Raw genomic sequence first — 72,089 nt, forward strand, 5'->3', positions numbered from 1 at the left:
TCTGTGCAGTGAAGATGGGGAGAAGTTCACCACTCTGTGAAAGACTGTGTGGGAAAATAGTGCAACAATGTAAGTATAATGTTCTCCAATGTATATTGCAAAGAATCTGGGAATTTCATCATCTGTGGTACATAATATCATTAAAAGATTCAGAGCATCCAGAGAAATCTCTGTACGCAAAGGACAAGGCCGAAAACCGATATTTGGTAACCGGGACCCTTGGGTCGTCAGGCGGCACTGCATTGACAGCAGACATGATTCTATAGCGGAAACCACTGCATTCAGTTAAATATCAGTTTATATGATTTAATGATAATAATGTTTTATTTTTATAGCGCCTTTCTCACACTCAAGGACTCTTTACAATGCAAGCAATGCTACAGAAAACAATGCAGACGCAACAGCAACAATAACAACAGAACAACAACGGCAGTGTTACGTAGTAGCAGTTACATTACAGCATTCCTGGAATAAATGGGTTTTTAATTGAAGCTTGAAAATGGTAAGTGACTGTATCTCGCGCAGACTGTGAGGAAGTGTGTTCCATAGTGTAGGTGCTGTCACACAGAACGCCCTGCCACCCACAGAAGATCATCTGCATTTAGGTACGGTAAGAAGGTTGGAGCCCAATAATCTTAGTGTGTGAGCAGGGGTGTATGGAAGAAGAAGGTCAAAGCTTTGCAAATCATTACATTCCATTTACATTTTATACAGCATCCCAACTTTTTTGGTTGTACACATGGCCTTAAATGCCTAAGCAGCATCCAAATGCCACAGCTGCTGGGTGGGAAATTAAATCCTGAGTGCATCCTGTGAAGAAATCACGTAATCCTGAAATTATTAATATTTAAAAGTCTATGGTGAGACAAGGCAAGTGGCAATAGCTTGAAGTGTTTCTTCAGAGTAGCCACACAAGCAGCTGATCTTTATCTGGCATATTCAGGAAGTGCAGTGCTCTGTCACTCTGTCAGACTGACACTACCCCTCATGGAAGAGAGATGGCAGCAGTGGGCTGCTGGACTACAATGATGACAACACCGGTAAAGCACATTGTCTCTGACCCATTGTGGCCCAATTATAATCAAATAAATAAACAAAAAAAAATAATCAATTAAAATTTGACATGACAGAAAAGTTATGTGAACAAATTGTGCGTGACTGTGTCCGTCTGTGTACAGTATGTACATATGCATGTATGTAGACATGTTCTTCAAACTTACATACCAGCTGAGAGCACTGTGTCATAATCCCCCCCCCCCCCCCCGCCCCATAACACTTCAAATGGGAAGCCTGTTGACCAGCATAAGACCAGTCCCTGTTCGTGTTCTTCCCAGGAAGTTGGGAAGAAGGAGGAAATATTAGTCTGTATAGGAGTTGTACAGTGTCCTGGGAATGTTTGTCTTTTTTCAGGTTTCTCAGTGGTTGCGTGGGCCCTGACACCCCCACCCATGGGACACTGAGTGATTTAAGGTGGAATGGCGTGCCTTTCACAGAGGAACCGTTCCTCAGAGCCCTAGATCAGCTTGTAAACAAACATCCCCCCCACTTTTAATTAGCCGCTAGTGAGATTGACAGCGCAGACAGGGCAGATAACGCAGTAACCAGCTATTATACTAAATATTTAGCTTGTTGCATAGCTGAGGCCATGAGGGTGGATTCCTTTGGGCACTTTAGTGGTGGTGGAAAAGCGAAACTGTCTTACAGGAAACAGCAGAGTTATTAATAACCGCGTGTCTCCTGCGGATTATTAATGTTGTAAAATAAACTGATAGTAAAATCAGATAAAAGGGGGCCATGCCAGGGGCAAAATTTTAATCTGTGTGCTAAGTGGGTGTAGAACGGTTAATGAAAGGGGGAGAGTCTGACATTGCTGTGTCTTATTTATTGCAGAGGAGGAGCTAATTCTGCTATCATAACCTATTAGTACACTGACTGCCCCCTGGTTTATTTCCCTATAGGCGTGCATGCAGAGGCTTTTGATGAGAATTACGAAATAACAGACTTAATTCAGTTCTACCATACAGATTCACCATGTCCTCACAAAACGGTATTAAGTTGCATTTCATTAACGCCACCAACTGTCACTGTCAGTCAGAGATGGCGCAGTGCTGATCCTGCAGGGGTCAACATCCCTTTGATTTAGTGAATTCGCAGTGATGAACCAATCACAGCACTGCACGATTTGTGTGATGTTGAACCAAAGCGGTCTGGCCTGCTACGCTGCTCCCAGGGAAGCTGATTAAGCGAATAGCAATTTATAATATTAAACAAACTGAGCTTAGTCCCCATTCCTGCAGCACAACTGCAATCACATGAATCCTCTGATAGATCATCATTTTATCCAAATTAAATACACCGTGTATACGCACTAAACGAAAAGTCAGCAATTATCCCGTCTAGTTTTTTGTTATTTTAATCCCTCGTTTCCACAGCGGTTACATCCTCGACGAGCCCCATCACAGCCCCGCTCATGAAAGATCATGCTTGCTGCTCTTAGGTCTATTCTGAGCACAGTAATTCCTGGTTATTACTGCATGTGCAGAGAGATTTGGTAGCGTAGTCTGGGGGTTCTGCATCAGTGGCTGGCTGGCAGGCCTTCAAAGATCGGTTCTTCCACACGGCACAGGACAACCACGGAGCTGCACTGTGTGTTCAGCCGAAGGAACATAACATCTCAGTGATTTATGAGAGCCCTTCTGAGTAGTTAAAACTTTCAAATGCAATATTTCAAAATTTAATAAAAAAAATAATATCAACAACATCAGAAACAACAATAATAATACATTATTATTATTATTGTTATTATTATTATTATTATTATTATTCTAAATCGATGCCTACAGAGTACTCTGAGGTTCTCCACAGATGATTATTGGTTACTGACCTTAAATTTGTATTCCCTGAAAGTCTCTGAAAGTTTCCTATCACTGTTTTTGAATAGCAACCTGTCTACCAATGATTAATCACTTTCCATATCTAAAATAAAAAGGATTCTTTAAAAAAGTATTATTTAAAATTAGACTGCTCGCTCTCTTTTGATGCATTTTGCTTGTAAAAATGGAAATGATCATTTTAATGAATTTTCTTTTGCCTGATTATAGTGGCACTTCATTCCTAACCGTTTGACGTTGGCGGTTTGTCGTTGTCTGGGAGCTCATAGTAACAAAGCATTGGGTCACTATGCCTCAGACTGTAAATGTCTGCAAACAGGTAAGTCTCCGTTACTGATTAACCGGCTTTCGAAATTTACGTATCTTACAAATGTCTTTCAATTATGTCATAGGCAGATAGACTCTATTAAGTAAAAGGCAGATAGACTCAATTTTCTGCCTCAGTCACCCTGAAAAATATTCTTTCAAAAGCCATTTAGTGATACATTCTGTATCCCCTGAATGGGGGTGGGGGTGGGAGAGGGGTTATTGTGGTGTCTTGTATTTCTTCAAATTGTAGAATTTCCCCAGATTTGTACTTAAGGATTAACTCAGCTTTCATGATGCTGACGTTCCTGTCACTTTGTAAGTTATTCCACTGAGGTTTTGCTGGATAATAATTTGAAACTTTCCCAGGCACTTTGTAGCATCCCGAAGAGACAAAAATCATATCATCCCCCATTTTACCTGCTGTGCTTTGAAAAAGGGCTGCATGTCCGACCTAAAATTATACTTAAATTTTTATGTTGTTATTATCATCTAAATGATGGTTGTTTAGGGAATGCACTGTTGCTGCAACAGACAGGATGTACCATTGCACTGACAACCTCTTTGGAAGGAATCCTGTTATGTTACAAAAATACCTCCTTCCATCAATGTGCTTAGGAAGCCGCAGTAACCTGCATTGGTAACAAAGAAAACAGAAAGTAGTCCACATGCCTGAACTGAAGACATAAGCAAAACTTTAGTAGCAGTTTAAAAATCTAAGGAATGTGTATTTTTTTTTACATTTGCATTTGCATATCCACCCAAAAAGGAAATGGATGCCACATCCATATCAAAATATTTCTGTTATTAGGTCTACATAGTATATTTGTATAATGAATTACAGCTTACATATAATAATCTTAAAGATTTCTTTAATCCTTAAATCAATACATTTAATTCAGTATTATTTTGCTCGCATTCATGTCATTATTTTGTTTAAAAGCTCTGAATTAACAGCTCGACAAATAAAATACAAACAGCTAAAAGGAGCTGACAAGTGTTGCGGTGAACTGCAAAGCTGACAATCTTCCGTTTTGTAGCCTTTCTTTCTGCTGTCATCTGAATTCTTTTTAATAATCAATGTCTGTAAACAAAACAAAGGCCATCGTAGACGTTTTCTTGTCTGTGGTGTTTGTTTTGTTTGCTTAGTGGGAATCGCCCGCTCTGTCAATCTCTCTCAGAGCGTTTCACCAAAGAACGTTAGCAGCAGGGTGTGTGACAGCGTCCCTCTGTCCCAGCCAACGGGGACCGGCCTTATGTTCCGTGCACTGCACTCTCTTCACTAGGACTATCACTATTCACTATTCACGTCATGGCTAACAGCCTGCCACTGATGACGGACTCACAAATGGTGTTGGTAGAGAAAACCAGGTATTTCTTTCTTGCAGTAATTATTTATAATAATATATTATATTACACAAATCCAATTTTACTCAGTTCAATAAAAGTGGAAAAACAAACAAATAATACATTTGAAGTGCATTTCTTGTGTTTAAATTTTGTCTTAAATACATCCATCCATCCATCCATCCATCCATTTTCTATACCCGCTTGTCCTATGCAGGGTTGCTGGGGTCTGGAGCCTATCCCAGAAGCCACAGGTGGAAGGTAGGGGCACCAGTTCAACACAGCAATAAATATATTATATAAAAGTACATAAATTAAAATTTAAATATATCAATGTGTTTTTTTGCATTGCATTGTATTATATTAAAGAAAAGCACAGAAAGACTTCACTCTTTTTCCTGCTTTGGTTAAATAAAATCTTCACTGGATCCAGTCATGACCACCATGCATCATAAAGTACGGTAGTTTGATAGGCTAATCAATCTTAAAATTTTCAGAACGGTTCAGAGTGGATATTGGTTCAGCAAGAGGAAATTAGCTGATGTCTTTTACGACATGCAGTACAAGTCTTGCAGCAGAATTATTTTAAGAATCACTCTGGTCCAAATAAAACTTTGCTTTGATTTTCTTCCCTCCGATTCTTTTCCAAATAACATTAAATATAAGTTATATAACGTATAAGCACAAGAGAGAAAAGGATAGTAACACAGTAATAATTTGTTGGAGTTTTAATCATGCAAGTATGTTATTGCAGAATTCTACTTTAATATTTCAGTCAACAAAAAAACGACGCCCATATTTTCAGCTCAGACATAATCATCTATAGTATAAGTGACGTTTAAATCATATAAAAATATATAAAAATACTCTTCATATTGTTTCCTTTTTTCAGCAACTTCACAATGAAATTTATTAAACTAATAGCATCTAATAAAAATAAATTTATAAATTGTATTGTGATACAATACAGCATTGATATTTGTTTCATCATAAAAAGGCAAGTGAGAGTTCAAATTTAGATTTTTCTTATTTAACAATTGGAATCTAATTGTATGTAGTATGTAGTCATCTAGAGGTTTCAGTTACTCTTCTGTTTGATTTTTAAAAAGTATTTGCAACTTATGAGATCAGATGTAAGAACACACCATTATTGTATGAAAAAAGACTTTTAATTGTATACAGCTTCAGTAGCAGATCATTGAGTTCTGAGAAATTCTGTTTATCTTTTAATTATATTTTTTGTGCTTATAATCATTTTCTGAAAAGTACATGGTTCAGTTTGGGAGCAGGTTTCCATAATTTAATTAGATTAAATTAGATTTTTCATATAATTATTAAATGTCATGTTTGATTGTAGAAAGAGTACTTTCACATGTTTTTGCTACATGTTACTTCTGTGCATTTCTTAGGCGTGTATCTTTTTAGCTATCATAAAGAAAAACATTGTTTAAAGATGAAAAAAACTTCATGTCACATTTTTTTTAGCATTTTTAGAAATTTAAATTTGATCTTCTATTTGGCTTTGCTTTCAATGTCAGTTTTTTAATCTTTTGTTTAGTTTTGTTACCTTTCATTTCGGTGTCATCTGCGATGGGTTGGCGTCCCATCCTGGGTCGTTCCCTGCCTTGTGCCCATAGCCTCCGGGATTGGCTCCGGAACCCCCACACTCTGAATAGGACAAGCAATTTCAGAAAGTCGATGGATGGATGGATTTCAGTATTATTTACACGTTCTCTGTTTTAATATTTGGTAGTTGGTAAAATGCAAAACTAGTTGATATTTGGCAAAACTAATTTTAGGAAGTATAACAAAAAAGTCACAATTATTCATCAGTTCGACCAAACAAACAAGTACATAAATGAATGAACAAACAAAGTGTGAGACTGCAGTGTCTATGCTGAGTACAGCATTAAATATAGATTGTTGAATATTGAATATAGTCCTGTATTAGCGATTTGATCCAATGAACTTTAGCCAGGTCACTGTCCTTCCTGTCTGGTACACAGCGGTCAGCTGATCGTGGCATCAGTTCTGACATAGTTGAAGCAGACATGCCAGTTCTTGTATCACTGCACTGACCCAGAGCCAAGCCCTGCATTGCATTGAATATGCTGGGCATTATTAAATCTTAGTGGATATTTCGTCACGCAAACATGAATGCTGAAAACTCCCACAAAACAAATAAAAACTGTCACAAAATAAGTACACTGACTATAAATGTAAAACCTAATCACTTTTTAAAAAATAAATTAATATTTATTAAATTGACATATAAGACGCCCCCCCGAAAAGAATTCCATAATACAGGCGACTGTATGGTCTATTTACTATAAGCTTTTCAGTAATCTAGGGATATTTTTGTCAGGGGAGTTAGAGAACTCCTTGAATCCAAATCAAACAGATTTAATAAGACATAGTACTGTTGGCTCAATTTCTCCAATGCAAACAGTCAAACTATGCCTGGACATTCATGCCAGATGCCTTGGGTTGTAATTTTGTGCACTGAGCTCTGGAAACTGAGGGATGTTACACTGTGCTGGACATGAGCATCACATGGCTTTCACACTCTGGTATTTGCATCAAATCTTGATTGTTGAACTTGCTCAAAAATGGTGTCAGTACACAGCAGAGGATAATAGGGACGGAAATGGAATCAGTGAATAGAAAATGTAAATGCAGGTTCTCTTAGTGTCTGGCCTGACCTTAGGGATTTGTGAATTCACCAGATAAAAGCTGTCAGAGGAAACTCTCAGATAATGGTGAATTGGTTTTACTTAAGGTAAGCCACAGTACTTTCCTGTGTATTAACCATTAACTGAGAGTAAATGTCAACTTTAGAGAGGAACAATTATTATAGACAGACACCAAGAGCCTCCTAAACACATTTTAAAGTGCCCTTTGATGGTCTTCACAGCATTTAAACCGCATCATTTGTGTCAGTAATTTAACTCGCATTTCTATCTCATTTCATGTCACAAAAAACAGATACAGTTTGTGCAGCCCTGAAAATGCTGGCTTTTGTGTCTCCATGGAGAAATGGCAAAGTGCTTGTTACAACTCAGTGGATTATATTTATGCTGTTGGAATTGTCCTGTATGACTGTCTTGTTTCGTTTGGATTGTGTTGCTGTGAGAATGTTTTTGGCTTCTATTTAGCACAAATGTCCCCAGTAATATCCAAAACATGCCCAAGGAGGAATACTCAAACGGTAGATGTTAGCTACCCCAGCCATTTTTTAACATTGTGTATTATATTCTTTGCACTATTTACAATCTCATTTTTGGTCATAGAAAATGCTGCTGATTTTGCAGTACTTTGCATCTCTCCTCTGCCTTATTCTGTCTGTCCCTGCACATACCAGAAAAATTACTCTGGATCTGAGTTACATATGACCTTTCCCAAGAGAGAGGCCTCGTAAAGTTTTACACTTTAATTATGTTTATGGACAGTTAAATGTTAATTTGACTAACTGCTGCATAAAAGCGCTCATTATTACGAAGGGGAAAGGACACCGCGTAGCTGTCTCACCTTGAGTTTGAGCAGCTGGGCAGAAATACCTCCCAGTAGGTTGAGTCACAACCTCACAATAAAAGCCTGATCCTCTAGTTTGAGGCTTCCAGTTAACGTCTGGCCTGCATTAAAGCCCGAGCCCATGTCAGCCTGGCTGGGGGGCCTCACAACTGGACCAGCCCTGAAGACCCCCAACCTCACAGGACATAGATCACATATCCTCTGGTCTCCTTGGCTGGTCCATGAGCTGCTCCATTGTGAAGTCGGAACACCTAAGGAGGAATGTACTGCTCTTGACTCAGACCAATATTTCCTGTCAAGGACAAGAATTTTCCTATTTTAATCCACATTTCCTGCACTGTAGAGACACACAGGCATGTGGAGACATGTGTGCGCACACACACACACAGACACACACACACACAGGCCTCCTAGCCACCTGCCGGGCTGCACGTCCAAGTGCCCTGCAGGGGGCGCCTCCCGGGGAGGAGGCAGCAACGCACCTGGGCCAAGCCACACAATCACTCTGGGCTGCAGCCCCCTCCGACACCCACAGTGATGCCTTCCTGCTGAGGAGAGTGGGGGGGTACACGAAACCTGAGATGCGGGGGTGAATTTGGGCCTGTCACACGAAGGTCAGCCCAGGCCCCCTGAGCAGAACACAGGGCCCATCACCAGTCTGGGGGATCCTTCGTTAAACCGCACGCAGTGAAATGTGCCCCCCCCCCAGGTCTTAAAATCCACCCTTAATTAATGTGCTGGACCAGTGGAGTGTCATAAAAAAGCAAGTGCTGGGTGATGTTGGTTCTCATGGTAAAAAGCTGAACAGAACTGAAAGTGACATCATTGCCCTTATCAAACATTAAGACATTGCTATTAATGCTGCTTTTCAGGGGTGGGGGTCCCAGACATGACAGTATGCAGCAGGATTCCCAGTCTGGGCTGCTCTCGCTCAGAGCCCAGCGGACTGGGACGCCCCCCCCCCCCCCCCACGCCCCACCCCTCCAGAGCAGCATGCGTACTAGATACTGCTGGATTTAAATGCTTCAGAAAAGAAAAGGGCAGTGGAAGACAAGAGCCTTCAGTCTATAAAAGACGTGCAGAAAGCCCTCATTATGTCTCAGATTAGAAGCGATTACACTGTTAGTGCACTTTAAAGCCTTTGTTTGCCAACATGACAGGGGTGAGCTTGGCTGTAATTCGATAAGGGGATAAGTGTGAGAGGCCTGCTGGGCAGAGCTGGAGTTGGAAGCTGGGGGTGGATGGGGGGGGGGGGGGGGGCTGGGGGCTTTTCTGCAGTCTCCGTGTCACACGTTAACCCCAGAGAGGCATGTGTTTCTGAACACAAAGCTCACTCCCCCTCACCGATCTCCCCACCTCCCGGGTCAAATCATGGCGGAGTGGGCCACCCAAATTGAGCAAGCCCCCATTGTGAGGTGCGATACAGAAAATCAGACGGAAATAGAATGGCTCCTTTATTAGATCTGTACATGTCATATTTCTATGGGCGGCTCCGTGGTTCTTGTGTCAGAATGTGCTGGTTTTACTTTGACCGTTTAAGTACTTGAATTATTACACTGTTCTCTGCCCTAGTCACTGAACACATTTACCTCTCAGCTACATGCTTGCTAAAATGTTCGGTAACACTGTACTTAAAGCAGTCATGTAACTGCATTATACATGCCCTCATAATGCCTTGTATTGCATTCATAACGTATTATAAGCTGTCATGACCCGCTCATCTGAAACCTCTTGTGGCCACGCCCCCCTCGTTAACCTCGTGTGAATTCCCCGTGTTTGCCAGCTGTTTTGAATTGTCTTCATTAGTTCTATGTATTTAAGTCAACGTCAGTTTGTTTCCCGAGTTCTGTCATCGTATCGTTATGGTGATTTCTGTTTTGTATACCTCTTCGTATGCCTATTAAAACCCTTATTACCCCAGTTTTTATGTCCTTCGCCTGCTTCCCTGGTCCATGCCCATCTACTCATGGCATAAACACAGCTATAAATATTTATAAAAAGGCATAACACATTATAGCCATGTCTATTACGCATTACGAATGCTCCCGGCTATAATGCATTATAAATACCTTCATAATGCAATGTAATGGTCATTATAATGCTTTATGAAGGAATGTATATATATATATATATATATATATATATATATATATATATATATATATATATGTCTGTGCAAAAAACAAATGCACATATATATTGTATATTTAGTGACCACAGGATTAGGTACACCTAGCTAGTATCATCTAGGCCCCACTCGAGCCTCCTGAGCAACATTAATCGTAGATTAGTTGCATGTTCAGCACAACACTGTTGTACTGAGCTGTTTTTTTGGCACTTTCCTGCTAGCTTAAATGAGTTTGGCCATTCTCCTCCAATCTCTCTCATTGCGTGGCTTTTTTAGCCACTGAATTGCCATTGGATGAATTTTGGTCTTCATCACTTTTGTACACTTTAGACACCGTAGTGCATAAAATCCCAGAAGGGTGACCGAGCTCAAACCACTACATTATGCACCAACGATCAGACCACGTTCCAAAGAATTTAGACCACGCGTCATAGATGGTGTAATGCCATATTGAAATGAAACACAAGGCCAAATATACAGAAGGCGTAACAAAGGACAGCAGGGTTGTTCCCTGCCTTGCGTCTGTAGCCTCCCGGATAGGCTCTGGACATCCACATGGCCCTGAACAGGACCAGCGGTTTCAGAAAATGGATGGATGGGTTGTGTTGTAATAAATATTGAGGTATTTAAAAAGCAGAAAATGTGTTCGATCAAAAGTTTGATCTCAACCTAGTCGACTAGCGATATAACAATTGCATGCATAACATGCGATGTTGGTATTAGTAACGCGCATCATCTAGCCCTGTAACATACTACAGCCATTTTTCAGTACAAAATACCCCACCTCTCTTTGTGATGTCATTCAGTGCCGGTACCTGTTTTTGCACCAATGGAAAACCAACATCTTGAAGTATCATACGTTTGGTACTTTTTTTGAAGTAATACAGTACCTGGTGCAATGGAATAGCGCTTTTGCGGAAAGAAAAGATCGAACAGAGACCGTCGTGTCATCAGGAGGGAAAGTCAGGTATATGTAGATGTCATTAGCATAATATTGACAACAGAAGCCATGTGACCGGATGATTAGCCTGCCCCAGGAGTTCACCCAGCCTGGGGTACCTGTACGGACTTTCATATACGTATGTTAATGCATACAGATTATATGCTCCTTCTCTTAAACCTTTCTTCAGTCAACTTGATATGCCGCACTAAACAGCACTAAGGATCCATAGGTCCATTCTAAGGAGAAGATACTTTTCACACACCGCAGTGCAGATGTGGTATGTGAAATCACGTAAACATAGGTCTTAAATAAAATCCTTTCAGAACGTGTTATGTCCTCCGCAGTGTTTAAGGAGCATTTGTAAGCCTACTGTAATCTGCCATACATAAAACATTAGCTGAACATATTGTGGACGTGGTTATACCAGCGACATATTTATTACAATAATGTTTGTCGCTTTAACGATTCCTTATGTGTATGTTTTCAAGCATCTCGAAAACAACCCAGTAGCTCCATAAAGTAAGATTGCAGAAATCAAAGGGAAAATATTCTGCTGAAATATGAAATGTTAAAGGAATGTTTCCTTCCCTACTTTCCTACGGCCCCTGTCTTCAAAGACACAGCCATGTATTATGGATAGCTATCATACTACATAGGGAAAGAGTCGGACTACAAAAATCATGCATTAAAACACTAGCAAACCTGTGTCTTTTTTCGAAGCTCAGTGTTTATCTTGGCCTTATGAGCTGTAATATGATGTAGCTTCCTCACAACCCTTAGAACCAACCTGCCAAGCTGTCAGATTGGGAAGGGCTGGATATAATTTAGGTGTTTATGATAAGACCAAACTATTTGAATATCTTTACATAAAGGAAAGGCCAACTTATTAAATATAAGTTAATGTTGACCACAATATATATATATATATATATATATATGGTTCTGTGCAGGCCAGTCAAGATCTTCCACACCAAACTCACCCATCCATGTCTTTATGGTTCTTGCTTTGTGCACTGGGGCACAGTCTTGAAGGAACAGGAAAGGGCGTCCCCCAAACTGTTCCCACAAACTAATAAGCACAGAATTGTCCAAAATGTCTTAGTGTACTGAAGCATTAAGAGTTCCCTTCACTGGAACTAAGGGGCCTATCCCATCCCCTGAAAACCAAACCATTATCCCTCCTCCACCAAACCTGCTGTCAGGCAGGTAACGTTCTCCTGGCATCCAGCAAACCCAGAATTGTCCATCCGTCTGCCAGACAGTGAAGCGTGCTTTGTCAATTCACAGAACACATTTCCACTGCTTCAGAGTGCAGTGGCAGCGTGCTTTACACCACTGCATCCGATGCTTGGCATTGCACTTGATGATGTGAGGCTTGCACACAGCTACTTGGCCATAGAAGCCCTTTCCATGAAGCTCCCAGTGCACAGTTTTTATGCTGTTTGTCTAATGTTAGAGGCAGTTTGAAACTTTTACGCACTATGCGCCTCAGCATTACCCCGCTGTTTCATGTATCATTTGATATAAGTGAGGTAGGAATGTATTACCCAGGTAAAGTGCTTTGGCGCTACTCTGTTGTGAAAGGCCCTATATAAAAACAAAATAAATTGAACTGAATCATCTTTTTAGGAAAGGTCCTCTGACAGCAGTGTATGATGGATAGATATATGCCATCAGTCATCCATTACACTGAAACCCAGCGTCCTGTCAGGCACAGCTCTTACCCAGCGAGCAAGGCCCTTGCCTGGGCAACCCATGGTAAAGGATTGGATCTAGGCATTCATTTACTGAAACAGCAGGAGGATCGAGAAACAGAGATGGTGACCAGAGTTGGTATGGTAGCTTAATCTTTACCTCCTGTTGGGTTGTTCCACTTTGTACCTAAAAAAAAAAAAAGATTTGGGTTGGGTTCAAGTTTTATGAGTCCAAAAGTACTATAAGTACTGGATGGTCCTACTTGAATAAATAATGTGTCTTTACCCAAATGCTCTGAGTCATAGTCGTGACGCATAACTCTGAAACTACACCTATTCATTTTTTGCACATTCTGCTTACATGCCAATTTGCATTTGTTGCACAGTAACCGTAGATGTATTAAACTATTTGTTTATTTTGTGAAATGCTACATATACTGTTGATGTATTATTAAGAGTGTAACTTTGTTAAAAGTGGTTATGGTGTTAAGTCAAGAGTCAGTTATGATGATGATGATGATAGCTATCAATAAAATGGTGGTAGTCATCAAGTTAAATTGGTAGAAGCACTTAATATTGTTAACATTTGAAGGCTTTCATGACCTGCCAGGTGGTGGCCAGTCTATTACCAGGCAATACACTGTATCATTGAATTTTCATATATTCATGGTATTCTAACCATGAATAGTCATCTGTTGAAGTGAGACCTTTCCATTAAATAAATACATTTTCAATAAATATCATTTGAAACCACATATTAACTGTTTGCTGACAATGCATTGATACATTTGCTGCTTTCATTTGAAGCAAGGTGCTTGTTTATTTTAAGCACCATATAATTGAGAAAGCAAGGCCACCGGTCCTGAAGCACGTAGCTCGGATTCAGGGACATTCTGCTGATCCAGGGATTTGAACCAGCAACCTTACAATGACAGCCATAATCCACACCCATAAAAAACTGTCTGTCTATCTATCTATCCATCTATCCATCTATCTATCTATCTATCTATCTATCTACTTTATTTGTTTGTTGGTTTGTTTGCTTGTTTGAGTTTGAGCTTTAATCTAAACCCAAAAGTTGCAGTGGTGAATCTTGCAGTGGTCACTAAAAAATGTGAATGGATGTGGAAGACGCACTGGAGATGGGCAGTTAGTGAGCTTGGTGACTTAACCCCTGCAGAGTTTCTAAGAAGGAATTTACTGCTCTAACATGCCCATAATCTAAAAACTAATCTATATCCAAAACAGCATTCCTGTGGAAGCAAAAACAGATTCAAACTGGCAAAATTCGTAACTTAACGTAAACACATTGCACAAGTACTTCAAATACTCACTTACTCCCACTCTAGCCAATACCGCGTCTGCCTTGGGTGTGTGCATAGTAAGTCATTGAGCTGTTCAATTAAGCTCATTTAACCTTTATGTTGGATGTCAGTTAAAGGATTTGACAAATGTAAGATATCGGTGACTGCGTAAATGTGTTGCTGTACAGGTTTAACTTGCATAGAGGGAATCTTTGCAATGCCTTCCAAACCACGCAGTCAACCCTGTCATATCCGTCTCCATTTTCACCTCTTCACCCTTCCCTTCCTCCTCATGTTCAGTCTTTAATACCCTCTGCCCTTCCATCCATCCATCCATCCATCCATTTTGTATTCTGTTTATCCAATTAAAGCTCCTGTTTTCGTTTGACCCTTCAACTCCATTTCCATATCTTTCCTCAAACTTTCCATCTCTGTCTCAGACTCCAGTTATTCCAGCTTTCTATCTCCTATCTATCGCTCCCATTTCCACATCTCCATTACAATCTCCCACCGACATTTCCCCACTCCATCACGCTAACCCTCTTTCTCTAGATCGACCTCTCCTTCACTCAAACCCCACAGTTCCATCTCCACCACTCCACCATTCATCACTCCAGCTCCATTTCCACCTCCCCCGAAACCCATCCCTCCATCTATGTTTCGCCTGTTCCTATACTTCTATGCCACACTTTGATTTCCAGAACCCAAGTTTTTGTCCGAATGTGCTCCTCGTGGAAGTTCTTTATCAGTTAGGGCGGGATGTGGGTAACCACTCTACCTGGCTCAACTTCCCTCCACACAGCAGTCTGCCAGCTAACAACTGCTCTGTGAAGTATGCCCGGATCTGCCCCCTCGTGTGATGAGGCCAGTATGGGGGGGGGGGGGGGCAAGGGAGGGGAAGGGGGTCGGACAGACCAGGCTTTGTGCTCTGCAAGGAAAGGAGGTCTCCGGGGACCATTCCACACTGAGCTGCTTGTTGCTCCAGGAGGTGGCAGGGGCAAGGGACCCTCAGTGTTTCCCCACAGCCACTAAACTGGTCCTCTGGTCTCAGGTTACACCCAGTAGGGCCTCACTCTCTGCCTGCTGAAATGCACATAATGTACTTATTCACTGGCGTGTCATAAACCATATGAAACGTTGGCTCACGCAGTCGCAGAGGTGTTGAAAGTCAAGCATTCCCGTTCCTCAAACATCAGTTGTCATGGTGAGCCCTTCCCGATATATTTGGGTTGAAAAAGCCTCCCTCAACACTCCCTCAAACATATCAACACCTCATGCAAATTATTGCCAACTTATCATTTGGCACATTTTGTCAAAATAATGGTCATCTCTTTTTTTAAAAACCAAATGGTTACCTACAACTGATATGTCAATGACAGATATGGTTGGCTTTAACATTATTGAAAATGCTTAACCTTTACACTCCTGGAGTTGTACCTAATGAATCCTTATCTGTCTCTTGTACTTTTTTTCGATGTAGACCTCATTCTGTGCTATTAGGTAGCTGTGCATGTGCAGAAAATGCTCAGGACGATTTTCAGGAAATAGATGCAAGTGTCTGGTCTCATAGTGTACTGCTGTATTTCCCAACCCCTTCCTTGGGGACCCCCAGACGGTCCAGTTTTTTTGCATTACCGGGAGCTGGGAGCAAAAAGTTGGTCTGTCTGGGGGTCCCAGAGGCCCAGGTTGGGAAACACTGGTGTAACATTCAGATGTGGCACTGTGCAGCACTGGATTCATCACTCAGAGATTTCAGGAACTAACATTATATCCATTATTCATAGTCCAACCAATCAAAGGTGATCAGCAAGGTGAGTCCCATGTTTGTTTGTGTCCATGGATACCATTCACTTGTAAACAGCAGAGAGGGTGCGAGGCTTTATCCAATCTAAAATATGCCACTCAGAGTCATGTGTGACTCACCATGACTCACCTTTTCATCAGAATCGAGAGCCCGTGGAATTCCACAGCACTGAATGCGATTAGTAGCTTGTTAATTTAACCGCCTCTCTTTGCCCATAAATGGCCTTCTCTCTCTTTTTCATTAGTGCCGTTGTTTTTGCTCATTATCAGCCTGGTGGGGCGGGGGGGGGGGGGGGGGGGGGGCGTCACACATTGCTTTGAGAAAGGGAAATTTATGGAGCACGAGAAGAAAAGAAAGAAAGAGACATAGGTTCCATAAATGTGCATATATGTATATTTATATTTTTTTGCTGCTACGCAACTTAGCTTTAGTCGCAACAGTAACAGAGGGATCCTGCTTTACAATCTGCAGTTGCTCTCTGTTGGTCCGGCTTGGCCTAGGTTGACCCAGTTGGATATAAGCTAGCAGAGCACTATTGCGCTCTTCTCAGATCATGCTCCGCTTTTCCCCAGGCAATTTCAAACTCCAACATCAACAGGAGCGAGTCGGTCAAATGCGGATTATGGCGTGAGAAACTCCCGATGGCTGCAATAAAATCGGAAGAGCCTTCATTTAGCCATTATGACGCGAACGTCATCACAGGGCTATGTGGACTTGACTGATCGATTGCCAGCATGCTTGTATAGCCAGGGACAGTGGGAGGAGCACTGGATTAATTGCCACGCCTACTGATGAGCCATAGTCAGAATGGCCATATATCACACTTTTCATTTGACACCACCGGTTTAAGCCGACTTGCAATTAAGTTGTTTAACTACAGCATAACACCCAGTAGGCATTAGAAACAATTACTCTTTCAGTGTGTCACAAGAAGGGAGGGGCATGGGGAGTAAGTCAGACAGGTAGCACTGAGTTCATTATTCCAGAGGCTTGTTTTTATTTCAGGGACTGTTCAGGTGTCAGTGTGCAGCCAAATGGATCGATCCTGAATGACAACTATTAAGAGGCTCTGCTATTGGACAGGATCATGGCTTTTCTCATAACGGGGAGAGTTCCACTAAAAGTTTCTCAGCAAAATTCAACCAAATTAAACAAACAAATAGACAAAAAAAAAAAAAACGAACCAATAAATAGAAACGAACAAACAAACAAGTAAATAAATAAATACCTTAAGAACTCAAACACCCCAGAGCCTTGACTGTTGATAGCCTTGGAGTTTGACGTTTGCAAGTGATCAGATCAGAAAACTGATGTATTCCAACCCTGACTCTGAGTCAGCTTTCTGTTTGCTCAGGGATTGCAAAATCAGCATGTGAGAAAGTGACTGGGACCTGTTGAGTGATGTGCAAGGTTATTTGCTGGCACTTTTAGAGCAAGATCATGTTATGTAAACAAGGGCACACAAACATATCCTCAGGATTTATCTGAAGGAAAGCATTCTATAAATATACAAATGAGCTAGATTTAAGCCCACATGTAGTACTTTTTATAATGAATACATTATGATTACTTGTTGGGCTTACCCTGTTTCCAGTTCCTTAATCTTTACTTGCTGATTAAGTAAGTGCTGCCCTCTGCAGGGAGAACTATGTGACGTTTTTGTGCATCATGAGAGTGCGTAAACGCAGTCTTTTTCTATGGAAGCTGTTACATTTAGATGATTTTTTTTGTTTGATAAGTAGTAAATGTACAAATAAAGCATGATTTCAAGTGTGTGATGTTGTCCCTGCCTTGTGTAAGTTTCTTTTCATAATCCAAAGTCAGCCATCTTGCATTGTGCTATATGTCCATTTTTTAAATATTTTGTTTTATTCTAATTCCTGGGTACTATTTAAAAATAATTACACTTTGAAATGCATGATAAATACCCTATCAGTCTTCAATATAGACATCACAATTGAGGTAAGTACCCTACTAGCTTTAAGTATAGGTTTTCACAGAAGTTCCAGAACCTAGTTCCTGGTTCCAAGTCCTTGGGACTTTCAAAACGCACAAGGAACAAGAAACTGTGACCTTTCAGCTAAATAAAGACGGACGTTACAAGACGTTGACAGGTTAAACTGCATACATAATTTTATGCAAGATTACACCACCACCACAAAACAATGTAGGCTGAACAAATTGGTTTATTAGGTATTTGGGGGATGGAATGTACGGTCCAAAAATATGGGGCAAGTCGCATCCAGTATAGGTTCAAAATGGGACACAGCATTTTATTGGCTTGCACCATGTTTAGAATTCTTTATTGAATTGAATTGAATAGATCTGGTCAGCAGATCATTCTTTCTTTATTCACAGAAAAAAAAACAAAGTAGTATTATTCCGCTAATATGCACAAGTTTCACTGCTGGCACTGGCTATACTGAATTTTCCAGTGCATAAATATGGAGAAGCAAGCAAAAATGTATACATTAATACTTTTAACATAATTCAGATACAAAAATAATTCCTTCTGCTCAACTTTTTCTCCACTGATTCTACCTCTTTTCCCCACACATCTGTGTAACTTCCAAGTTAGCACCAGTGCTTCTGGTCAACCAGTCATCAACATCATTTATTGCTTTACACCCTACCCATTAGCTCCTGGTTCAGTGAAACACACCTAATTTGGAGTAGGGACTTAAAAAAACAACCTCCAAGCAACTACAATCTGGTTGTATTACTGCGATGGAAATGCAACAAAAGTTCCTGGAAAAGATCCTGGTTCCTGAAAAAAAGTGCCGGTGATGGGAAAGCACCTATAGACACAGGCATTGAGATACCTACCCCACTCATCTTAAGTACAGACTCCACCACTGAGGTAGGCATCCTACTAGCCTTCAATAGAGACATCTGCACTGAGGTAAGTACCCTACCAGCCTTAAGTACAGATACTAGCGTTGTGGCCTGTAGCAGTGTCGCACTCTTTTTAGAGAAAAACGCTGGATGGTTGGGTAAATATGCCCTTTTCTTACAGGTGAGTGATGCACAAAATGGTCATTCATATAGTGGCAGAATGTGACTGCAGCGTTTCTGTGGTGAGTGTGTGCGTCCGTGGTTGAAGACTGATTAGCAGTGCTGTGGGACAGAAACAGACAGGCGACTCAGCTGAACTGGTCAGAGTTAATCACTGTGGTTTTATGCTGGTCAGAAGCCAGTGACTCTAATGCAGGGTTTGACTTCCAAGCAGGGTACAGATGCACAAATGAGCATGAAAGCACACACATACATCCATCTTCAAGCTACTTATCAGGGTCAGCTGGAGTCAAATCGAAAAGCATGGGGCACAAAACTGAGTCACATGCTGGACTGGATGCCAGTACATCTCTGAGTGATGACACTACTGGTAATTTAATTATGGTAATTAAACTAAGCACCTGTCAGAGGAAACTGGAGAGAAAAGAAATTCGGAAAACAGAGGGGGAACATGAAAAATCCACGTACGCAGGCAGAGACGGGATTCCAGTGTCGGGTCCTGGGGGCGTGAGGCAGACAGTCACTAAGCCACCATCCACAAGCACATACATACACCTACATTCACTAAGATACAAATATACACGCAAATGGAGACACGCTACCGCACACACAAATACATGCCCAGACATATACACGGGGGAGCAGCACACGCAGAGACTTGCTGTAGAGCCACACACACACACACACACACACACACACACACTGGACTTGCTGACTCTAGGAGAAGCAGAGTGTTCTGGCAGCCGCCCCCCCCCCCTCCCCAACCTAGTCTCCCTCATAGAAAACACACTCTGCACATTCTGCAGCCATAGACCTTTGGGAGGAAATGAGGAGGAAATTGTGCAGAAAGTGTAAAATTCTGCCTTTTCCCCCTGCTATTGTGCGCTCCAGTGAAAGACACCTTGTTTAAGGTCCATAAGGACCGTCCCGCTCGGCTCACGATTACCGGCACACTTTTTTTTACATTAATCTACCCAGGTCATGATCACACTCGTTGAGAATAGCTTCTGTTCCACTAATGCTGCATCACTAACATGGATTTTTCAGAAATGGACAAGAAGCATTTGAAATTCATCGAAATTGTATCAAAATTACAAAATGGTAAAGGGTCACATAAGATAAATTGCTGGTGGTTTCTGATGACACCTGCTTTTATTTCTATAACATTCGTGTGCAATATTATGATATTCATGTTAACACGAACCAAAACTGTACCCTCCTGATTCCATATTTTTAATACAATCGTTGTCAAGTTTGGTCTCAAAACTCTGCTCTGTGTCCCATTGAACTCACACCGGTGGGGTTGGTCTTGCACATGCATGGTGTCACTTTCACATCTCTGCTGGTGTTTGTCTGGGCCCTTTAGGAGCTGCTCCCAGCGAGCTTGGTGTCTCTGCCGTGAGCTGGAAATCAGAACATCATACCATGCAATATGAAAACCTCGGAATTTAAGGCAATGAGCAGCTAACATCAAAGATAAAGATCATCCTTGAACTAGGGAGGCTTGTTTTACTGCCAATTCCTGCGCAGAGCGATTCAAAATTGAATGATGGCTTGTATGTTGCTTTGGAGGGGGATTCCTGGCAATCCGACCATCATCATCATCATCATCATCAACAACAACAACAGGTCCAGAAAGTTAAAATCCAGACCAAGATTTTCTTTTAACCAACCAATTGAGTACTCTTTATAGTCAACTGGTTGGTTGAAACTACTGGTTGGTCTGGATTTTTCATTTCTGGACCAGAACTATGGACCTTTGATGATGATGATGATGATAAAGATGAAGAAGAAGGGGTGGCATGGTGGTGCAATGGTTAGCACTGTTGTTTCACACCTCTGGGACCAGGGTTCGAGTCTCTGCCTGGGTTGCATGTGTGTGGAGTTTGCATGTTCTCTCCATGTCGTCGTGGGGTTTCCTCTGAGTACTTTGGCTTCCCCCCACAGTCCAAAGACATGTTACTGAATTGCCCATAGGAGTGCATGTATGAGTGAATGTTGTGTGAGTGTGCCCTGCAATGGGCTGGCCCCCTGTCCTGGGTTGTTCCCCATCTTGTGCCCATAGCTTCCAGGATAGGCTCCAGACCCCCTGCAACCCAGAAGGATAAGCAGTTTGGAAAATGGATGGATGGATAATAATAGTGGTACAGATAGCATGGTAGCTCAACAGGAATTCTGCTTCCTCTTGCCTCCAGGGTTCAGTGTTCACATCCCACCTCTATGTAAGGCCTCTGCATGGTCTCCCCATGATACACACATGATCCCTTTTGTCTGACTGTACAAAGACATGAGGTTCAGCTAACTGGTATGTCTGCAAAGCACATAAGATCATAAGAAATTTACAAACGAGAGGAGGCCATTCGGCCCATCAAGCTCATTTGGGAAGAACTTAATTAATAGCTCAGAGTTGTTCAAATCTTATCTAGCTCTGATTTAAAGGAACCCAGCTTGCGCTACACTAACAGGAAGAGTGCTCCATACTCTAACTGCACGCTGTGTAAAGAAGTGCTTCCTCAAATTCATTTTAAAATGTTGTCCCGCTAATTTCCACCTATGGCCATGAGTTCTAGTATTTAAACTAATATTGAAGTAGCCATTTGGCTGAACACCATCCTGACCTGTTAGAATCTTATACACCTGGATCATGTCCCCCCTTAGTCTCCGTCGCTCGAGGCTAAACAGATTCAGCTCAGCTAACCTCTCCTCATAAGACATTCCTCTAAGACCAGGAATCATTCTTGTAGCCCTACGTTGCACCTTTTCCAAGGCAGCAATGTCCTTCTTAAGGTATGGTGACCAAACCTGCACACAACATTCTAGGTGGGGTCTTACGAAGGAATTATATAATCATAGCATCACCTCCCTTGACTTAAACTCCACACACCTAGAGATGTAACCCAACATCCTATTGGCCTATTTTATTGCTTCCCCACACTGGTGAGAGTGGGATATGGAAGCATCAACATGCACACTGAGGTCTTTCTTGTAATCAGCTACCTTTATTTCCATGGAACCCTTAAAATATCTGTACTTTATATTTCTGCTCCCTGCATGGATTACCTTACATTTATCTACATTAAATTTCATCTGTCAGGTATTAGCCCAGTCGCTAATTAAATCCAGATCCCGTTGTAGCCTCTGTGCTGCTAGATCAGTATCTGCTACACCACCCACCTTGGTGTCGTCTGCAAATTTAACCAGTTTACAGTACGTATTGGTGTCAATATCGTTAATGTAAATTAGGAACAATAGTGGTCCTAAAATTGAACCCTGTGGTACCTGGTACTCACATGGCATGAGAGCACGTATGTGTCTATGCGCTGTGAGGGACTGACATCCCATCATAGCTTTGCCTCCTGCCTTGTGCCTCGTGTTGCCTGGGATAGGCTCCAGGTTCCCACCAGCCCTGATCAGCATAAGTGGCTGGATGATGGATGGAGAACCACAATAACAATATAGACTTTGCTGGAACATCACAAGCAATACTGAAGGAAAGTGGGCTGGGGGGTTTAAAGTGTAGAGTGTGCTTGTTACTGATGGTCATGGTTGGATCTAACTTGCTGAAATGCATCTCCTCTGTGCAAAACGGGGGCTGGATTACGGACAGGGAGCCACGCTGGTGAGCACCTGTGGCCTGTACTACGAAGCAGGGTTACTGGCTTAGCGGAGTAACTTGTCGGATTTAAGCTCCCGCAGTTTAAATGGACTTCGTATTCCTTCACTTACATTTTGACTACCTCAAATCCGACAAGTTACCCCGATAAGCCAGTAACCCGCTTCGTAGTGCAGGCCACTGATCTAGCTACCAAAATGCTACTGTTTCACGAGAAAGATGAGCCCCCAGGGCGTTTGACTGAACATGCTGCTTAAAATGCTGCAATGAAGATGGGTGGGAAAAGTCAATTTAAATAACAGGATTTAATGGTTTGTATAATTTATGACAAATCATAAAGAGTAATGCAGGCATTTTCACAGGTGATAATATAATTAAAAACAATAATAATTGAGGTCCAAATTGAGGGCCAAAATTCCCACATAACACTGAATTAAGACAAACATCACTTATAATGATGAGGAAGAGGAAAAGACCCGGATGATGGAATATAAGACTAGGACAAAGATTAAAAGTAGAAGAAAACTTAAAATGAATGAGAAGCTGGTCTAACGTGTGAAAAAAAAAACATAGGAAGATGCTTAAATACAGATAATCTAATTTGAGATAAATCTGGATTTTGATCCTTTAGCTTATGAAACATCTGTATGTCAGCAGGGTGATGATTAGGTTACAGGTGTGCTACGTCAACGAAGAAATGTTCTGTGTTCTGTCCTGTGGAGCTTGGATTCATATATGATTAAATGTACAGCCCCATGCCTGTGTGACACTGATGTACTGTATTGCTCACTAAATTATATTATGGGTCTGTCTCCTGTAATAGCCCAAAAGCACTATCCAATATTTCTCCATTGCTGTTTAAAAATTAAGCATCGTGGTTGGTGCTGGTCGCTATGCTTTCAAATATATTTATCTTTTGATGGGATTGAGACTGGCTGATTCAGGGTTTGTGAAGATTCATTCATTGCCTCCTTTGTTATCCTGCCCCGGTGTCACCCCAACACTGCATGTGTGAGACATCGTCGCTATACACTAAGCTGCCCTCTTCACGTTAATAGTACAATAAATAGTTTAGCAACAATAATGCCGCCATACCTTTGTGAATGCTAATTTATTTGTGTGACTACTCAGTGAGATTTCAGTATTAATTACTTTGTTTACCGAGTCATAAATCCATTTTGTGGTAAGTAACAAAATCCTCTGTACAACACGTGTAACTCCTCTTGACTATGCAACGGATGATTTGCCACTGGGCTTATATCGAATGACTGCTTATTACACGTTATGTTATTTATATATAAATAAAAATCTAAACAAGCAAATAAATGAGGTGGCACGGTGACTCAGTGGGTAATACTGTTGCTTCACGCCTCCAGAGCTGTGGGTTGAAATTCCACCTGCATTATATCTGTGGAATCTACATGCTGTTCCTGTCATGCAGGTTTGCTCCTGCAGTTAAAAGTCATGCAACTGGACTAATTGGTGCCTTTAAATTACCCATAGTGTGACTCTGTATGTGTCCTATGATGGACTGGGATCTCTTACAGGATACACCTGTGCATCTTGCCATTGGTCAACCATTTCTCTGATATGGTTTCCTGTCAGCTCTTATCCGGCCAGCAAGGCCCTTATCTGGGCAACCCAGTGGAGGGAACTGGATCTAGGCATTCATTTACTGAAACAGCAGGAGGATCGAGAAATAGAGATGGTGGCCAGAGTTGGTATAGTAGGTTAATCTTTACTCTCCTGCTGGGTTGTTCCACTTTTAGCTTACAAAAATAAAAGCTTTCGTTTGGGTTCTGGTTTTATGAGTCCAAAAGTACCACAAGTACTAGTTATTTATCGCACCTGTGTGACAGTATTTTTCTGCAATCTCTTCCCTCTTACTCTTCCACACTCCCTCTCCCCCTGCCTCCTTTCCCATATGTCTCCATCTGCCCACCTCCCCCTCCCTAACCCAGCCCCCCCCCCCCCCCCCCCACATTGTCAAGACACCTGTTGAATAATCCTGTCTGCACGAAAATAATGGTGCTTTTTTAAAGTTGGAGTAATTTGTCAGGATGGTCTTTGTGGAATAGCTGCTCTGTGATAATGATGAGAGATCAGTCTCTGGCTTCGCCTCTTCCAAGGCTCTGTTTGCTGCCACGTCTAAAGACCTTCTTCAATATTATGACATGTGTCTCTGTTCGTTTGTTTAGAGCCGATTCTTTGTATCTCTCTGCCTCTGGCCTCAGATTTCTTTCTGCAGTTTTGTAATCTATTAGTTGTGGTCTTTTTATGGCAACTTGAAAGAAAAAGAACAGACACGTGTGTCAAAACTCTGTGCGAGAAATATTAACACTGAGACACTTGTTCCTCGCATGTTCCTAAACTATAATGCTTGCTCTTTATTTAAGGAGCCCTAAAATAATGACTGGAACATAAATCCTGAACACTGTGCAACAAAATGTCGGTTGATTTCTTAAAGACTTTTTAAATATGCTACAAATGTGATTCAATCCTCAGTTCTGTTGGTCAGACAGTATTAATATATTTTGTAATTAAACTACTAGATTTTGTAGTCCAGATAAATCTTACGCTCAGCTCAATACATATTCCACAACACAATACCACAGTAATAAAATAAATTTTTAAATAATTGTTAGTATTTCCATTGATGTGCATTAAATGAAAACAATTTGGGATGGCTCCCGAAGATAAGGCCTATAAGTGTCATAAATTCTTATGTAACCAACTGTCGTCCTTTCATTAGTACTTAATGTGTCTCCTTAATATACTACACGGTATAAAACGTTTACAAAGGGGAAGCAGACAGGACATGAAGCTTTGTGCAACAATTTCCTCTTTGTTCACATTTGGTATTGTTTCAATATATGTGCATTCACTGTACTACTAGCAAACCAGAGACTTAGACCCCCAGTGTGTTACTAAATTATAAAGAGAGAGCAGATTTCACAGCTGGAGAAAGGAAATGTAACAATGTAACAATGACATTGTCTTGTAGCATAAGACATGAAAGCACAACCGTCAAGCTATTCTGGGCTTAAAAGGCTGCTTCCTTTTCCTTTTTTAAGCATGTTTATTTCTTGCTTGGACATTATTTGGGGTATTTTTAGTATATATGAAAGGCTTTCCTGGAAACCGAGGCGATGGAAACCCAGGGTGAAGATCTTCCAGAGGGGAAAGGCCGACGCAAATCAGATGAATGACATCAAACACATAAAAGTATACTATAGTGTGCATAGGGTGGATATATCACACTGAGTATAATGTATATCATTAATCATTGTGTGTACGATGCTGTTTATGATGTATAGCAATATGTTGGTATATTTAAAATGACATTCATGGCTTACTGTACACTCTATCTACGGACTGTATGTGCTGCACGCATTGGGACTCCGCTGGGTTTACGCTTTGCCATGTCTGCGTTTTGCGTGTCAGTGCTCGCTCAGAAGCATGTGGGACAGGTCAGACGCGATGGAGCCACCTCCGGTCCAAAGGCATCCCAAGCAGGGACACTCCTCATTTTCACTTGTTCACGCCAGGTTTGCGCATTTCCTTTTAAGTCTTATTTAACAGATTCCTATTTAGACAACGTTTAAAGCTTTTAAAAAATGTTTAAAAGTTTAAAGTTTTTTTTTTCCCTGAATCTGACAAAACAAAATACTACAATGTACAGATCCATGCAGCAATTTCTTAAATGTGCTCATACTACACGGTAACAGTTCTTCCGTATTCTGCTGTAATTCGAATTCTACCAGCTCGTGGATGCATTTCAGAAGTGTCCTTGTGTTTGAGTTATTTGTTATTTTCATGTTTTATTGATAAAAAAAATCTTGACTTATAATATGAAGAAAGCATTGCACATTTAAATATTTGAGTAGACAAGCAAATCTCTTTTCATGCCCTGGAGATCTGATGAAAATGATGCGTGTTTGTTTATTTATTTTGTCCTGAATTGACTTCTTCTGTTTGCAGACTTGGCCGAACTCCCAGGCTGCAAAGCAGGTAAGAATATCTGCCAGGACTTGATCCAGCACCCTGAGGCTCGCAATCCGGCTCTGTGAAACCTTAAGCACTCTTAGCACGCTGACAATATTACACAACTACAATGACTCTAAATATCAGAGCAATTTGCTTGATTTATTTTGTCAAGTCTGACTAGATCCGGCTCAACTTGTTTAATCCCAAGTGTGTTATTTTCATTCTCTTGTGTTCTGCAAATTCCTCGTAAAATAAATTAAACGGCACAAAGGTACGATTATATTATTTTTGCATATACTATAGATGCTTATCTGTTGGTGTGGATCTGTGTACGATCATCCCTCTGCAAGACGTAAACTACCCTGGGATATATTTCTTGTTTAAGCTTTCAAAATAAAGCATGCTTGGTTGGCTTGGTGAAAGGTGTTTCATGTCCTCTATCGGCCAAACCAGCTTCAATCTCTATTCACGTTCCACATAGCAATCAATGATTATCGCAAAAACACATTCTTGGGTGGGGCCATGATTATTAAAAGTATCTTGGTTCAAACAATTAAATCTGATTTCACAAATGCTGTTTGTACATAGTTGTTAAACAGTCATAAAGCCGTCATTTTCCTACAACAATGTCGCAGATCAATTATTTAGGATTTCATTAATCCTGGAAAAAATGAGCTCACTTCATACTCTGACATGCAGGTCATACTTGCAATTTTTCAGGAGCTTGTGACGCACTGAGGTGTGTTTCCACTGAATCTCGATATTCTTTGTGTGATATAGGAGTGTAAGGCTGGCTTTCACAATATCGGAAGCACTGCATCAAAGGTCACTGCATTTTACCACTGAAAGGTAAGAACATAAACAGAAAGGTAGTAGTGACATATAATTCAAAAAATCATACAAAGGAAAGGTGAGATAACCTGTCACACAACTGCATTTAACTATTTAACAAATAATTCTAAGAACTGAGCATTTAACAAATAACCGGCTAAACTGGATGTAAATGGTAGTCAGAAGGCAAAAGCCATTTATAAATATGCATACAGATACTGTACTTGCAACGGCATTTAACAGGGACCTCTCTGAAAAGTATAGAGATATATTGAAATATTTATCAGAATGTCAAAACCTACAGTACATATGATCAGGGTTTAAATACAGATTGATGCCCCTGGAGTCTAACGCCGACTCCTTATGTCCACCTTGCGTAGTGCAGCTCCAACTCCTTCAACCTCGGTCTTTTTATTCTTAATATCCCAAAATTTAGTAAAGAGTCAAAGTCAGAGGTTTAATAAAAGGTCAGTTTTTTTTTTTCCTATAAATCACTTTTTTTTTTATCAGCATTAATGTTCATTTTCATTAGCAGCTCTGACATTCATTGCCCAAGTAGATGAGATATTCCTTCATGACACCTTGATTTATGTCCCGTGTTTTTGCGTTTTCACTTATTTCACTTATTGAACTGATGCCAGACTTCGCTTTCTAGCTAGACTCTTAATGCGTTTTCATGGTGACAATACAAATAGATAAGTATTAATATTACTTGTAGTGATAACCCATGCATATTTAAGTTTCATTTACATTTTAGACAAAATTCAAGTACTATTTTATGACATGATCTGTACAATTACCATATAAAAATGGGTTTGTAATCACATTTTTTAGTGTACTTTGAATTGCTTTAGAGTAGTAGCATGAGGTGTCGAGAAATGAAAATACTGCACTTTTAAGATTGTGATCATAAATACATATTATAACTAATAGACTAATGTACTGTAGAGAATGCTTAGTCAGGACCCCCCTCCCCTCCTCTCTAATTCTGATCTAACCCCTGCGTATGATCCCTAACTTTCTAACATTAGTACCACATAAATTAAATGATTCAAGCAACTATGATGCAGAAGGAATCTCATTCACAGGAAGTGGATGGAGAAATATTTTCCGGCAAAATAATAAAGCTATACTCCTTGCCAATCCACAGAGAAATAGGTTAAATGTCCCCAGAGACATTCAGTACCCAGCAACGTAGCCCCCAAATTATAGACTGAGAGCAATCAGTATTTGAACAAGAGTGGCAGAGACTAATATATTGATGTTACTCATCACATTATTCACCAGGTAACACAATGTACCATGATATGTAGACAAAGTAAAATAAATCCTACAACCACAGGCTGAAAAAGTTGTATAGACGGTGAATGGTATATAACACAAATGATTTATATAATGAAAGTTATGTGCATAGACATATAGAATGTAGTAACTTGGGATGTTGAGCTTAAATGCATCTGTGACATTTTGACTCCTGTATATGACCATATTTGGATTGTTAGTATTAGACATTTGTCATTACCAGCTCATGGGTCTCCTGAGTCCATAGAGTGCTATAAATCTGGTGCTAAGGCCTTAAGCCTGCCACTCGCCAGAGAGGAATACCCAGTGTGGGGTCTTTGACTGCTGGGGAGTGCCATAACCTCGACCCCCTGGCCTCCCAGGATCTGGTTCTGCACCATTTCTCATTCACCAAGGTCATAAATGAAGACGTGAATCAATATGAAAAAAAGAGTTAGTGAATGTGTCAGTGAACCTAAAGGGAGAAACAAAGAGCTGAAAGCAGGAGCAACATTTCTCCTTTTTTACTTCGTTTCCATTTTAAACTACAAACTATTTACCTTGAATTGATGGCATGTTTTTCCAGTAATGAATAACACACATAAAAAAAATATTTAAAGCAGTCATATAAATGCATTATAGATACTTACATAATGCATTATAATGCATTCATAAAGTATTGCAAACGCAGCTCTGTTATAGATGAGACCTTCATAAAGCATTTGTAGTGCCTAATAAACATGGATATAATATGTCATGTCAATTTACAAATAGTTATACTTGAGTTTGTAATACTTTTTGAATGAGTTATAATGCATTATAATGACTACTTTAAATAAAGTTTAACCAAAATATTTCCTAATTGAAAATACTACTCCATAAATCCATCTGTCTTTCTGCTTGCCAACTGTAGGGTCATAGTGAACCTTATCCCAAGGAACTTATCCCAAGGAGCACAGTTAGGGAGCCCGGATAGGATGCCAGTCCACATGTTTTTGGGCTGTGATAGGAAACTGAAAAATAAAAGTCTACATAACCACAATCAAATCCCAAAGCAGTTCAAAATCATTATGTTAGGTGAACTGATGTCTCTAACCTGCCGTAATATGTGAATGGGTGCGTGTATGTATGCAGTGATGAAACGCAGAAAACACCAAGATGGCGCCAACGAGGACGTCTGCTGAGCTCCCGCTGGTTTTCCCTCTTTTTTTAACTTTATTTATTTATTGTTGTTTTCAGTACTTTTCAATATCTGTACTGTTCAATCATTGATCAGTTACGACCAACAATCACCTTTGGACATAAGATCGAATACAGGCACCTTTAAAATGACTCAAAGAATCTGCATTCTGCCACCCAATTTTAACTGTTCCCGGACAGACGCAATGCTGCAGGAAGGTTGGGGTACTGTATGTGCAGGAGCCCTGATTAAACTGAGGCAACTGATTTTCAATCCCATTCACTTAAATTCATTTCAAAGCCTGCATCTGCTGCTGTATGTGCGACTGATGTGCATTTGATGAATAAACTTTGATTCCATACACCATCCTTTGGGGGGGGGGTGCCCCCTCTCTCATACCCTATGCAACCTGGGACCAGATCACTGCAACCAGAGGCCAGACAAATCGCATGTTAGATGGACTTATAATTCCATTTTATAATTTATTATGGGACTGTTATTAAACTATAACTAAAGGAATGTTTCCATCGGTTGAGTGTCTCATGCACTTTATTTGCAATCCTATCCTCTCTGGACACATGTAGAGTGGAAACTGATGTGATGCATTTTTATTGCTTTACTCCGCCACTCTCCAGTGGTGGTGGGACTTCCTTACAAGGAGTTTAAAAAAAAACAACAAAACATTAGTGTCACCAATCACATGAAACCCCACCTTCCTGGTGTTCTCTGATTTGGCTAAACAATTACGGCTCCATAACTTTTAGAGGCAGAAGCTTTTGATCCCCTCTTAAGGTCCAAAGTCTTTAAAGTATTTATCATTTATCTCCTCCTTCCCTATATTCTCTTGCGCTCTCCCCCCTCCACCCCCCAGTGAGAGCCATTAAAGAGTAAGCTAGAAGCCTTTATTTGTCTCTCTCTTTTATTTTTTTAAGACTAACAGCCTGTACTGTAGAGACTGGCATTGCCTCTACACCAACAGATGAGTAACGGGCTGTTCCAGATGATAAGGACTCATGGGGAACGACGGACGAGAGGAGAACATTTTTCTGACACGATATTCCGGAGCTCACTGATCACCCAGGAGTCACTGGGCCTCTCCCACGCCCAGTACAGTGGGCTCGAGCTGCGGGGTGACCGCAGTGTCACTTTCCAGTGGGCTGACAATGGAGGAGACAGCAGAAAGAGCAGAGAGAGAGAGAGAGGCGGAGAAACAGCCAAGGATGCCGTTTGATTAGTGGCCACAAATAAGCCAGGGGGAAAAATCTGAGGAAATTCCTCTGCTTACATTTCTGTGACATCGCTGTTATTTATAGTAAATGTAATATTTTGCTACTTTTCTTGTGAGAGAGAGGCGAATTAGCCGAGCAGCAGCCAGATATGCTGTGTTACCAAAATGTCTTTAATATAAATGTTTTCTGCTGCTCTGAGGTGTGGTGGGGGGGGGGGGCATTCAGCTGCATCTTGCCTGGGGCGCCAGAAAACTCCCAGGGCCGAAGGAGCTGCGGAAAATAAAGAGAACGAAAGAATGAAAACGAATGGGATAAGAATGGAAAGGAATACAGAAAAGATGAAAATAAGTGAAATGAATAGCTTCAGCTATTGTTTGTGATATTTACTGGGCATGTATGGCAAATAAATAGCCTTTTTGTATTTTATTTATTTACAATAAATTTATTTACAATATATTGTATTGTATGTATATTTGCAGATTTTGTTCTTTAGTCAGTAACTTGCAGTTTTCATTCTTTTCAAAGGGGGCATTTCTCCTGCAATACCTTTCATGCTGACCAGTGCTTTGCATGAAGGTGCTCACCTTCACAAACCTTTACTAAATTAACTGAATTGTAGGATGCGATGAGTATTAATTTATGCAGTTGTAAATGCCATGAGTTATTTACAATGTTTGCAATAACAGCAGCATATTATCATAATTATATTATTAGTATTATCATGTTTGATTTGCTTTAAAAATGTAACTGTTTAATTATTTCGGGGGAAAAGGGTAGTAGCTGCTCTATGAAATTGAAATAAACACATGCGTAGGAGCTAGAGGCTTTTTTACTGCTATGATGATATTTCTGGCTTTGTTTGCTGTGCTAATTTTAAACAAAAGATCTAGATCCTGCAGCCTGTCCCAGGAACTGGATGGACTGGATGCCAGGCCCTCACAGGGCACCCACACTGTGGGCTAAATCGAATCGCCAAACGGCATGTTTGACAGCCGTGGGAGCATCCCACACATCAGCACAGGGGCAGGATTCTCTCAGAGTGCGTGTCCTTAAACTGAAATGAAATGTATGTATGTTCTCTGACTCCCATCTGAATTAATAGACGTTAACAGAAAGACTTTGACCGAGACCCTGGGCTTATCTCTAACCCTCATCTTTCACCCACACTACACCCCTAATCTCCATTTCTCTCCTCAGCATTTCCAAATGAACATTTCCCAGAGGGGAGCGCAGGGTAACAGAGGGCTCAGTATCTGTTTGTGACTGATTAATATGAAGACAGATAACTGAGTTTGTCCGCCTGCATTTTTGGGTCTATTAATACCTCAGCTGGAGAGATGACCTCCTCTCCTAACATCATTAACATCTCTTTCTTCCTGCTTTACTGGTCAACACTGCGATGAATCAACCGGCAACCCAAATAGACATATAAACACATTTCTGACTCCGTGCTAGAGCGAGAGAGACCGACTAGCCCAAAATTCCACGTCTAGCACAATACGCAAGGCAGAATGTGACAACTTGTGTGAGGCTTCTCAGCCACTGGAGGTCTGGCCATTTTCTCAGGAGGCTTGTCACTCTTACTTGTCATTAACCTCCTTATTCTGAATATTAGGAACTTCTGATATTTTCTTTTCAAGTATGCCAGGTTTCCCTTGCAAGAAAAAAAGAAACACAGGAATCATTGTGCACCAATCTTTCCTGCATAATTCTGGCAAAAGTTGTTTTCATACTGTTGTTTTCATACATTATACTTCATGCAATATACATATATATATACATATCGTTATAAGATATTCTAATGTTTTGCATTGAGTGAGACCACACCCACTTTCAATGCAAACATAAAACAATAGAACAATCCTGCAACATTACTAATCAGCTGGGTTATGAAAGCTGAGTGCTGATTGATGGAGAGCAAATCTCTCATCACAAAGGCTTTTGAATGAATCACTGGTACAGAAGAATGGGCTTAGCTTAGTACTATATCAGTATTGTCAGATAATGGAATTTTAATGCTTTCAGATTATTGGTGCTGAGTTTGTGCTGAATATAAGCATAGGTAGCACTTTAGCATCTGTGTTTTCTAGATAGGTGGAATACATAAAAAGGTGAAGGCATGTGTCAGACTCTAATGGGTTAACCTATTACGAAAATGTATGGCCAAAAACATACATGTTGTTAAAAGTCGAAAATGAGAAAGTTCATATCCGAATCATGATCTGAGCTATCAGCTATGAGCTATGTCCCATCTAAGCCATATAGGAAGGCATCCATTCATGTTTTTAATAGGGGAAAAAAAATCACAGCAAGCGAAGTGAGAGAAAATTATATGATATATACTGATAGCTGACCCTTTAAAAAACAAATATTATAGCAACGTACAGAAGCGCAAACCTTCTTCTGATTTTTTTCCACTTACAAGCAAATGTTCTGCGCAGTAATGAAGTACTAAAATAATTTGGTTTCAATCCCTGGACATCACACCGGACGGCTCTTCACTTCTTCTCATGCGTCTTGGTTTTCCTTTGTGAGGATCCTTTATGCTCCAACTGCCCTTGATCAGGGGATTTGTTTTGAAAGAGGGTGTAGCCTGTATAGAGTCAGGGTTGTCCTCCCTGGTTTTCTGAAAAGAGGGGGGCAGCGTCTTCTCACTCATCCCAGCCACTATCGTTTCAACATCTCCCTTGTGAAACCCTATCACCCCGCTCAAGGCAGTTTGACAGTTTGAACTTATTGCGTTCCTGTTTTACGTTTAGGCATGATTGCACGCCAGTTATTAATATTTCACCTCTCTCTCTCTCTCTCTCTCTCTCTCTGGGTGACAGCGGTGTCCGTTTCATGCTGGAATGCTCTAGATACGCTTCTGCAACTGGCAGTTATAGTGGCAGTGGACAGCCTAACCACTCCAGTAGGGACAAGAGGTGACACTCCCACCTTAATGTGAAATGTGACACATGCTGTGGTTTTACCCCAAGTGTGGAGGCATCCCCTGACACTCCTGTACAACTAAAGTGAAAACTAAGAGCGTCACATACACTAGGATGGCTAACGTAGATGCACGATCACTAGTGATTTAGTCCCACAACACCAGGGAAGAGATCCAGTTCAATATAGTCATTAGAACATCGTGAAAAACCATAGCTAACAGATAAAGACCTCCCCTCTGTCTGGGGTGCAGAGTGAACTAATCCAGCAGCCATTTACTGCACATCTTTGGACGCGATGATATATCCCACCCAAGCTGAGGTCTCTAACAGCAACTAGGGGATCTTTTTACTGCTTTAGACGCCAGCATCTCTGTGGTGGTGCTTAACTTGGGTTGTGGGGATACCTCCACTGCATTCACTCTGTTCCTTTTATTTATTAATGCGATTTTGCTGTTACTGAAGTATTCTACGTTACTCTCCAAATGCTCTCAAGAACTTGAATAGCAGCCAGTTTGCATCACCTTTTCTTGAAGTGCCTGTATTCATGTCCTACTTTCAGCAGACCAGGATGAAATCTAATGTATTACCAGCTTGAGAGACTGGGTTCAATAAGAAGAGACTCAGACTGGAAGGTACGAAAGGTTGAGAATGCTGGTTTAACCCAATTTAGGTTTTACCGTGACCTTAATGAGGAACACGTGACTTTAACTGGTAAGGTCACAGGGGTCAAAAGCTCAGGTGTTTGTAATTTATGTCCTGTTAGGTCTGGTCCCGATCACCTCTGTAGGTTAGAGGCTGCGTTGTGAGTATTCGGGGTTGCCAGTTCTCACACGGCAGTTGTGGGGAAGATTATGAAGGAGGAGGGCGGAGATTTGAAGGTACGGGAGTCCGCGCTGCACTTCTGGGGAACCCACTTCTTAAGTCGCGATTTTATATGCGTGATCACAGTGCACTCTGGGTAGAAGCCTCACCCGCAGCGCCGATTCAATATATCTTCTTCAGTAGACGGTGCTACCTTCCAGATGTAAAAGAACCTAATAGTCGGAGTGAACCCCTTCCTGAAGCTAATTAAGGACAAATGAAAGCCAAAGCATATCTGACACAGTAATACAGCGTGTCATGACAGGGTACTACACTGAAACTGGGCTGAATGTGACTTTGCATATCAATCATACATACAGCCAGAAACATTAATTGAAAATTCAAGAGTTTATTGTCATACGAACAGCGAACAGTCAGTCACAAATTATATATAAAACCCAAAACAGATTGAGGTGCTTAAAACAGAATACATTTAAGCAGTCGGTCAATGAAATAATAAATGCTAGGGGAGTTATGACAATATGTACGTAAGCACAGTAATTAATTCAGATTTATGGAGAAAAAAATAGTCGCTAGCTCTTTACCTGAACTATGACATGTGGCAGGTACAGTTGCCAAAGCTCGCCGTCAAAGAGGGGCAGGGAAGTCAGAGTGCCGATGGAGGGTGATGATGTCACTGAGTAAGGAGAGGGCCTGACACCTCGTGCCGGTTCCAAATCTCCCCAAGCAGTAGGGACCAAACGTCATTATGTCATATGTTATTACTGCATTGGTGTTTCCACCGTTGGGGGCGGCTATCAAGGAAACAGAAGGAGACTTTATGCTTGCGAGTTTGCGAGGGGTAGCTTTGTACTGTGCGTGTGTGTGCAGGGGGAATGGGAACATGTGTGTGTGTGTGTGCATGAAATATGGCAAAAGTCTGGTATCTTGTTTGGGAACTTATGGTTGATATTGTCATTTCTGGGATTAGGGTTTTGCCCATTGAATTGAATGAACAGTCCCCCCGTAACAACCCCTTGTGCGTGTGCGTGTGTGTGTGTGTGTGTGTGTATGTGTGTGTATGCGCATGTGCGTGTGTGTGCGTCGTGTGTGCCTTTCAACTCAAGTTTGGCTAATAGTTTGAATTTTCTGAAGCTCACAATCCTGCATTTTCTTACTGAGCCTGTAACTCATTTCAGCTGTCTTTGGGTGTGTTAATCCTATTTGGCATTTAGGAATTGCTTCATGTAAATGCACCATTTATTTACATCAATAAACACTCAATTCTTGTTCTTTGTAGAGAGAATGAAAAGCTAAAGCAAACACTACCTATATATTACAATTTCATTTTACTTTTTTGCTGAGTTTGCTAGTTTCAGGTTTACTGATAATAAACTAAAGGTCTATAAGCTGGTGAGAGATTTGACATAAAGCCCAAATTCAACATTAATTTTGTTCCACGTTTTTCAAATTTTCACTCTCTTTCTTCCCTCTTTTTAAAAACATTTCATCTGGATATTTTGACCACAGGTCAATAAACAGAAGTTAAAGTTTCGTATCGTATACTGTGACAAAAAATAAACCGTGTTAACAAGTACTTGCAGAAAAAGAATGACGAAAAGAGTCTCAAAAAATTCATCTTAATTACGTTTATGTGCCCGCAGGTGTATAACTAAATTCTCTGCAGAACAGGTCGACCATTGGGAAACGGACAGAACTGGCCATACAGACTGGTCACACAAAGGTCCACTCTCAGAGAAACAGAGACACTCTTCCTGTTTACTGAACGGTGGAAGACAAAAGAGAAAGGCCTGACTGACAGCCATCTCCCCCTATAGCCCACTTACCTGCTGACGTTTGACACATTCTATTGAGGCTGGGCATTGCTACAGCGCCTTGCAAGCAGACCTGTCCTCACACCTGTATTTGTGTTGCCGGTTGCTATGGGAACTAAGATTCTGAATGAATGAAACGTCGTTTTAGCAGCGCTAATGACATCCGCCTCCTTGTTGCTCTGCTACCTCTTGTTTTCCTCCCACCTTGCCTAAGCCAACCAAATAACCGCGGGTTTGAAGACTGATGTGTGACAGGGAGCAGGATTGCTTGATAGGACAGGACAGCTTGATAGGGGATCTGCAGCAATAAAATTGTGCTTGACAATCTCTGAGCTTTGTGTGCAATCGGCGCTTATAAGCATATAAGCATTATCAGTTTCTTTGGTATTTATCCAGTTTGTTTCATTATACCGACCAATAAAGGGCTCGCTCAGTCCCATCACTTTTCTCACTGGAGGGACCCAGACACCCAATGCTGAACAAGTAGATGAAAAAAATATATATTTTATATTTAAAATATATATATATTATTTTATTTATTTTTTTTTCCATGTCAGTTACATTTGAAGTCATTTTTAGAATCTAATTGCTGAATACCACATCTGTATTTGAGAGAATTTGTATTGCTGTATATCTGACAGCTATCTTTTAGTAATATTCATATTTTGCAATTAAAATCAGCCATCAAATTTAAGTACAGTTGTACACAACAATAATAATAATAATAATATCACTGAGAAAACATAATGCCTCAGGTTAGGGAAATAGCATGTTAAGCTCCAGTCAGTTTTAAAATAAGAAACTTGGAGAAATCATGGGTTCACAGGAATATGATGCTACAGGTTGGAAAATAGACTCTATCATATAGCTGGATCACAACCAGTGTTTACAAAACATCCATCCATCCATCCATCCATGCTTCACACCCACTTGTCCAAGGCAGGGTCATGGGGGTCCAGAGCCTACACCAGAAGCAATGGGCACATGGCAGGGAACAACCCAGGATGGGGCACCAACTCATCGCACGGCTCACTCACCATTGACACACACAGAAAACTGAAAAAACTGAAAAGTCTATTTTATTAATGAAGAAAATGAAAATTCATGTACAAGATTAACATCGGTTTTTCTTCCAAATGTCTCCCTCGCTCCGGCTTCTACCCAGAGTGCACTGTGTTAAAGAGACCTTAGACATACCAATAACATCATTAATGCAGCTCTTTGGGTTGGCAGAAATTCATTGACTATTTTCTCCACTGCCAGCATGTAGAGCTCTCAATTACAGGCTGGAACATAATAACCCCACAAAAGGTTTGAAACTATGCACCAAAGAATGTCTAAGTCGATAGGAGGACATGAAAATAAAATAGGGCCGGTAACAAAAGTAGCTACAAAATCTTTAATTTTTTTTTTTTTTATGTTTTGCTTCATTTCAGTATAAATTCTGACCCCTTGTTGTTTTTGACTACAAGGACAGAAGAAATCTAACCTGTCATTGCTCTGTCAACTTCTCGTCGCTTTGCATCCTTCGGTTTTGAAAACTTGAACGTTTTAACAGACGTTCTCACGGAATGTTTTAGCACCGTATTTTAAACCGTATTTTTGAAAGCTATAGGCCCGTATGGTCAAAGTGGTGCCTTCTGTTTATTAAAATGTATCAATTTTAATGGAATTTCTGGCAATTACGGGAAACACTATTTTAGAATCATCGATCATTTATTCGTTACGAGTTATTTTATTTTTTTTCCAGATTTTTTTATTGTTCGGCAAGAACAACAAAAAGGTTAATATTATTTCCCATGACAAACGATTTTACGAGTCATCTTATTTAAAGCCGAATGATTCCCGGACGAGAAAGCAAATAAAAAAGGGGGCAGAGAGAGGTAGGAAGGTCTGGAATACCTGCAGTTAACTGGTATTGCTTTTGGCAGAGCAGGGTAAGCAAATGAGCCGTAATCCCTCTGATGTTGGTGGTATGGTCCACAGGCTGGGACATTCCTGCAGTCTCTCCCCAAACGGCCCCCCGGTTCTGGGTGGCTCTGCGGGGCCACAGCCATCACTATATGGTTCACACAGGGGTCACACATAGAAAAGGCCTCAGTTAAGAAGTGAGCTTTACACACACATAAAGACACACACTGATCCCACGCACAAACACACACTGTGATATACAGCCGCTCAGGCACATGTCCGTCACTGTACACTATTACTGTGAGATATTAGCTCACACACGTACTCAAACGGGTCGTGACACAGAGCGCAAGCTCACGCACAAACACACACTGTCGTATGCAGTCACTCAGGCACAAATAATTAATTCAGTGCTATTAAGACATTGATTCACGAACATACCTGCACACACACGGCTGTTTAAGTGACCCGTTGCCTCTTTTTCACTCCTTGTCGCTGGAGCTCATACTTTCTCTGGAGATTTCACTTGCTCCCGAAATTAATGCCATTCGGCCTCCTGCAGACTGTCTGGTTTCCCTCAGCGTCTTCGTAATTTTCTCTACATTTAATAAAGATGAGAAATGTTGTGCATTATTACATAATTAGCTTCAGGCGATTTTCCTGCGGTTAAAAAAAAAAAAACCTGTTCTTGTACATTAGACTGTTAGCATAAATCAGGCCGTTAGCACACGATTACAGAATCAGGCCGTTAGCGGCACGATTACAGAAATATTCACAAGTTTGGTATGTCTGAAACTGATGAAATTATGGTTGTTAGGTCAGTGTTTTTTTTTTTTATATTTCACAGCACACTATGCAGCAGGAGGTCAGTCCAGTCATTTTCTTGTCCAGCTTTTGTTGGTGAAGCATTCGGATTGACTCAGTGGTGCTAATATCCTACGCATTAAGATATTTATGATGTGTAGACATTAAAGTGTGAAGGCTGGACACCTGCTTCAGATCCTGAAATGTGTTTCAGATGCATGCATCATTTCTTTTATCTGCCCAGGGTCCTCAGAGGTCATGCGAGGCTCTGTAGGTGTCAGAATGTCACAGCCTCATCAGGCTGTGTCACGGGACTTCAGAGTCGTTGATAAGTAACACATGAACGTGCTTAACAAGATGCAGGAGCACGGGGAATGCTCAATGAGATACAATAAGACGGCCTCAACCCCGTCTTCGTGTCTGCCCCCATCTGTAAATGTAACACCAACTACATAACTACCCCACCTTTACCTATATTCATATTCCTCAAGCTGTCATTCTTGTTGCTCCATCTTCTCCTCCATGTACCTACTGAAAAATAAAAGCGGTGAATGTTTTTATTCTTGTTAGCAACCGGTATCACACTTTTGGTTTATTGCTAAGACTGTCATTTAATGGTCATTATCCATCGTTTTGTTTTATCAGCAACTGCGTTTTTTAAAATCACGCATATGCAGTCATGGACCGAGGAAACATCTCAGAGCAGTCGGAAGATTATTTTACAAGAATTCTGAATGATTATTTTTGTATAATCATGTCAAAAATCATGTCAGGTTTTGCATGTCATGGTAGAACTCTAATTGTCACTTTATGGAGCAAACATAACCACTTCTTCGCCTGACTTCAGATTAGCGATTTAGTGAGAGAGTAGTTATTGCATTTTGAAGGAATGATGAATTAATTGTAGTGATTTTTAGAGAATAGGCAAATCGTTTCATTTAAAGTAAATTGCAATAATTTAATGATTCTTAGGATCACCAAAGAGTGTGCCACGGAACAGGAACAACAGCAGCAATAATAATAGCTGTTTATAATAATAATTATAATATTTATTAAAAAAATATTCAAATTGACAAAATACTCTGTTGTTGATTTACTGAAGTTTAATGGAAATTATGGGAATACGTCTCTGAAATAAGCAGATAAGCGGAGGCAGCATTCTGAACTTTGACAGCGGTACGTGGCAGATTGCTAACACATGTTAACACAAGAGCCTTCAAAAGGATAATCCGCTGGTTCACATCAGATGAAGCGCCGTCCCTCGCTGAGAGGACAAGTAACGGTAAATGTCTTGTGCCTAATGCTAGTGGGCGACCTCAGCAGGGCCCTGAATGGAACACCCCCTTCACCCCAAGGCTTGGAGTCCTGGTGGTCCACCACACCCCCACCCTTCACGCTCCTCTCCTGCCGTAATGTCTTGAACATTCTGTTGATAATGCTGACATTCCAGGCCATTTTCTTTGGCCTGGATCCCAGGCTTAATATTGAAATAGCAAATGAAAAGGTTGTGTAATGGCTGAGATTTGGGGTGAAAATGGATCGGCGTAGCTTCCCGTGTCCCTGGCTTCTGGGCTTTCTCCCACGGCCGGCCCAGCGGCGGCACATGGAACGCGAGGAGACGGAGCACGGGGGAGGAGCTTAGAACCCTGCGGATTTAGCTGAGATGCATCCATTAATTACGCCTCTGTGTGTTTTAACTGCGGGTGAATTTGCCAACTCAGACAAAAGGGAACCCGTATCTCCAAGAGCCAAATCACTTTGGCCTGAATACTTGGGTCGCTATAGCTCAGCGTCACAACAGGGGGAAGCTTTGGATCACCTGACAAAACGTTTTTATGAAATATGGATCAAAACATACAGCTGCAAGACTGAATGCATGCAAATGAAACTCAACTTTTTTTTTCTCTGAATGCTTCCTCATCGATTTCACTGTGAAACTCTTCCTCTCAAAGACCATAAAACAAAGTCACACATACACACACACACACACACACACACATACACACACACACACACACACACACACACACAAACAATCCTCCCTGCCATGTTTACCTGCATGATTTGGGTCATAAAAGATGAAAAACTGATGTGGTCCTTTGTGAAGCACTGCCATTAGGGAGTGGCTCACTGTCAGGACACTGCAAAACATTGCCCATTTCCCAGAATTCAGTAGGGCTCCAGCTATACTCCACATCTGAAATGGAAGACTGGCACACCCGCTTAATCGTGACATAGGGGAAACTTTGTGCCCGACACCAGCTACAAGCAATCAGCTGGTAGCCTTATATTTACTGATGATAGGATGTAAAACAGTGGCTGATGCTATGGCTGAGAATATTATAAATGTTATCCTATATATTATGTATTATACTGATATATAATATATTCTGCAGATGCTATGTGTAGTGTGAGACAGATTTGGGTTCAATGCACCAGACTGACCGTTATATACATATGTATATATACATAAAAGATATTTCATATTTATATCCCGCATGTAGAGTGAAATCAGTGATTTCAGTCTATTAGACATAAAAAAACAGAGCCGAAACTGTCTAGGGCAATATGGGCGATTGCTCAGGGCGGCAGCTTCTGGAGGGGCTACGCAGGGATGTACCCTGCTGGTTGGGCTGTACAGGGCTCGCAGTCCATGGAGTAAGGATGATATCGTAAGGGTGAGTAATGATTCATAGTCAAGCCTTGAGGGATGCAGTAGCCTGTATATGTTACTCTCACTCTTGCCTGCTTGTGTGTTTAGATTCTGCTGACGTGTCACCTGGACACAGCACAGTGTCCTCAACCAGGGGCACCCATCTCCTGACAGTCCACGTCACTGTATGGATACACTTAGCCTCAGGAGCTCTGCGTGCTCTGATAGGAAAGAAAAATGGAAAGCTTTATATTTGCTACCAACTTTCTAGAATTTTTGAGTTTCGCTAAGAGTCACGTGCATTAACCATTAATGGGAAATGGCAATTTAGATGCACATTTATGTGGAATGTATTTGTCGGGTGCCCGTGTGTGTGTGAGTGTGTGTGTGTGTTTTCTTATCCTGTTTCAGATGTTCCAGGCTGCCAGTGTCTGCACCATTCCTTTTCTCCTAGTGATTCATAAATCTCCACAATGCTGATCAAGTTTTCAGGGACTGGGGGCAAAAGACAAAAATAGCATGAAAAAATAAGGGCACACAGAATAATGCACACACACACACGCACACACACTACTTAGAGATTTTCAGTGCAAATGTGTTGTCCAAAATGAAATGCGAGAAGGTTGATGCAAAGCAATCACAAGGCAAAAAACTTGCATGCAGTACTTTAAAAAGTGGTTTATACAATACTTAAAACATTAGCTGTTAAACTCAGCCAGAAAAGTAAAAACATTTTCTAATATGCAAATAAATATGGTGTGTTTTGATACCAGTAATAAGTAGTAAATTAATCGTTGCTGATTCATGCTGCACATAATGGCTGTTCCTCATTGTTAAATTTAATGAACCGAAATATGTATGTGCGGTTCCTGCTTAAACATTGGTCTGTGACTCTAAGTCTAGAGGTATTGCATTTGAAATTAATTACAATGGTAATACTGCAAAGCTTCATATTTATATTGTTATAATATGTGTGCAGTCGCGAGGCTGCTTAACTGGGACTGGTTACTGGGAAAATCTGTATCAAATATAAAATTCTCTGTGGTCCTGAAGTATTTTCTGTCATTTTGTGGGTTACCACTATCTTTATGTTTTGATGTCTCCATTTCCTTTTTCATAGGGCAAATTTGGAAATATTTTGACGTTTGTTGTTCAGAATCAAGTACTCTCATATTACTGTACATACGATCCAAGCAACGCATATTTTTGCCTTCTACTGCCCTAAATCCATTGTGGCATCTTAATGGAGACTTTGTACTAAACTGCTTGTTATGACCATGAAAACAGCATAAAACTAAAATTTAATGAAAACGTTCAAACATGCCAAACCGAGACTTACGGGAAAATGTATCCTAAATTGTTACATTGAAAAAGTTTATATGCTAATCTGTTACAAAAATAGAATGCAGTGCTCACTGCCCATTTGATCATAATTGCCACACGATGTCTGTCAAATTATTATAAATCCCATTGATGTGATTCTTTTATTTGATTATTGTATGGAAGTTTTGATTCATATAGATGATTTTATAATATTCACTTTAAGAGGGGATTGTATTAATAATGTCCACATTATGTATATCTTTTCATCCAAGTATTTCAATGCATTTCATTAGAGTAGTACTTGGAAATTATTAATACTGATAATAAACTTTTATCCATAATCCTGCACTGGAGAAAATGTTATGAAATAAGGGTGGATGAATATTAGGCTTTTTAAAAGTTTGGAAAAACTATTTTTCAATTTAAGAAAGAAAAAAATCTTTACATGCGTACATATACATACATATATTATTTAAATATCTATATATAGAAATAACATATTTCATAACATCTTCTCAAAAAATGAACAAAATAAAGAATGAAAGTTAAACTAAAAATAAAAAGGGAAAATTACTGTTTGCAAAATAAAATTATTCAAAATATTCTTTAAAATAGGATTTCCTGTTATTAATTTGACAGTTCTATCTATCTATCTATCTATCTATCTATCTATCTATCTATCTATGTAATTATTAATTATTTTAGAATCATTTTTGCTGAACTGTAATTTGTTTTGGATGTTGCATTTGGGTATTTTTGGATATTATTATTATTCTATGATGTAATAAATATTCCAAATTCTGGACTGTATGCTGTAAAAAAAAAAAAAAATATATATATATATATATGCTGGTATACGAAATACTGCAAAAGAGGAGAGTTTTTGGGAGATTGGGGAACAGTTTAAATCAGTTGTTCAATATTAGCGCACTGTTGAACCTTGTGAGGAAATCTGAGGAGTATTTTACTAGTCGCCTCTTTAGTCATATGTGTCTGAAATTTGATTTATCGCTGATATCTTGCTGTGCATCTTGTCTGCCATGAAGTGTGCAATGACTCTTCTGGACCAATGCATGCTGTGTCATAGGCTTTGTGATGAGTGCAGTGCAGTGCAGACGCAGATCAAGTTTGTAAATGTAACAATAAGCATATAGCATATATTTGCAGTGTAAGCAATGAACAGACGCAAATCTGATGCACTCCAACTCAAGTTAATTAAATTGGCCTCTACACTCCATAGTTCTTAATGTATTCAAAAATTTGTATTTATTAACATGCAAAATTTATTACATATTTCTTAAATTGTTTTTGTAATTAATTTTACTGTTTTTATTAATTGGTGTAGGCATGTACAAGTGTACGTCATTTTCGGCAGTATATTGTGTTTGTAAAACACATTCTTTACTTCTTAGTATAAGTTCAATGTCTGGACTCGCCTGCACTTCTCGTCTCGGTAGCTCCATTGTACACAGCTATAAATAAAATTAAGTAACAAGAGTCTCATTGCCAGTGCTGCTTCAAACTCTGCCAAACACTTCTCTACATTAGTATTTTAATATTGGCTTAAAATGTGCAGTGTTTCCAGCATATTCCTGGTAAAATGCAGGGCGGTTATTTAAGAGCTTGACCATGTCACATACTTTTCATAACACGCTCAGGTTCGTGCTAAAGTGACGTCTTTGTGCCGTTAGTTCCAAACAAGCAAGATGGCCAACGTCTTGTTTTCTCAGGTTTTCGCTGCCAGTGCTGCACCGCGAGGCTCAGTCCAGTTCTGCTTCATTGCCGTCTCAGAATGTTTAACGCGGCTTTGGGCCTCCCTGTCCTCCCAGGGGTCATGTGACCTGCCTCTGCTATGGCGCCGGTCGCTGTAGACCTTCATGGAGATCTCCCACGGAGATTTTCCCGACATCCAACCTGGACGGGATGACACCTTTGGTTTCATTATCCTAACATTTTTTTTTATTATTTTTTCACTAGTTATATGCTGAATAATTTTCTAGCCACTTAAAAAACTGAAAAAATCGTAGATTTTTTTCGTTTTTGTATTAATCCTTAGACAGCAAGATTTTGAAAACCTTACGCTGGGTAATAAAGAAATGTTTCCCCCCTGATGTGATGCAACATTTCAGCTCCATGTCACTGCTGTGGCTACAATCTGACCTGCAATGACTCCATATAGGAGGGTCTATTTTGGCTGATCTCAACTCCGATCTGCTCCAGTCAGCCGTGATTAATGGACAAGAGATCATCCATCACACAATGTTCTGTGAGACAGACACACAGCCTTGGCTTGGGGGGGGGGGGGGGGGCTGGCAGGATAGTCCCACTGACAGAATCCTTCTGAAAACAGGGATCGCTGTCCTTCTCAGTGCTCCATAGCCCACTTTATAGCAACAACTAAAATCAAACATTATGCGTCAATCACTGTACGTGCCTAAAATTCTTTTCTCTACAAATTCTCTTCTCATTTTTTTTCCATTTCTATTTAACTGATGACAGTTTAACCAAGACATTTTTTTTCTGTGAGATACATGCCCTACTTTATAGAGACAGAGACTCACACACATACTGTTGACTCAATTGAAATGCAGTGAGTGATATAAACGGTATAACTTTATTTTATTTGACTCCTCATATATATCATCCTCATGTGGATCGAATTTTCAGCATAGATTCAAAATGAGGGCATCGCATGACTTAACCAAATGCAGAATTCGTACGTCTGCTTTATGGAAATTCTTCTCCCTATCACTTCATGGAAAATAAAAACTAAGCGTTCTTTTTGAAGATGCAGTTACTGGTCACCATAAAGGAAGCTGCATATGCCTTCGGAGGGTACAAGCCTCATTTAACTTGATTTTCTCCTATAATGTTACTGAATATTTCATTTGCTAGTCGATCTAATAAAATAAGCAAGTGCCTTCTATTCATATTACTTATATTCTTTTTATAAGTGAAACAGCAGCAAATAAAAGAAAGAATTAAGCCTTGTTATTTAATTCTAACACTTGTTTTTTTTTGTAATTTCCCCATTGTGTTTCACGTTGCATCATCTTGTTGCTGGGTAGTTTTTTAATACTGTGTCTGTGATCAGAGGGTAATAGAATTCAGTGATTAATTGTCATTGTTGCACACCACAGCAACAAAACTTGTTTTCTGCATTTACCCCATATGTGACATAACAGGGAGCTGCTAATTCAGCAGTGCTTGGGCGCGGTAACTTGCTCAGGGTATCTCAGTGGTACCTTACTGGTCGGGGATTCAAACTTGTGATTTTTCAATTACAAGCATACTTCCCTAACCCTTAAGCCACCACTGCCCATGTTGACCCACCACTGCCCACTAATGTCAATTCTTCCAAAATCTCTCTCTTCCTCTGAAATAGTAAACATTCAGCTGTATAAATACACAGAGTGCAAGTTCTGCAGGGGAATGCTATCTAGTCACAAATTCAATACAAAAAAAGATTGTAATACTGTTAATGTAACAAGAAGTATGACAGTTCAAGACTGACTGTTCCCAAAGTTTAATTGATTGTGTAATCCATTCCAATGGATTAGCTAGAAAATGGGACCTTGAGAAGTGAGGAATTGTACCCAATGAACCTATAGACACACACACACACACACACACAGACGTATATACTATTGACAAAGTGAAGTGACATACTTAGGTAGGTAGCTTGTTGAATTACTTGGGGTGATTTTTGGTCATTAGCCGCCATTTGTCCTTGTACGTGCAGAAGGGCAGCAAGAAATTTTCGCAAAAATCACATAATTGGAATAAAATACATCTACAGCATAAAAGATGGAGAAATCACTCAGCTGAAATGTTGTCATTACGTGGAAGTGTTAATATGAGCACTGGGATGATGCAGTAAACGGTAGAAGACTATGGTAGAAGATCTTGGGTTCTTAGTGAGACAGGTCAGACTTTAAGAATAAAAGGCCTGGGGGGGCATTTCATGAAGCAGGATTTCTTGCTTAGCCAGATAACTTCTTGGATTTAAGGTAGCCTGGGCTAAATGGACTTGATTTTCATCCCCTTACATTTAGCCCAGACTACCTTAATAATTTTCATTATAATTTTTTGCTGTGCTTTTAATGAGCTCTGAGATAATAATAATAAAAAAAAAAACACTATAGCTCAGTGGGTAGGGCTGTTGGGTTTGGGTCCTGAACTGCTGCTTCTGCACTGTGTGAGGAGTTCAGGTGATCTTCCCTTGTTTTTGGGAACCCTGGTTTCCTCCCCCCATCCCAAATTGCCTGTAGTGTGTCGTTATGTGTAAATATCTGCACAGTAATGGCAGTGCACCCCAGTGCCTGTGTCCTTAGCTACCTGGGGGTAGACTTCAGGCCCCCGGAATAATAGCAATATTGCTATTGTTATATGAGACAGTAACATTTAGAAATTTCTCCCTAATTTTATACCTAAATCTTAAAAAATATATTATAATAACAAAGCAAAGCATGATATCCGGTAATTGCACTTGTAACTACCTGGATAAAAATTTCATAATTAAGTAAAAAAAAAAATGTGCATATTTTTTACGATGTATTTTGAGGATTAGAATAATTGAATTGCAGAAACTTTTAGAAATTTCTGAAAATGTTTTTTTTTTTTGGTAATGCAAATAATGTTGCAACATGCGTTTCTTATTTATTCATGCTGCATTTATTATTCAAGCTGTGTCTATTATGCTCTACACTCCATCCCAGAAGGAATATAAAGCCAATAATCAACATGTTAAAAACGCATTTTAGATTCCTTTTTTAAATTGCTTTTATAGTCTGATTATCTTCTAGAAACTCATCCTGGTCATGGTCACAGGGATAGTCTAACTTAGATAAACAACATATTTTAAATTCTCTGGTAATCCGATTTCTTCAGTACTCTTTTCTGTGTTCCAGACAATTATCGTAAAAAAATAAAATACAATGAAAAGCGTTTTCTTACCTTTGTATCCATTTTTCACTATTCCCAGTGCAAAAGCAGAAACATTTGGCCCTAAAAATCGAACACTTCTGAACCCAGTCATTGCAGTTTCTTAATTTCACCGGAATGCCTGTAAGAATCAGTAAGGCACAGTCATGTTTCAATTACGTTCATTTGTCCCGTCAGTTTTTTTTCCCTGTTTTTTTGTCGTCTACACAAGAAAAGTGCTTCCCTCAGCATCGGCTGTCTGGCCGCACTTCCTGTGGTCCAACGCTGACGTTTACATAGCAATCAACCCACTCTGCCGTCGAGTTGCACAGACTTGTGTTACAGTGCAGGTCTCCGAAATAACCCACACTGATGGACATACCTCAAGACATTGAAGTCAGATGTTTGCAGGTGTGCCAAATGTTTTCTATTGCAAAATAGTCCTAATTCAGAAAAGGGAGTCAGTTGAATATCATATATGATGCTTTAATTTTGGTTTATATGATAAAGGCAGTTGACAGTTATTGTTACTCAGCATTGACTCAGAAGTGCCTTTGTTTCAGCATCAGAGAATGTATGCATCTCAATCACAGGTGGAGTATGTAAATAATTATATACAGTATATAGGTTATAGCTGACAACTCACACCTTTTGGGCTGGGGGGCACAAAAGCAAAACTGCTTAGTTTATCAAAATCGAGTTATGACCAAAACTGGGTCTGTTTAATTTCGCATCAAAATTTCTTAGTTCGCCTAAGGGAATTACAGTGGAATATTCGTGGAAATTACAGTAACGACAAAACTCTTTTTCTTTTTTCACCATCTTTTCTCAGTTTCAATGTCAGCGTAGTTACTGTGTTCTGAGGACAGATCTGTCAAAACAAGAAATAAAAAATTATGATGATGATGAAGACGGTGACGAAGATGATAATGAAGAAGAAGAAGATGATGATGTTAAGGTGGACCGTGTCTGTACGGCACTCGATGCGGCAAAGACCCACCCGCCCTCTGCTTAGGATGTTTCCGAGATCTATTTCTTCACTGCTTCTCTGAACGTTTCATTTGTTCACAGTCCTTAGTCGAGCCCCAGAGGACTTTCATTTAGCAATAGTGCTTCCGTCCTGCACATCACGCCATCTAGACTAACCTAGAATCCTGGACACCTCCACTTGCTTTCTTTTTGCTGTGGGTATGTGCATCACCCCAAGTCACACGGGCTCTCATACCAACAGCATTCTCACTTTCTGCCAGTAGCATTTGGATTTTCCCCTTCAGCGGGATAATCATGGAATTCTAGAAGCAGTCACATTCATACACACGCAAACATGCACACATGCACTTTGCATGACTCTCCATTCATTTTTCAAATTTGAAGTTGTCCTTGTGGGGACTACAAAGATGTCCCCACAAGGTTAAAAGTTTCAGGTTTTTAATTTTGAAAACTGTGAGGAAATCTGTATCCCACAATGTAATAATTACAAAAAATGCACACACTCAAGATGCATAGGGGTCTTGGAAGATGCCAGCTACCTGACAGACACTGTAAATGGATCACATTCGTGTCAGAACTGCTCAAGGCCGATGGCCCCATTATAATAAACAGCATTTAATTTAATTTTAATTATTCATTCAATCATTTGTCATGTGTCTCGTTCAGCGGTATATTTTAATAATGCTATTATTAAGTTGCTTGTAATGAAAATTTTTATGTACTATTTTGTGTTTCAAGGTAGATGGAAAACATTATAAATTTAGATTGACAAAACATGAGTTGAGTGTAGCTTGCTACACTGCTATAGCTAACAGGCTTCTCCATTTACTCGTTCCTGGACTGCATTCCTACATTATTACAAGTTATTATAAGATGTTATTGCAAATTCCTGTTCCAACAACAATTGTGTAAAAACAAATGTCATTTTTCCATATTATGTGGAAACCTCATTATAATTTAGATGTTCGATGTTGTTACAGTGGTGAGATATTAAAATAACGTTTGTGTGAAAGTCATACATTATAATCCATTATAACTTTGAGGCAATGAATAAAATTCTCCATAAATTTTTGCTCTCTCAAAATCTAATTAAAAGTTGTCATGGTATAAAACCACATATTTGTACAGTGTTTCAGTGCTGCAGTCTGTTGTGTCTTGAATTCTAGGTATACAGGTCTTCATCTTGAGTAAAACAAAAAGGAAATTTTTTCATTATCAAACATTTTTTTGTTTTTTAACACTGCACATGCAATTTTAAAATTTTCTCCTGATATTCCACACATGCATGTTACTTTCACTTCCTTTAACACATAGATTGTTTTATTTGCTCCTTTACCTGTTTTTGCCCAAGTGTCCATCTTTTTCCTCCAACTGCTGCAGCACGCTCTGGTATGAACAAAAAAAAAATGAAAGATGAAAAAATACGAGTTTTAAGCCCAGAGGCATTGTGGGAATTCACCTCAGTGGAACAAACTGTATCAGGCAATCCATCATGCGAGTGGAAGGTCTGTGGGCCAGCTTCTGACACTGCCGGACGGGCAGTGGCTTCAGGGCGGGGGGCCGCTGTGCACTCCAGTGCACCGTAAACCTAACCCTCCAGATCACTCTCAGCATACCGGGGGGGGGGGGGGGCTGGGTCCTGTACAGGGAAAGGGTGCATATTAAAGACACCCTCATGTGTGAAAGCAATCCTAAGTAGGACTCTCAAACTTAAGGACCTCAGGAGTGTGCGCTTGTCAATGTTATGTTAGCTTTTATAGTTGACAACAGCCTCTTTTTTCATTACTTCAGTAGTCATCCTTTTACTTCTAAATACATGTAGCAACATGGTGTCTAACAGTCATTACTTATTCTCTTTGCGGCATTTTCATGTGCCTGCAAACCCCTGTTGCTTTCCAGCTTTCGTGGCCACTGAACACATCCCCGAAGCGTCGTACCCCACTCACTATGCTCCTTGTTCCAAATGAACATGCCCATGTTGTGCTGATTCGGGAATTGTAGGTGACGGCTGACCTTCCACCACAGTGCTCCCTCTCGGTTACTTATACAGCTTGGTGCCCTCCCCACCCCCCCCCCCCCCCCCCCCTCAAAACAGCTCATGATCTCAGGGCCGTGAGAGATGACCCAGCCTTGTGGTGTGTGGGGGGGTGAGGGGAGTGGGGAGGGCACCAAGCTTGCAGATGAATGACACAAGGGACCCTGGGGATGAATTTGCTGTGTGAAATCAGACACAACTTGAGGAGGCTTATGGACAGATATGGGAGGAGTTCGACTTCCTGATGGACACCTCACTGAAGAATGGGCAGCGTCACCTCCACCGTGTGCTTATTAAGTTCACTGCTGGGATAGGTGCTTCCTCTTCAAACAAAAACAAGCCAAAGAAGCCCCCCCCTCGCCCGATCTCACCACGCTTCATGGTCACTGTTCCCACTAAGGTCCTGAATAAATCAGGTCTGGTTCGAGCTCAGTGGTCATAAATCAGGGTTTGTGCAAAGTTGGCCCTTGCAGTCAACCTAGCCAGTCTGGCCCTCTTTCAAGATTAATTGAGAGGCTGATGTGAAGCCCAGCCATGGCAGAAGACCTTCTTCATGGAGTGTGGGCGCATTGAAATATATCCCACCCTCTTCCATCAGTCCCTCACATTGCATCTCCTACTCAGGCGCCGCTTATACACAACCTTTGCCAAGGTCCTAAGAAGTTGTTCTTTAATGTTTGCTTATCTGTGTATGTGTGTGTGTGGATTATGTTTATATTACATTGTGGGGGGGCAAATGTAGTAAAAACCTGTTATTCTGACTTTGTAGGGACCATTGTCCAGGTCCCCACAAATATCTGTGAATGCAATCAAAAAAACTAAAAATGCGTCTTGTATTTTCTCGTATTTTGTTGGGTTACTTACAATGTGTCACATTCTGTTAGGTTACTTATGGTTAAGGGTCGGGCTGGGTAGGAGTTACGGTCAATTTCAAACCTGTGGGAACATTTTCCAGGTCCCTATTTGGATATCCTCAGTTTCATAATAAATAAATAAATAAATAAATTATGAATGCAAAAAAAAAATGCCAAAAGTCTTGTATTTTGTTTGGTTACTTATGGCTAAGGTTGGGCTGGGTAGGGGTTAAGGGTGCCATGACTGGGATTAAAGTATTCCCCAGATACGCATGAAAACATGTGTGTGTGTGTGTGTGTGTGTGTGTGTGGTGTAGGTGTCACTCTGGTTTTCAATATATTACATTGTGGGACCCAGATTTCCTCACAATGTGATAAAAACCTGTAGCTTTTTACTTTGTGGGGACATTTTACAAAAGTAACTTTTGTAACAATTTTTACAATTTTACAAAAATCTGTGAAGGCAATCAAAAAAAATAAAAATGTCTTGTTTTTTTGTTTAGTTACTTATGGGTTAGGTTAGGGCTGGGTAGGGGTTATGGTTGGAATTAGGGTTATGCCCTTATAAATTAATGGAGAGTCCCCATAAAGATATGAATACCTAATGTGTGTGTGTGTGTGTGTGTGTGTTTTGGCATGTGCCTGAGGAATCTCTGTGGACTAGGAGAATGCAGTGGAGTTGATGCTGTGTGGGAGCAGCCTGAAGATCAGGGATCAGGGGTCAGAGGCTAAACTTTATTGCCTGATGAGTGAAAGGGGCAATAGATGAGTAAGAGATCACTTTGTGTTTGGGTTGGAGCATGAGACATTTAACCCTTATGGTGCAAAAGGATTGTCTGTTGAGTGTCAGCATTGTGAATTATACCGGCGGTGTGATTACTATCAGAATGGATCTGACAGCGACATTAAGCATAGATGTAAGAGTGGTGTGTGAGTGCGTGATTGGTTCATCACGGAATTTCGGAAGTGTTTAAGCGATGCCTCGATCTGAGCCCTTAAATAACGTCCATACTTCATGGATCCTGTGACAGCTGAATCTCGGCCCGACAGCCACTAGCGTGAGCCCTCCGCACGGTCTTCACGTTCACATGCAGCGAAATACATTCACATGCAGCGAAGCACAACGTTTCGTTTATTCCTCAAAACAGATACAGTCAAGGGAAACGTCGCAGTATGGGAACCTTATGTCCCCAGTCTTACGTCCGAATCTTATTGATGATTTGTGACAATACAGGAAAGGCGCAGCTGCACTTTGTAAAGCATAGCCTGCAGAGATCTAAATGGCCGATTTCACGTAATTACACTTCAATTATATCATTTAATCAAAGCCATCAACACAGAAGCAGAAAGTCAGAGCAGAAACTAACTGTCATGTTTTATGCAGTAAAGAATTATTGCAAATTACCGGTGGCTAATTATTAAATAAAGTTTATTATGAACCTACTGATGAAGATATAATTTTCTAAATATATTTAGTGGTGTGCTGGGATATAACAGAACAATTTTGACTTCTTTAAATGCAAACACACACACACACACACACACACACAAATACCAAAGAAATTGAACTAAGTGAAATCAATTACTTAAGTATCAAGCACTTATAAGCAATTGCAGTAAAAGGCAACACAATGCTCTAATGATCCCCAGTGGTCAATGTGTGGTTGTTTGGTTGAGTGGGGCTCCGTGGCCCAATAATCAGCTTGTTCATCAGCTGAAGGCGGGTCATTGGCACGGCAAGCACACGTGTGATTGGCCGCCCCCAGGTCACAGGCCACACATGTGTGAAGGCGCTTACGAGAGTCTGCCAGCTGTGGGGGCAGCAGATGCTGGGCATTGCACTCCTATACGACTCCCTCTATTGGCACAGAGGTTAATTCAGAATAATTACGCATTAATTCGCTTTGTTCAATTATTGTTTAATTTTTTTTTGGGTATTGGTGCTATTGCAAGGAAAGGAAACAATGTATATATTGCATTGATTTCCTTGTGTTCAAAAGTGAATGACATTAACATTACACACTTCATATAATAGAGTAATAATATTTAGCAAGAATATATGCATTTATTTATTATATGAATGAAAGGATGGATATGTATTTACCTGCCGCAGAAGTTTATAATAGCCTGTGAGTCACACCTTCAATGTTAACTTCATGCAGAGAAATGTACTATATATAAGTGGATTTTTTTTTTTTTTTGTAATGGAATTTGTCTTGTGTTTGGATTTTGGAGACTTAGAGGGTCTTGATTTTCTTGAGCATTTCTTTCAGGTGCAGAGTGGTCAGGGAGGGGGCGACCTCATTATGAGGGGGACTTGTATTAGGTATCAGCCTAACCCCTACAAAATGGCACAGTGAGAAGCGCAGCACCTTCCAGGAAGGGACGGCTTTCAGAGGGGCCTGGGACACTGACACCGTCAGTCATGCTGTAGAGCGGGACTGGAGTAATACTCAGTTTCATTCCTTTTTTACAGCTTTGTTTTCCACAGTCAGCTGCCCTTTATGTAAACTTGCCTTATTAGCCGTGTGCGTGAGTGATTCCCAGTGTTTGCTGCTTTCCCCCGAGAGCAGGAAGATTGCCTGGATATCAAGGTCAGGATTGTAATATGCGTGTCATTTTCTCATGCCTCATTCACATCCCAAGCAAAATCGGAGCACAGAAGAAGACGATAAGCTGAAAAAAGGCTACCCAACGATTTAACAATCTGTATAATGTATAAAATGTGAAACAATATTTGGCATCAAGCGGGTAAAACTGTTATTGTAATTGTACCATTTCTGTAATGACTTTAGCTTCTATCATCGTCATTAATCTCTGAATTCTGGCTGTCTGTTGGGTATTCCTGTTATTGTGCTAATGGTTATTCAAAGTTAACATTTATCACTCTTTAAAATAAGTAAGTTACAAAGAAAGCCTCGTGTGAATATACTTCTGTTATGCCTAGATATGTAGCACTATAAAGGAGCACACATGTCAAATATTTCAAAATGAGTGGAGAAAAAGGGATAAAAATGCGAAAAAAGAAATGAGAGAGGAATGAAATCCAATTCACCAGCTTGTACTTTTGCCTCTCTCTCTGGGACTTGGCCTGGACTTAAGTGAGGCCCCAATATAGACAAGAAGGTCAGCCTAAGACCCACTCAACAACTGGGGGCTTAAGCTTCACTGTAAGCTGGGTATGGAGTTTATGGACAAGTCTTATCTGGGGCTACGATATCAAACAAGCAGAAAGGAAGGGCAGAAAGGGAGACGAGGATCTGGGAGGGGGATACCCTCCCCCCTCCCTTTGGAACTAGCTGAAAGGGAATGCGTATCGAATGGGCAGTTAAATCCTGGTGCTCTTTATCGGTTAGGGGGCAGCTACAGCAGATACAGGCAGGGGGTGGGCAAGGGACTGATCTGACTCCTTGCTGGCTTCGTCAGGCAGCTGGTTATTGCTTACCAGTTAACTGGGTGACCAGTTGCTTACCAGTAACTGGAATATGATGTAAAGGGCAGACCGGCCAAGAAAAAACAAGCTGCCTCATTGAAAGCCCTGCAGATTCCTAATGCAGGTTTTGTAGAGAAGACACACAAAATATGCATATTAAAATACTATACTATATAAGTATTGTACTATACTAAAATATGATACTCATTTTGAGTATTATACTCATAACTATTTTACATTTAATTGTCATTTTAACAGTATTTCTAGGCAATAGCTCACTCCCTAATTATTTTATAATCTCAATTTTAAAAGAAGGAAATCTGATCTGTTTCTGCTTTAGCTGGCTTAAATCCATCCTCCAGCATCTCCGTGAACTTGGACAAGTGCCACGGAGTCTGTCTGGGAAGCCAAATCAGGTCTACCAGAGTGGTCCAATGGCCGTAATCCCTCCCACACGTTCCTCAGACCCCAAGCAGGCTGGCTTTGTGTCGTGTGTGCAGACGCTTTTCAGATCAGCTTGTTGCAGACGTCCACTGTGGATAGTCAGGGATTCAGTTTCGTTATTGGTGAACCCACTTCTCCGAAATGGCAGCATCATTGGGTTTCATTTTGGTTGGCCATCAAGTCTGCGCTGGATCTCCAGAAAGCCAAACAGTCCTCAGTTTGAACCGTTTCTCGTTTTAAATTGATTCATCTCGCCTTCAAAAGTCAGCAAATACTTTTTAAAGGTAAAACAACTCAATAAACCAATGTTAAAAGAATTAAAAACAACACATTTTCAGAGTAATTCAATGGTCCCCAAGTGACTCGTTACAATTTAATCTGCACTGTCAACTGGTGGTAATTTTAATGCTTGCGTCTGTGATTTTATTCCGAAGTTGTTCCTTCATAAACACGTGTGAAATCGCTCAGTCAGCTATTATCAGGGGGGTGTTAACTAAACAGATTTTCAGACAAAACGTGAGAGTAATCATACTTTGTAAAATGGAAATTAATACATAGCCAACGCTAAAACGAGAAGAAGCTACATGAGAGGTGCGATACTGGTCACCTACGGGCTACCAACAGCTCAGCAGGGGAAGCAGTACTATAGCTTTGCATTGTCCCTTCCAGTTTGACTTTCTTCTTAAAGGCTTGTGTTTGACCTGACCTTGTGAGTCACATGCCATGTTTTTAGCACATTGTCGTTATTTATTTATGCACGTTCTTTTGCATTTTTTTAGCTGGGCCAGGCATTACTTGGAGGTTGCTACAGACCCGTCACAGTCACACTGCAGTAACCTACTGAGCCACACATCACTCACCAGTTGCCGCTCAAACTTAAACTTTAACATTTATTCTAAATTCGTTTAAACAGTTTCTTTTCGGAAACAATACAGTATTAGTATTTTCCGAGGATACTTATTTTTACTTTCTGTTATACTTTGCCTGCAGTCTCTACTTGCTTGGAGAGTTTCTGCCAGGTGAGCTTGAATTCAGCCAATTTGGCTGCAATCAGCCGTAAGGTCCCTCTTAACGAGTCTCATGCATCTCTTACTGACAAGTGAGTAATCACTCACCTCTTGCTCTTATAATTTAAAATGCCTTGAGACAGTGTGGCACAGACAATGCACTTCCTAGACATTGTTTAGTGTGTGACTTGGTGGTGGAAAAGAATATGAAAAACAGACGAGGACTGACACTCGTTCTTTGTTTTTCAATTCAGTTTTTCCTATTCATCCCAGTGAATTCAAATTACATTTAGTTTTTTGTATTGTTATACATAAATGTATATTTTTATAAAGGTCAAAAATATCTAACTTCACTTTCCTCTGGATTCTGAATGGAGTTGTAAACGAGATCTCATTCTGACTGTGGCCAGCAGCATAGATATCAGCCCTCAAATATATTGAAGTGCTGCAGAAGACCAGCAAAGGAACTGAAATTACTTTCAAATTGTAGGCCATATTGCCTAGCCCCATGATGGTGCCTACACTCCACATTTTATAGTGTGTAATGTTATGTAGACTCAAACATTAATCTGTTTCTGATCTTGACTTGGTTTAGTCCTGCCTTGGTCCAGGTCTTGTCTCGGTCACTCCCTACCTTGGTCTTGGTCTTGTCTTGGTCACTCCTTACCTTGGTCTTGGTCTTGTCTCATTCTTGCCCTGCCTTGGTCTTGTCTTGGTCTCGCCCTGCCTTGGTCTTGGTCTTCTTTCGGTCTCGATACACTCTGGTCTTTGTAATGACTTGATCTCAGTTTAGGTGGTCTTGACTACATCACTAGTGGGCCCCTCTGAGGGCATATTATACAGATATCCCTAAATCTGTCTTTAAGTCAAATTTGTACAGTACATAATAATAAGAAGAAGTATACAGTAATAATAAAAGTACTGTACTGTAACTTGACTAAGGGGTAAGGTAGCTGTGGGGTAAGATGTGTGTGTACAAGTAAACACGTCTACCAGGTGATCTACACTGCATCGGAGCGACCTGGGTTCCTTTCTTTGATTTATGTTTGCATGCCGAGATCGATAACATGATGCTGTATCGTATGTGCATCTGTATGTGGGACTGTGAGACCACGTGGTAGGACATAGGGTCATGTCAGAGGTGAACTCCACCCTCTGTTAATTATATTTTCAATTTAGTTTGCATGCGGGTCCTTTTGTCAATAGAAAAGAATATCTTTATTGTCATTGCATTGCAAGCAATGCAACGAAATTAAAACAGCTCTCAGAAATACATAGATCGCTCACACAGTCATCATCACACATACATACAGTTTGGAAGTGTGAGCAGCCTACAGGTTTTGGGGGGGGGGGGCTATTTTGTATTGCTGCACTAAACTCCTAAACTTGATAATAAACTCCTGGATAACACATGCAGCTGAATGCTCTAATCGGCACCCTGCTGAGCTCGTCTCTGGGTATAAAATCAGAATCTCCAGTATCAAAATTCCTCCCCTTTTATTTCGGTCGTAAGTTGTCCGTAAGTTGGATATTCTTAAACCTGGGACTGCCTGTACTGTGTTTGACTGACTTTTTGAGGTTTTGCTCTGGCCGGTAACTGCCAGCACTTGTGGTTATTTGCACAGAGTTCATGTTATTGGGATGCCTCGTGGTTTTGGAATTATTTCCCTCAGGATTTGTGATGTTTATCAAAGTAGAAAATCACGGTCTTACTGCAGTTCTGTCACTGTCCCAATTTAGGTTGTCCTCAGGGTTGAGCTACTTGACACAATTGGTCAATTGTCTTATTAGCAACTGTAGTTAAACCACAAAAGTGAGGCAGAATTAAATCTGATGCAAGTATGTTTCAGCAAATTCTTTGCATTTCATACCTTTCAATAACAAATTAAAGAATTTTTTAATTACTTATGCTTTCGCACTGTTTCGCACTTACTTAAAACAGTATAGCTTGTCTATGTAGTTTTATCCCGTCACAGCCTGAAATACAATAAAAAAGTGTGTTTTATGCACAACTTGTCTGAAATGTAAAACATATTTGTAATATTGGACAGCTGTGTATTTTATAAATTTTCATAAACTATCATAGTGGTGACAGGTTATAGAAATTTTGTACTGTTCGGTATTGGGTTATGGTCAGCTCTACGGTCCTCCCACTTTAAGAGTATGGGTTACATGACTGATGATAGTCTATCCATCCATTTTCTATATCCGCTTGTCCTATGCAGGGTTTCGCAGGTCCAGAAGCCATCCTGGAAGCTACGGGCACATGGCTGGGAATAACCCAGGATGGGGGCACCAGCCCATCACTTGATGATTGTTATTTTCCACTATTAATCACCAACATTGACAGATTTAGCCATTTAACTAAATGACATGCAATGTGACCTTTCATACCAGCTGCAGTTTTTAATGCGACTGTGAATTAAGCAGATGCTTTTTTTTTTATAATCGTTTATTTAATGCTTATAAAGGGAGAACAACACAACCTTCCTTTGAGGACTTAACATCAAAGACTCCCAATAGATGGCTCATATCATAAGCACATGATCAATCTTACGAAACCCAGGCAGTTTGCCACCGTTACCCTACACTGGTGGCCTTCACTGCTGGACAATGATAAAAATGACACCTAAATATTTACTAAACATTTACAGGCTTTGGGAAAGGCAGAAGATTTACATTTGACAGAAATAGTTGATTTAACCAGAGCAATGAAGGTAGGACTCTCTCTTGTCAGGGGGCTGGAGCCAGAGGGAGCGAAAAAAAATAGAAAAAAGGTTTGTGGCTATGGAGGGGGATCCATGACATCCAGCGGACGGTGTCACCTTTACGGTGTATTTTCACTTGGGATTTTCCCATGAACCATTGCATCTGTGTATTTACTAACACGACTAAAATTCATCTTTTCTTATGATATGACTATGATGCATTAGTTTCTTGATGTAGTTATTGGCCCAGATTGAAAGGATTCGTCCTACATTTCTTTCAAGGCATCATTAGTCGTGTTTGTCACCAGTTACTGGAAACTATAAAACAAGGCAGCAATTTCTGCGGCGTGGGCAAAGGTCAGACCTCCTCAGCCACTGAAATATTTTATTGCGGGAGCCTCAAATGGTCCTTGTAATTTCAGAAATATATGAAATTTAAAAATGCTACATGACTAATTAATATTTATGTCGATAATGAATTCATAAGATTTTCTAATGAGATTACAGGGCCAAAAATAAAACCTTTAATTTAGCACTCAAGTGATGGAAAAAATGGCCCATTCATGAATAAATTAATTTTAAGTCTTAAAAAAAACTGGGGAAATGTCTCTTGTGCAAACCAGGTACCTGCTTTTTCATTGAACTGGGGCCCTATTCACAGATGCATTCTGGGAATGCAGCACGGTATCCTCAAGGGTTGGCTTGTATTTTAAGTCTCCCTAAGTTACTCATTGACACCCCGAGTGACCCAGCCTTACCCTCTCCTGCCCCTACTCACTTCAATAACAGTATTACATTTTATTAGCCACACTCGTTTTTTCCACCCCCAGCTACTCCTTTTCTTTTCTTTCGCTTTTTGACTCCGTGCGGTTTAGTACATAGGCGTACACACTCAATAATTTTTGGGTTATTTCATATTTGCCTTGACAGTCTGTAAAAAGAAAGAAAGAAAAATAAGACGATTTGACGTGAACAGAGTAAAAAAAAGAAGGTTAAAGACTTTCAAGGAAATCCTTTTTATAAGCTTCTGGGGAAACAGAAGTGATTAGTAAGGAATACCGTTTCGAAAAAATAGAGGTTTAATTGTATCCAAAACCAATATCACATGTTTTTGAGGCAAACATAACTCAAGATTATGACACAATGCAAAGGTCTGGATCATACAGGGATAATTCATACAAGCATATGTTTCATTCAGATTTGTATTTAATAGGCTGCTTTTCCACAATATTTATGTCTCTGCAGTTGAGTTGACTGTCTTTATCCTTCCTGCACGGACCACAGATGATGACAGTGCAGTCAAGAGTTTGTCAAGCCTCTCCGTGTCTGACAGGCCAGTGCTGAGACGTATGTCATCTGTGCTGGATGCAGTCTGGTTCAAGCGGAGAAGGTCCCTCCACACTGCAGAGAGCAATGAAGCGGGGATCAAAATTTGCCGTGCTGAGTGAGTGAAGGGACCATGTTGTGTAAAGTCTATCATCAGATGCTCCCCTATGCCCCTACTGGTCGAGGAGAGAGTGTTTCTGGTCATCTTTACGGTAAGACAATCCATCACTTCTGAACCAAGACTTCCAAAGACATTCATCATCTTTAACAAGAAACTAATTATCAGCCACACGTTTATAATTTGTTAATTATTAGCAAATAATATTTGCCAAGTCCCTATAGTGCAAGGTTGGCTGACGTTTTATTACAGTGAGAGCTACTTTTACAAAGAAAATACTTTGACGAGCTACTGAATGGCAATGGTATATTTTCCGACTGGGGGTGGGGGTTGTCCCCCTTTGGTTTATCTAACCGATGGGGATTGGTCAGCTGGCCACCAATGCCAAATGCATTATCCATTAATCATCTCGCGATTGGCCTAGCAACAGGCCATGATCGACTTTGACTTTGATCGACTCCCCTGCTATACCAGATAAGACATCTGCATGGACAGACTGCTGTTTATTGTGACTTTTAAGCCTTCATCTGCTTGTCTATGCTGAATGTATTACAACTACTTAAGCATTTAATTAAGCACCATTTTGTTTTGATTTAAAATCTATCTAGATGTATATACCTACCTTAAAAGTTATACTTCTTAGTAACATCCCTTTAGACTTCATAAAATAAATAAAAGATAATGGTATGGAATTATGTATTTGGTAAACTGTATATTTAAAACGATTTTAAAACCAGTTCAAGGCAATCCAAATGCATGTTCGTACAAAAAAGGTGCTTTACTGCTTCATAAAAACCAGAATTCCTAACCACTGGCTCTTATGAGTGGGATATTGTACACAACCAGCTTGAAATAGTATCCAGTCCCTAATTACTCTGCAAGTGGAGAACACAGGTGTGCGAGACGTTCGCCATCGTCTCCTGAAGAATGCCGCATTTGTCCCGCGAGCCGGTGAGGAAGTCCGTTCCCGCCTTTAAGCACCTCCAGTCTGTTTAGTCGTCCGAGGAAAATCTTTGCTCTGTGGAAATACATTCTCCCACATCAATCATTAAATTCAAGTGATAAATTATTCAACAGCCCACCATTGCTGGTATTCCCGTGGAGGAAAAGGCTGGCTCAGGATGGGGGTCAAAGATGGGGGGGGGGGGGGGGGGGGGCGGCGAGGGGCACAGGGCAGGCCAGGCCGCTAACGGGCCAGCACGTGTGTGGTGTGGAGCAACACAACGCAGCCCCCCCCCCTGGCATCCTGCACAGACAATGGGCGCTGTGTTTTCACACTCCCCCCCCCCCACCCCCCGGCTGGAATGAATCAGGACCCCAGGCTACGACCGTGCTGCTGTAGCGCAGGTCAGCAGCCTTCGCTGCCATCTGCCTCTCGCCTCTCAGCGCAGCCCCTTCGTTTCCCTCGCATCTCGTAATTTAATAAGAGGGCCGGCTTCAGTTTCAGTCAAGCCGCTACAATGATGGATTGGCGACTAATTGAGTGAACAAATAAGTGCAATAACACAGAGATGGGTATGCGGGGGGCACGGGGCGGCACCTCCCCCCTCCCCGCTGCCCATGTCAGACAGATATCCAAGAACCGATTAGCCACAGGGAAATTCGGAAAGGGAGTTTTTTCCTCTTTAAATGTTTGGAAAGTTTTATTAGAGTTTACATTTAATTTAAAATCAAATATCAGAGGGTAATATTAGGTTTTAGATCCAACTGCCCTTCCTCATACACCTTAAGACAGAAATAATAACAGTACAAAATGTAATATAAATACATCCATTATGATATGATGACATGAAATGAAGGTGCTTCATAAATGTAATAAAACTTTTTTATTTTTTATTTTATTCCCTTAACTTGGAATATTATAATTTTCCATGCCAAGAATTGTGTGCCTGATGATGCAAAAATAATTTAAAAATGAAAAATTGGATACCATATCATTAAAAATGATTAACATGTCACAAACGTTGGAGTCCAACAGCAGTCCACCAACAGCACCTTGGATGTGACCCTGATGGACTTTATGAGAAACTGTTCCCCTCTTTGAATACAACCATCGCGGCTGTATAACTCACAAATATTGTGTTTAGCCTGGAAGTATGTGGTATTTTTGTAACTCTTGTTCAGTGAAAGCAAGCATTCTTTGTCCGGACATATTTTCACTGTAAAGCAGCCTGATTACTGACACACTTTCTCCAACTCCGAATCCGAGCTTTGCAGTTGTGTGTGGCCCGCACAGGAAATTAAGAAACCTCGACTGTTTTGTGAATATTTGTATACACATTAACTTGAACCGTTTTACTTAAACAAACGGGAAACCAGGCTCGCTGTGTATTCATATTAGATATCTGTGGTTACAGAATCACATCTGCTCAACACGATGCATTATCCACAGTGAAATAAGCTGGGTTAAGTTTCATTTTGGAACAAATAAAATTTCAATTTCCTTTATTAAGCGCCTTCCCCAATAAATAATATGCCAACATCTGAACATCAGATAACGTCAGAAAGAATAATGAATATATTTATTTTATATTTGGCAATGATATGATATCTATCTTAAAGTGTATGAATTCTTACAATAAAGAAAATCGGATCTAAAATCGTCGACTTTTAGATGTTACATTTCGCTACATATTATGATTTATACATTTATTATTGCTGATTTTTCATTACTGCTGCATATAAGTGTGTATTATTAGTGAACTAGCAAGCTCCACTGCAAATGTACGCCTGGACTGTCAGCAGTATCTGGGAAAATGTATGTTCACGTTAGATTGATGGCGAATTAAAGTGGTACGCACAACCACCTCTGAGCACTGGAACACCCAGTTGGCCACCTCAGACGGAGGTGTAGGGGAAACGTGGGGTCAAAACCTCAGTTTGCAGAAAGGCCACCGCTATATTCGTCTTCAGGAATCAAGTGTCCACTCTCCCCAGAGCCTGGTTCGCACAGATGTTTCTCATATCTGAGGCTCAGAATGCATATTTCCTCAACATGGGAACGGGAGACAATCTGAGTTTCATTATTTTTTAATTGGCCGGGCCCACAACATTGTATATTTATGTATGTGAAAACCCAGTTTTTCTTTCATTTTGCTTGCATTCATTGAGTATTCAGTTCTGAGCGGATCAGATCATGTAAATGTAACTACATTTATGGTTTTCACTTTCCCAGAGGCTGAAATTGAAATAATAATGAAAATCTTATTTAGCAGATCGGGAGATGGCGCAGTTTGCGAGGGCTGTTCATCTCTGTGTTAGATAAAGACTTATTTAGCGGCCTGGTATGTTTAATCCAAACCGTTTTAATCTCTGAAACCTGCCTCGTAGAAACAAGGAAAACATTTAAGCAATCCCAAAATCAGAAACACATGCCACACACACACAGGCTCAAATGTAATTAATGAAAGATAGAGTCATAATAACTGTTATAAGACCTATAGCATTTTTAAATGCTGTTGTTACCATTTTCCATTTTCCAGTTTCAGGTTTTATTATTTAACTTCATGCGATCAAAGTGGATAGGAGCAGGATTTTTATTTTTTCTTTTTTGACTCTCTGACATTTCTGTGACTTGCTTGTCGTTATCCGGCGCACGCTCAATAAGGTGGGCTCTGTGTCTAAAAGTCAAAGAGGATCATGTGAAAGCGTGTAGGTCAATTAATCACCACCAATGAGCTGGAACGCCGCAATAAGCTGCCCCCGATGGCCGGCTCCCACATGGCGCCGAGAGAGACGCGGGGAGGGATGGAGTGGGAGAGCGAGAGAGAGAGAGAGAGAGAAGCAAGAGAGTGTAGCCTTTACACCCTAACCGTACTGAATTCTTTAGCATTTGCTATCACACCATTAAACCGACACGCAGAGAAACCTTTTAAATGTGTATCCTTTGCATGGATTTTAATTTAACCTTGGAAGATGCAAAAGCAGGATGGTCTACCAGTTCACTTTCAGGCAACCAATCACGGTACTGGTATTCCACTGACCCTGCCACATGCACGAAACATTGCAAATGATGTAATGGATGAAGCGACTACCATGATGTTTATATACCACATGCACATTAAAAAAGTACTGAGACCTTTTCTATGTTCTTCAGTTCCTGCTCAGACGGAAGACTTATAAGTAATTTAATATCATTACCATACGCTATTCACTGTATAAATATTCAAACCAGTAACATTTGGGGAAGAAGCAATTATGGCCATAAGTCTTTTGGATAAATCTTTACAAACTTGCATTCTTGCACTCTGCTTTGTTGGAAATTTTACACTCCTTTCGTTTTGGCAGATCCACTGAAGTTCTGTCAAGTTGCTTGGGGATCTCCTGTGGACAGAATAGTCGACGTTTCTCCACAGATTCTCAGCATTATTTAAGTCAGCACTCTGACTGGGCCACTCAAGGACGTTTGCTATCTTTTTTTTTTAATTTTGAATCGACTCTTTTTCAAATGCACTTTCATCATGTGGGATCATTGTTCTTCTGAGGAGAGTTTTCACCCCACTGTAAGTGAGGAATTTTCCTGTAATAATAGCCCCTAATTTACTCTGCCTTAACTTTGTTGCCACCTTACACTTTGAATAGAGAGAAAGGTGCCACAGTCACACCAGATGGGCCTTGAAATGTCAAGGAATTAGACTTATACAGGACTTTGCAGAAGTCTTGGAGAGTCAAAGACTGTGTTTAACCCTAATTTTGTGGGTAACAAACATATATATATAAACACAGTTCAACATTGCAGTACATGCAAATGTCCACTAACACGATATAAAAGGAACAAGAATTTCTTCTTTTCTGCAAAAAGCTTTTAACGTGTTGTTGGACAGCTAGATAAACTTTGGTTTCCAAATCTCTCCTCAAGGGTACCCCAGCCAGTCCCTCTGCATTTGTTCAATTTAACCGCAAGCTGACTTAATTAATTAACTTAATTAGTTGCATAACTCGATGAGATATCGATTAGCCAAACGTGAAATGCATGTGGTCTGGTCACCAAATATATGCCTATGCTGAACGAGTACTAAAAATGCTGGGGTGAAATGGTTCGATTAATGCACTTAATATAATCATGACTTTACACCGAAATAAAGATCATTTTCATTGGCAGCCTAAGAATTTTGCTGGGTATTGTGTTTACCTCCGGACTGGCGATAACTTTACTGTGCACATTCGGACATCCAGTTGCTTATGCTGTGATCCGACTTTTTTTTTTTTTAATAATCATAAACATCACGATACATATCACTAAGCTACATCTGTATTTCCTTATACTTTTCTGCACCTAAGTTGATTTAGATTTGCCAGTGCAAAGGTCTGAATTATTCTACATGTTGTCTTGCTTTTATTATATTAATTGTTTTGAATGTATATTGTCTATGGTGTATATCATAATACTGAGAGTATATACATACATTTCACTCCCCAATGCCATATGTTAGAAGCAGCTATGATTGCTTTAATGATTATTACTGTATTATACTGGAAAATAATAAGCAGATTGAAACATAAATGCATAATCATAAATCGGAATTGGTGACTTTTACGGCATAAAACTAATCAGACGAAAAAAATATGTCTCCGTTGCAATTGAGAGACTTCAGATTCAGGCCTATTTAAAATTCTAACACAAAAAATGGAATTTAAATCAAAATGTGGGATGTATGTTAATATGTGAGAAGTGTCTGTAAAGTCAGTAAGACTCACTTTTCTATCAAACATATTGCAAGTATAACAGGGGAACAAGGTCAATATCAAGTGTTTTTTTTATTTAGGTTGTATGGTATGTCATGACTGCTAACCGTAAATTGACAAAATGCTAACTACTAAATAAACTTTCTGAATGGTTAAGTGGCCTGCCACAAGCGAGGCCAAAATGTTTTTATGGACATATAATGCAGATTGGTCCGTATTTTCTCCAGGATGCTTAAGGTATGCAAATGTATACACATCCAAATCAGCATCGCTCTCAGAGGCGTGCAGCTGTTTCACTCGCTCGCTCGCCGTCTCAGAAAGAATCTCGCTGAACCGCGGCTAAAAATGTGTCAACAAGCAAGAAAAATAAGATGAGTGAATGAAAGAAAGCTGCTCATTGTGTGACACGTTGGTGTAAGAGAGTGAGACAGAAATGGACATAGAAAGAGAGACCGTTTGCGTTTGCTAGAAGGAAATGAATGATGTCCTTCCTCAGCAATTGACCTCATCCAGCCTTAAATCCATACTCTGCCTTTGATCTGATTTCTGGAATATGCTCCACTTTGCTCTTCTGATATTATTTTTTTTTAATGTTTTTTCATAAACACCAAATCTTTTTTCATGCTTGTCTGTATTACATGTATATCATATGTATGATAGATGTCTTGTTAATAAAGATAAATATAATTCTCACATGCAAATACAAAAGGTATACAGACGCTCCCCAGGTTACGATGGGATTATGTTCTGATAAACGTATCGTAAGGCAAAAATGTCGTACGACGAAAATGCATTTTAATACAGTGCACCTGACCTATCAAACACCATAGCCTAACCCTACCTTAAACATGCTTAGAACACTTACAATAGCCTACATTTGGGCAAAATCAATAAGACTACTTTATAATAAAATGTTAAATATCTTATGCATTTTATTGAATATTCAAACCCATCGTAAAGTCAAAATACCGCAACATGGACCAGCGTAACTGGGGGGGCGTCTGTACTTCAGAACTGTTTATGCTTTCAAAGTTGCAGGAAACTCATACAAAACCCAGAATTAACTATGGCTAGTTGTTTATGCCACTCTGAGAAGCATGTGAGGCAATGCTAGAGAATTCAGTGGAGTGATAAGCATAAAACAGCTATCATTAAGTGCTGCTCGAACCTATGTACAGTAATTATATTGGGGACGGTCAGCTCTGAGGCCTGTACTGCACCAGCACCATGTGATAAAACAATGACGACAAGCCCTTGCTTGGGACTCACTGAATATCCAAATGCCTGCCCCACCAGTCACAGCAAAATCGTGTGTGCCTCATACTTCTGCCTGTTCTGGGTTTGCAAACACACAACCCTGCAAGAGCCGACTTGTGTTGAAAGCTCTCTGCTGAAATGTGACGGAGTCAGACTTTTTCTTCCAGACCAGAGAACTTTTCTCTTGTTCTTCAGCTTAACTGAATTGGCCTCTAGGTCAGGTATGTTACTGCCGATGACAGAGATGTACGACAGTACAGATTCTTCACAGGCTTCAGCTTTTCACAGCCAAGGTCATGATGTAACGAACCGTATGAAATCACTGAAATCGGTTCTAAAAACCATAAGACGAACACCTGTTGAGTCCTTTATGGCAATTTTGTTTCTTATATGTAAACATTGCAAGGGACTGTGTCCTTATACCTAAATAAGCCACTGAAAATAGCTCTTCAGGGCTAATGGCAAGGATGATTGAACAGCTTATATACCACTCAGATTTGTTGGAAACACGAATGGGGTCCATGGAAACAAATATGAATCAGATGCCATATTCTTTAAACGTGGTACTACACTAGACTGACTTTATTTGCAATCGAAGTTCACTCACAAGTAAACATGGAGAAATAATTGTCCTTTATGATTATCTGTGAGCTTTTGTAAGCCCAAAGTATAGCAGGTATGACTAGTAAACTGAGGCCCCAGCTGAGAAAAATGTCTTAGCAGTACTACTGAGCTGGAAAAATAACGACATTTGTAATCTGATTATACTGCAAATTAAGTACCATGGCCCCCACTAACCAGACTGTACCTACTAAATATCACCACCTGATCGAGCCTGTATATCACCAGTAGTGATCTTTATGTTGATACGCAAGCTACTTAACTAGTCAGTATGTTATCTTGCTAAAATAATGTTCTGGCTACTGATCACTGTCCAAGATTGTGTGATGATTCCAGATTGATGCCTGTTAGCCCAGAACACCCACATAAGGTCCTACAAGGTCCCCTTTTCATTGTGACAAACCACACCTGCTCCCAGAGAGTGAGCAGCTGGAAAGATCTAGGTTTTTGATTAGACCTAATGATAAAAGTTTGTGGTTGGGTTGGGACCTTAATTTGGGTCTGACATTTAGGGTAGCTCAAGCTTTAGGTCGAAGTATGTCTTTCCTTGATCTCATTTTAGAAGATCGTTTGAAGAAATATAACTCAATGAAATATTCCTCATGGAGCTGTAAGGCAGTAGAGGATGTATTATTATAACACTGATATCTGTCGCTGCACCCGGATAAAGTAACATAAAATATTACATGGGGACGGAAGTAGCAAAAGCATTTCCTTTGTGCTGGTGGGGCACAGACTGAAGAGGCGTTAAGTGATTTAATGATGCTTTTCGCAAAGTCACATACTGTGACAAAGTGACAAAGATATTTTGGAAATATTTCTCAGTCCGAAGGCCCCCAATTCCACAGCAGGACCTCCCATCTCCTCACTTCCTTTTTCTCTGGTTTTGTTTCTGTCTATTTCTCTCAAACCTACCTTATCTAATTACCCCATGATTAATAGCCCTTCAGCATGGATACTTATGCTATTTTCTGCTCTTATTTTTTTTAATCTGTGGAGATTTCTTGTTGCGTTCCAGTATCAGTCTTTAAAATCCCTTGAAGCGAAACGACTTGGGTGTTCTGTTCTTCGCCGTGTGTCCCTTTGTGCGGGTGTGGATGGGGGGGGGGGGGGGGCAGGGCAGGAGTGCAGCCTGGGAGCCCCCACTGTGAGCACTCTGGAGATGGATCCCTCCTTCTTCTGCGAAGGGCCTGATGCCAGAACGGGACCGCCGTCTCCGAGAGCCCCGTACACAAAAGCCCGCCTGGGATCTGGATCTAATAATGCTTCATTTACCACGTCTGGAACAGATTGGCCAGATGAACGGCATGAACTCCTGCCCTGCCAGCAGCAACAGCTCTGATGGCTGCGCACTTAAGCCTGCGAGGCTTCGCGCCCTGACCCCTGCTCGCCCCGCAAGTCCCCGCACTGCCGGGCCCCCCAGAACCAAGCCAACTCCCTCCCTCCCGAAGGCCTGAACACCTCTGGCCTCACTCAGTCCCTCGGCTAGGAGGAAATAGCCGGAGCATCCATGCTGCTCGGCCTCTGGGCCCTACTGACAGGTGCACTGGCATTGGATTCAACATTCAATGCCATTAAATATTAACAACAACAAATATGTGTCTATCATCTCCTCCCAGGAGAGTCGAGCTCTTTATTTGAACGGTTTCTCAAGGCTGAGCCTCTCCGCTCTCATGTCCTTTTTAAGAATCGCGGGTCGTAAGAATGTCCAACGTCAGGCGCTCCCTCCCCAGCCAGTCCACCCCCATCTGCAGGTCTAATCTTTCATCCTAAATGAAGTTGAATCTTTGAGTAAATAAAGATTGGCTTCTCTCCGTAAATCAGTTGCAGTTAATCACACACGATCACATATACAACAATATACTTAATATATATTGTTTTTTTTTTTTTAATAGTTAAGACAGGAAGAGTAGTGCTATGAAAACAGAATAATAGTCATTTTTAGAGTGAATTGATAAACTTCCTCTCTACCAACAGTATCACAGTATTCATCTGGGTCTTCTGTCTGACAAGGAAGACTGTAACAAGAGAGAACAATCTGGTGGTAGGTAGGTGTTCAATGTTCACAAGCTGAAAGTCAGGTAATCCTCAGCTAACTACGGCCATAAAAGAAAAAAAGCCCACAGTGGATGATGCTGATAAATCGGCCCGTGACATATTTCAGGGGGAAGTCGGACTGACAGTTTACAGCCTATTTTGGATTATCACCTTTCAGAGCTTTCAGATCAGCCTTGTAACTGACGGTGGTTTACGGTGCTGAGGTCACAATTGTAAAGGAAGACTGGGAAACACATGGCAACAATTTAAGCTTCAGCATATTGCTTGATGACCTTGCGCGGCGAGCCGGTGACTTTGACGGCACGTGTTTGCACGTGGCTGTAATACTCACTGAGCTGTTACTGCCAGCGTCACACACAGTGCAAAATGAAAAGTCAGCCGAGCAGGAGGATGAAAAATCAGGGGGAAAAAAATTATGTTTCTGAGCATTTAATACTATCCCCGAGTAAACCTTGTGTAAAAACAGGCTATGCTGGTATTTGTGTGTATTTAAAATAGACTTCCTTTTTATGCTTATTCCCACAGTAATTAAACTATAACTTAATCAAGCAGCAGGACATACCAATGAACACCAATGAATACCAATGTGGTTTCATCTGGGAAACTCTATTCCTCAATATGCCGTATGCGTTTTTTTGTTTTTTAATCTTCATTGTTTGAGATTAAAACAAATTTCTTTTTTTCAGGTATGACTAAATAGCATTTGGATAAAAAGACACAGCTGGGATTCTGATGTTACAATTAAATCCACCATAACAGGCGCAGTTGTGTTTGCGCATTTGCCGTATAAATCGCCCGTTTATGTGGACCGGCTCAGAAACTTGACTCTCATTTGAGAATCAATACGGGGGGACACTTTCTGCCGATCACTTGCCGGATAGTTAGTCGTCGTTGCTGTAGTTACACTAATTTTCTTCATCAGATCACAAATTTATGCAGCGAACCACAGAATCATGACCGTGTAGTAGAACATCCGCCAAGATGTGTTTTCTACACACGCTGCATTTTTTTTTCTGCGTTAAATGTATCCCGTTTCCAGGAAAGCACGCGATGGGGTGTGTAAAAGCAGCTGGCCGGTCTAATTTAAACCCCCGAAATGAGTGACCGCGCTCGGAGCAGAGGCGCCGCAGCCGCGGGCAGGAAGCGGACGGCCCCGTGTGTAAGTTTACAGTGCGGGTCCTCGCACCATCTCGGGGCCACACAGTGAGCTGGGAGCTCTGGGGTAGCGGCCCATGGAAGCTGGAGAGAGAACATTAGTGAAATGGGGGTGGGGGGGGGGTGGTCGGCCT

At 40.6% G+C, this 72,089-nt stretch overlaps 2 long non-coding RNA genes across 3 annotated transcripts; one reads left to right on the plus strand and one right to left on the minus strand.

Moving 5' to 3' along the window:
• Nucleotides 1-20,260: 20,260 nt before the first annotated feature.
• On the minus strand, nt 20,261-50,841 carry LOC125740802 (uncharacterized). The gene is made up of 5 exons (XR_007397777.1): nt 48,298-50,841; nt 39,837-39,896; nt 39,003-39,159; nt 38,553-38,709; nt 20,261-20,366 (listed from the first exon to the last, which is right to left on the minus strand). It is a non-coding gene; the product is annotated as an uncharacterized LOC125740802 (long non-coding RNA).
• On the plus strand, nt 25,540-31,253 carry LOC125740803 (uncharacterized). Of its 2 annotated transcripts, XR_007397779.1 has the most exons (5): nt 25,719-25,738; nt 26,021-26,124; nt 26,558-26,587; nt 27,344-27,412; nt 30,788-31,253. It is a non-coding gene; the product is annotated as an uncharacterized LOC125740803 (long non-coding RNA). The 2 variants fall into 2 exon arrangements; XR_007397778.1 differs by having other exon boundaries at nt 25,540-26,124.
• Nucleotides 50,842-72,089: the final 21,248 nt, after the last annotated feature.

The sequence above is a fragment of the Brienomyrus brachyistius genome, chromosome 4, assembly GCF_023856365.1.
Source record: "Brienomyrus brachyistius isolate T26 chromosome 4, BBRACH_0.4, whole genome shotgun sequence".
Lineage (NCBI taxonomy): Eukaryota > Metazoa > Chordata > Actinopteri > Osteoglossiformes > Mormyridae > Brienomyrus > Brienomyrus brachyistius.